Below are 72,089 nucleotides of genomic sequence, written 5' to 3' on the forward strand. Positions count from 1 at the left end.
TGGTTTCTTATGTAGTGTATAAAAATGGACTTTAAAAAAGGAGCAGGATTAACTTAATGGGTTCAGCTGGAAATAAAAGCAATAGATAATATGATTTCTAATCCAAAATAATTTTAGTTATTTTCTCCATTAGAAAGAAAGGATAAAAGGAAGGATAAAAAGTGATGCCTCAGTACAGCATGCTCTCTAGCTACATGGTCATAAGAAATTTGAAGATATCAAATTGTGCCCTCTTAGGCTGAATAAAGAACTTTCATCAGAATTGACTGAAACAGGGAAATTTTGGGTATCTTATCTCATGGTTATATATGAAAGGTCACATTTTTATGTAGTCAGTTTTAAAAAATTATGTAGTCATTGCAGACACAAGGAGCTAAAACCCACTGTTCTGTTGGAAAGCGATGATCTGATCACTGTCATTGAAACTTGATGAAGTGAATTGCATGATGGGGTATCCACAACTTATCTGTGCAGCATGTTCCAGTCTCTCACTGTCCTCATTAAAAAAAAAAAAAAAATTCTTCCTTATGTCCAAGCAACATATATCCTCTGTCAGTTTAATACTGTTGCCTCTTTTCCTGTCACTGTATGCTCTTGTAAAAAAGTCCCTCTCAAGCCTTCATGTACACGTCTTTTAAGTTTTGAAAGTCCACAATAGAGTTTCCCCAGAGCCATCTTCTTTTCTTTTCCTTTTCTTTTCTTTTCTTTTCTTTTCTTTTCTTTTCTTTTCTTTTCTTTTCTTTTCTTTTCTTTTCTTTTCTTTTCTTTTCTTTTCTTTTCTTTTCTTTTCTTTTCTTTTCTTTTCTTTTCTTTTCTTTTCTTTTCTTTTCTTTTCTTTTCTTTTCTTTTCTTCTCTTCTCTTCTCTTCTCTTCTCTTTTCTTTTCTTTTCTTTTCTTTTCTTTTCTTTTCTTTTCTTTTCTTTTCTTTTCTTTTCTTTTCTTTTCTTTTCTTTTCTTCTCTTCTCTTCTCTTCTCTTCTCTTCTCTTCTCTTCTCTTTTCTTCTCTTTTCTTTTCTTCTCTTTTCTTTTCTTCTCTTTTCTTTTCTTTTCTTTTCTTTTCTTTTCTTTTCTTTTCTTTTCTTTTCTTTTCTTTTCTTTTCTTTTCTTTTCTTTTCTTTTCTTTTCTTTTCTTTTCTTTTCTTTTCTTTTCTTTTCTTTTCTTTTCTTTTCTTTTCTTCTCTTTTCTTTTCTTTTCTTCTCTTTTCTTCTCTTTTCTTCTCTTTTCTTTTCTTTTCTTCTCTTTTCTTCTCTTTTCTTCTCTTTTCTTCTCTTTTCTTCTCTTTTCTTCTCTTTTCTTCTCTTTTCTTCTCTTTTCTTCTCTTTTCTTCTCTTTTCTTCTCTTTTCTTCTCTTCTCTTTTCTTCTCTTTTCTTCTCTTCTCTTTTCTTCTCTTCTCTTCTCTTTTCTTCTCTTTTCTTTTCTTCTCTTCCCTTCCCTTCCCTTCCCTTCCCTTCCCTTCCCTTCCCTTCCCTTCCCTTCCCTTCCCTTCCCTTCCCTTCCCTTCCCTTCCCTTCCCTTCCCTTCCCTTCCCTTCCCTTCCCTTTCCCTTTCCCTTCCCTTCCCTTCCCTTCCCTTCCACCCCAACTCTCTCAGCCTGTCTTCAAAGTACAGGTGTTCCAATCCTCTGACCAATTTCATGGCCAAGATAAGATCACTGCAACCCAGGCTGTAACTAAGTTTAACCTCTCTGCGTAGTTCTGAGCTGGTAAGTAACAGATATATCAACATCTCTTTTCTGATCAGGCTGTCACATAGATTGAGAAATTATCCTCAGTGCCCTCCAAGAGTCTCCTGGATCACTTTCAGCTTTCTATGCTTCTTTTCCAGCAGATCTCAGAGTGATTGAAGTCCCCCAGAAGAATCAGAGTCTGTAATCATGATACTTCCTTTGTCAGCAGGCTCCCCTGGATCGCTTGTCCTGTAGTAAACACCAACCATGAGATTTCATATGTTGTCTTGGCCTCTCTTTTTTTAGCCATAAGATCTTAACCTGTTCACCATTGCTTTTTCCAAGACAGCTCTGTGCAATTAATAAATTTATTTACATAGAGGGTAAACATCTCTCCCTGAACAGTCTATAGTTATTGGTTGCAGACTTCCAATCCCCTATGATTCATTTCACTAAGTTTCAGTGACAGATCACAGTCTTCCAACTGCATCATGACTTCCAGTTCATCCTATTTGATACTCATGCTGTGGACATTGATATAGATACAATTCACCTGCACTATCCTCTGTCTCAGCTTTTTGGTGGAACCTTGTTGGAGGCCTGGGAAAGACTCCTCCCTACTTTGGTAGGTACGCTCCTCTACTCTTTTGCTTCTAAGTACACAAGTGTTACAGCTTTGGACTCCAAACTTCAAGTTTATTAGTTTAAAGTGCAAGTCACTGTCAGCCAATCTGCCAGCCTTTTCTACACAAGTGTATTCCGGTAGGATTCAGGATTCAGGTAGATCTGTTTTCTGTTGGAGTTTTTTGTTTATTGTTTTGTTTAATCTTCCTAGTGAGACTTCAGGGGGGAAAAAAAAAGGATCAGTAGACAATTGTAACTTTCAATTTTCATTTCTTTTTGTGGTCTGGTGAGGATCAAATTCCTTTCTTGTGCCTTTGCCTCCCTTCTCCATGCCTTTGTTCTCTCTGATTTCAAGGCAAAACTGGCATTAAATTCTTATGCAGTCTTAAGAAACTCTTTTCTCAGTGGTAGCAATAGTACTTTCAAGAAAAATATTTCAAATGGGTAAAATACTAGGTAATATTGTTCTGTGGCATAAAAGCAAAGATTTTTTAACAAAGATCTCTCACTCCTATCTTGTATTTTTAAATGATCTGTGCAGAGCACTGAGTGAATTCATAAATAGCACGGGAAAAATATGAGTTATAAATGGATGTACCTGTTTATTGCACTGTATGATAACAGATTACTTTTGCTGTATCCATTTGCTATCTATATCAAATGAGCTGTGTTCAGAAAGAGGCTTATATTACTACTCAGCGATAGTCTTTATATAATAGCAACTCCATACAATTCAGTTACTTCCTTGCAAACTCTTTGTCTCAGGCTTTTATTGATCTTCTTTCCATCAATTGACCACAGTCTTACAGAAAAACACAAATAGTTGACATACTAATGAGAATTCCTGACCCTTTTGAATTGAATACTTGACTAGTCAATGGAACACTCAACAAACCTATAACTTCATCACTAGCAGTAATTAGAATCAATAAAGAGGTTAACTCCTAATGCTGTTTGAAAGATGGAGACATGATGGTTTGTACATGGAAGTACAAAGACATAGACACATCCATTCCACATGCAGATGGGAAGGCTGTTGGTTACATAAACCACTTGAATTGCATAACTTTTTCTGTAAAGTATTCTTTCTGATGTGTAAATAAGAATGGTTTCAGTGTACTGACACAAAAGTGAAATTTAAAAAACCTACACTTGCAAACAAGTATTTCTGTCACTGTAAACTGAATTGCTTACAATTCTGATGACACAAAGTATGAGTGTGAATATTGGGTTTGAACTAATGAGCATCAAGGCTTTTCGTCCTTCATAAGAGATTATGTATTCAAATATTTTAGCATAAAATTGTTTCCTTATCCTTCCTATTCTTTGAGTTTCATTATTTCCAAGGCTAAAAAAGGCTATAAAATAAAGGCTAAAAAATAAAACCACCATGGACTTTGTCACTATGTGTAGATGCTAGGAACTAAATCCATAAATGAGAGATAAAAACTCTCTTGAATGTAGAAGAGGAAAAAGTATCATCAACATGATCCTCTTAGACTTATTTTTCTCAACTTTTTTTTCCTTTTGAATATAGAGGAATGGTGAAATTGGTATATGATATAAAATGATTGATATTTGATGTTTTCTTTGACGTTGCAATGTTTCACTTTTGTGAAATGACATTTGTAAAAACATATAAAGTATTTCCTATATGAATTAATAGTAGGATATTAGTTTAATTTGAGCTAAAAACTATCTTTCAGACGTGTATTCAATGAAAAAAGTGTGAAATGTTAATGTCTCCAGCTACTTCAATATTGTTAAAAAACAAATGCATCATTTAAAATTACCCTCATGAATTGTTCAAATGTTAAAAACTACATTTGCTACAACTATGAGACCAAGAAGGAAAGAAGGAAGAAAATAGGGAAAGGAGAATGCAACACTCAGAGGTAACTAATTTAAGCTTTTTTAGCCTGCTGTTCTAACTACTTATAAATAATCCTAAAGAAAATAACCAGAGGCATTGAACATTATTGTAGCTGTCCTCTGGAGCTAAGAATTTCTCATCACTGAATTTAGCTTATCCTAAAGTGAATGTCTACCATTCTTTTCCTTCTCACTTGTTCCTTTTTCTGCTGTCTTATACTAAATACTAATATATACGACCTACTTATCTTTAGGTCATTCTTTTCACAACCCTTTTTGACCATCTGTTTCAGTCTTTTTCACTAGATATTTACTGAATTCATCTACATTGCCTTCAACTATGTGAATTATTTTGCTGGAATGCTCTCTGAGGAGAACTTTACTTTCCCTTTCCCTTTCAAACTTTTCCCAAAAGTCCATCAGTACTCTCTTTGACATCCTTCACTTCTCAATGCCTAAAAATCAGATATTCAGTTACCTAGGTCATTCATAAAGTTCTCCATTTTAAAGAGATATTTCCTTTTTTTCAGTGTAATATTTTGGTTTATTTCTCTGATATTTTCTTACTTTGCAGTTGTATAAGTGGTTATCCAGTTTGTAATAGAGTTGACCATTCTGTCTACTTTAAAGTATGATTTCTTTTTGCTGGCCCTGAACTACATCAGTCATGCTCTGGTTGCTTCCAAAAGGAATTAATTCAGTTCTATCTGGTTTTCTGTAAGGCTTTTGACATGGTCCCTCATAATATCCTCCATATAAATTGATGAAATTTTGATTGGATGGATGGATTGTTCAGTGCATGAGGAACTGATTCAATGGTGAAATCCAGAGAGTAGTAGTCAATGTCCAGATGGAGATAGTAAAGAGGAGTGTCCCTCAGAAGTCTGTATTGGGACCAATGTTGTTTAATATCTTCATCAAGGATAAAGACAGTGAGATTGAGTGGATTCTCAGCAAGCCTGCAGATGACACCAAGCTGAGTGGTGCAGTTCATGTCTAAGGGATGGGATGTCACCCAGAAGTATCAGGAAGAGCTCGAGAAATGGGTCCATGTGAACTTCATGATATTGAACAAGGCCAAGTATGAAGTCCTACTCCTGGGTTGGGAAAAACTTGGTATCAATACAGACTGGGACATAAAGGGTTTGAGACTAGTCCTGCAGGGAAGGACTTGGGAGTACTAATGGATGAAAAATTGGACGTGAGTCAATAATGTGTGCTCACGGTTCAGAAAGTCAACTGTATCCTGGGCTGAATCAAAAGAAGTATGGCCAGTAGGTCAAGGGAGGTGATTCTTCCTCTCTACCCTGGTCTGGTAATATCACATCTGGAATATTGCATCCAGCTCTGGAGCCCTCAGCAGCAGCAAAGACATACACCTATTGGAGGGAGCTCAGAGGAGGGCCACAGAAATGATCAGAGAGAAAAAACACTTATTTCAGTAAAGGCTGAGACAATTGGGGTTGTTGAGCCTGGAGAATAGAAGGCTCTGAGGATACCTTATAGCAGCCTTTCAATACTTAAATTTCTTCATCATTTCTTCAATGATTCATGCCTCCAAATATTGTCCATGTGTTGTTTCTTCAAATAATGCAGCATTTTGAAATTTTCTTCTAAAACAATCTAAATTTCCCATTTGTGGGCCCAGTTTTGGGCTCCATAGTTCGAGATAGGAACTTCTAGACAGAGTCCAGCAGAAGGCTACAAAGGTGATAAAGGGATTGGAAAATCTCTCTTACGGGGAAAACCAGATCTGTGGCTGTTTAGCCTGGAGAAGACTGAGAGAGAATGGTATCAATGCTTGTAAATAGTTAAAGGGAGGATGTCAAGAGGATAGGTATTTTTTTTCTGTAGACCTGGGGACAAGACAAGGAATAACAGACACAAGCTGGAATACAGGAAGTTTCACTTGACTATGAGGAAAAAACTTCTTTACTGCATGGTTACAGACTGCCCAGAGAGATTGTGGAATCTCCTTCCCTGGATGTGTTTCAAAACACATCTGAATATATTCCTGTGTGACTTGATCAAGGTGAATCTACTTGAGCAAGGAGATTGGACTAGAGCATCTCTAGAGGTCTCTTCCAAACCCTACCATTCTGTGAGTCTGGAAGACTGAGTAAAATATATTCATTTTACCTGAACTGCACTTTTGCATTTCATTTTCTCCTGAATATGAAATTAAAATCAGAGTTAATGTGAACATCCAGGAGCAAAAAGCTTGAGAGAAAGGACTCCATAACCTCTTGTAGACCGAAATCATCAAGTTGCACACTGATTTATGCACACTAAGGACTGGAAACTTGTGCCCTGGCCACAGTAAGAGGTAGCATCTTTTCTTTCTGTTCCTTCTATTCCAGTATTTCAAAACAGCCATTGTTTCTTCAGAGCAAGTATCTTTAATTGCCTACTCCATCATCAATTATGAAGCAGGATAGAGAGTTGTCTCTAGTCCTCTTCTGAATTAACAGAAATAAATAATTGAAACAAAATAAAACGAAACAGAGCATTGCCAAAGAACAAAGCTTTACTGTAGTGATGCAGACTGAACAGAACCACACCTTACAAAGCTGTCCCCAATGCAGAAAAGTCAGGACTGCAGCTATCTGTGAGAGTATTGTGTGATTTTAGAGAAGCCTGTGACCACTGCAGAGAGACTAGGGACCCAAAATGAACTTTATTGTTCAAAAGTAATCTATCAATCATTGAATTGCTGCACCTCAATATGAAATATTATTCAAAGTTCAAAATGTTATCTACAGGTAAAAATGTACTGAAAGTATGTATTAGAATCAAATATAACAACCAAAGTAATATCCTGAACACAGAATCACAGAACCTTAAGGGTTGAAAGGTACCTTGAAAGATCATCTAGTCCAATCCCCCTGACAGAGCAGGACCATCTAGACACTTAGTAGTACCACTATGAAAATTTTTCTATTCAGAATTAGAGAAATTTAACTTTAAAGAACGTCAGGGTAATAAAATGAAATTCATCACACTGAAGAAAGTATTTTCATTGTCAATCAATTTAGAACAAGAACAATGTGTGCAGTGTTTGTGTGAAAAATGAGCTACAAATAAGGGAACTCTTAGATAATGTACAAAAGAATACAGATAATCAAAGGGGAAAGGAATAAAACCTGAAAACTGAGAAAAACAGAAACATATTTTAAAACAATGAAATTTATCAAAAATGAAGTTACAACATATACAAAACTTCTCATCTTTATTGCAAGTTTTGATACCAATATGTGCTTTTGACTGGAGCTTGTGCCTCAAATAACATCACCAATATGGGTATATTAGTAAATACAAACAACTAAGAAACAGAACCCCACAAGAGTATACCAAGTACATTCTCAGCAGACCATTCCTTTAATGGACAAATATTAACTTACTCATTTTTACATAACATGGGAAAATACAAACTGTAGCATGTTGGTCATATGGTGCATGTGTGATTTTGTTTTGACATTAAAATTTTGTAACAGTAATAATTTTTAAAAATTGAAAGAAAGTCAGCACTTCTAACTAAATCAGTGTAAAATAGAAAAGTTATCGGGGACATATAATGTGCATCTCCAGGTGGTTTTGTGTGAATAGAATGGGAATGAGACCTTTTTAAAGGTTAGTTTCTTTCTCTCAGGCAGGTTACATTTTAAGTACCCACCTCTTTCTCATTTCAACTCTGTCTACACTAGCCCAAGGCTAAGATTCCAGTTGGCCAACAGTTTCAAAGTTGAGCACGATCTCTGTTTCATTTTAAACTATTTGTCGTTATAATTTATAGCTGAAAAATCTTTCACAAATTGAACAAGAAGATATTTATTTTTGAATGAGATTACAAAATTTTATGTGCCCAAAATTTCCAGACAGAGAGCTAGTTTTTGATTACAGCTGCCTTGATAGATTGAACTGATTCATAAATTGAGATTTTGTAAGTTTTGCTTTAATTATCTGGGTTTTATATTACCTCCAGAAGTGGAAATAAAGTTCAGAAATAGGAGCCTTTATTGACTTTTCTCCAGATTTTTTTTTCCCGCTTGAATATCTACCTGTTTGCCTGATATGTGTCTGAATATCTTGGACATCTTGACTGTTCATCCTCCATTAACATTTTTAGTGCTGCATCCTAAAGGTTTTGTTTTTCTTTTTTTTTCTGTGACTTTTGGTAGGTCCAGAATTAGGTAAATTGAAATTAAATGTATATTTAAGATCATTCTGGATGACCTGATTTATATATTCAAAATGGTGTGTACATATTAACCTATACAAATTCAGTGAAAACTCTCAGGCTAGTTGTCTTCACAAGGGTGCTCCAGAGAAGTATTTTCTTCTCTGGTGCTCAGCTGTTCAGAGACAGTTTTTGATTCGGTATGCTTATCATATTTTCTGTAAATGAGTCCCTTGATTCATAGGAATACAGTGATTTCTTACCAGCTACAGTCAGGAGTGATGTGTGAACTTGACTTCGTACATTTGAAGCCTACATCCTTTATCATTGAGCTATCGTAGCCTTGGACCAATATTGAATTTAAAAATACAAAAATTTAACCTCTTCTATTTGATGATGCTGTTTAACCTTCCCATTTCTAAAATGTCTTTTATAGCAACTTTCTGTCACAACAGCTATTTTACGTGCACATAAACCTTCCCGCACAATCAACTCGTGTCATGCCATTAACATAAAAGGCAATTCACATCCTAACTTGTACGACTAAATATTACACTGAATATGAACCATCTCCTCTTTGCTTCCTATTTCTATTTGTCTTACTCTTCTTTTAAAAATGTTTGGAATCTGCTTTGCTTCACCACCCTGCATGATACCTCATGACAGTCAAAGTGCTGACTTCTATATCTATAAACTGTTCTCCTGACACAAAATATGCTTATTGAATAGTAAAATTGAATAGTTTAACCTAAGAGTCCTTCTCTTATGTACCTAATATTTTTCATTATATATTTTCTAACTCTGATTCCAATAATCATCTTCATGATGTCATGATAAGGAAGTAAATTTCTAGTGGAGCTCTTTCACTTAAAACTTGTTTAGTGCTTAAAATAACCATAAATTAAATAATAATGTATTTAGTAAAGCATATAGCAATTTATCAAGTAAGTAAATATGGTATTTAAAAGAAGGAAAACAAAATTATGTTATATATATTATATTTACACACTAACATAGTCCATATACATATATATCTCCACACACACACAAAAGACCACACACACCCCCTGTTAAATCAAATGTCATTCTAAACTACTTAAAACTGTCATTCCTTCAGAACCTTAAGAAAATTGCTTCAATCCAGAACCACCTCTGAAGTTAATGGTACATAACAAAGTAATTGGTCTTTACATCTGTCCACCTTTGATAACTGTTTCTGACTATCCAGCAGCCTCTTACAACTAGACTGTCTAAAGTAGTCTTTTCCAGTGATCAGATCAAAGCATAAATTCCTCTTCTGGGATATATTAGAAATAATTTAACCATTCAGCCACCGTTCCCTCAAAATAACACTGGTTAAAACAACATCCAGATATAATTGTTCATAAACTTCAGATAAAATACATTGCAGGGTGCAGCACAGATGAAATTAATTAAAATTGCTATCAAAGAGAAGCTATGCTTGTATGATTTCATATATTTATTAATGTACTTAGCAATTTCTGTAAGTTGCAAATTCTTATGATGGAGTATTTCTCATATCAGTGTTTCTACAACATTAGATACAATTAATGTTTGGTCTTGATTGGTAATGCTTACGTAATATTTAGATCATTTATTTAAATGATAAATCATCTTATCTATTAACAGTGAATCTCTCAATCTTTTCCTTTTTCATATTCAGCTAAATATCTAATCCAGAAACGTTCCTACTACTTGTTACAGAGTTTCATGGCGATATTCGGGATGTAATTTATTCTGGGCTGGTAGTATGTCAGTTTTAATAGGTCTAATTTCCTAACTCCCTGCTTCATTCTGAACATAAAATCCTTTAGCATTTCACTTACTTCACCAGGAAAATTTATCCTAGGCTGTGGAATATGACCTTCAAATTCTTTCATGCATACTGTAGCAAAGTATTCATTCAGCCTCCTGGCAATATGAACCTCATTTGTCATTAACATCTCACTCTTGTCCTTCAACAGTTCATCTGACTCCTTGTCCACCTTGCAGCCAATACTGTAATTGTAACATTTTAATCCATTTATTAGTCTTCATGATTGTTAGTACTAAGAAACCTAGTTTGCTTTCTCAGTCTTCTTTTTTCTACAGACTCGTCTCAAAGGAATTTTTCCGCCAATATTTGAATAGTATCTCATTTCTTGTGCTGTTTTTTCATATCTAGAAAAAAAAATTCCTTACTTATGCAATATGTTTACTTCCTATAAGACTAGTCTTTATGATCTCTACCTCTTTTGTATTTCCCTTCCTTTTTTCTTCCAATTACTCCGTTTTCTTTGAGATGCTATAGATTTCCCATACAAACAGACAAAAAGTGTCTAACAATAATTTAGACTCTATTTTCTCATCATAAAATCACTATTTCTGTCTTCCATTCTATCCCTACATCTTCTGATTACTCCAGAGGAATTTAAATGGTCAACTTTACATTTCTATCTTTTTTTTCCCTGAGAATGGCATTCTGATGAATCTGAAGTGAAGATGGATATGGATATTAGCTTCAATGGATACAGGTGTTCACTGGAATTATTTCTTTATATAGGTTCATTTGCTAAGGACCACGTTGCTTGAAACACAATGATTCTGAACATTATGTGCCTTTTGACTATGTATACTGGTAGCAGTATCTAGACATTTTCTATGCAAGTGGGAGATGCCAGCTTCTTGCCTTAAGAACTTATCAGACAAGCATAATAGGAGCAAATAAAATGAGGAGACTTCTCAAGGAGGTTCCTGCAGTGCATTGATGACAGCTTCCTCCTTCAGGCAGTAAAGGACAGGTACTCGGTTGGCCCTCACCAACAAGAATGGGCTAGTATTATGGGAATGTAAATATCACAGTGAACCTCGGCTTCAGTGACCATGAGGTGGTGCCCAGTGACACAATCAGTGGCAATGAGCACAACCGGAAGCACAGGTTATTCTATCTGAACATGTGGAAAGAGTTTTTTTTCTGTGAGGGTGATTGATTGCTGGCACAGATTGCCCAGAGACATTGTGGAATCTCCATCCTTGGATACATTTAGAAGCCACCTATATACAGACCTTGACAACCAGATCTAGATGGATCTACTTGAAAGTGGACCAAATGAATTCCAAAAGTGCTTTCTAACCTCAAACACTTCTTTCAGAAGCTCCTCGAAGCCTATTTGTATTTTCTTGTCCTGCACTGTCTTCTAATATATATATGTATACATACACTATGAAAAAAGTTATATTTTTTTTTTGTTGTAATGTCAATTATTGCTCTTACATCTTGATAGTCAACACAGAAACATTTAAACCTTTGTTCCAAATATTTCCACGCAAATTTTCAGGAAAATTAAGATTTTTTTTTTTTTTAATGAAAAGAGATAGAAAGATTGATTGATTATGACCTCTAAAGCAAAAGTATACTAAAAGTCATTTTCTTTTGCTTAAGCATAAGAATGATTGTGTTAGAAATGAAATTCTCCGATCCACTCTATGCAACACGATTAAACTCCTATTTGTAAAAAGTTTTATACTTTTTGTGTTATATATTTCAACTTGACAGTTCCAAACTATATAAACCTCTAATACTAATCCAGGAATAGTTTCTATCTCCCTAATAAAGTTTGATAGCACTTTCCAAATCTGTTTTGGTTACTATTTCTACTTTTAGATACAGTCACTTATCATCTGTGCCATTCCATTTTATATTATTTTGGCCATGCAGTGAAGTGCTGCTAAATGGCTATAATGTGCTGATTTTGGACTGCCACAATCTGCCATCCTGATTACTCGCCCAACTAAGATAAATTGATAGAATTGTTGCAATTATACTCTTACAGAAATTTTCAGTGCAGGAAGAGAGTAATTTCTGCTAGCAGTAATTTTTAGTAACAAGACAGTCCTACTGAAGTATATTAAAGAACACTTTACTTGGGAGAAGTGGCATAATTTGTGCTTTCTTAGAAGTCTGAGGAATATAGGCACAGGCAGATCAAACCTTATATAGGCTCACAAAGTAATAAATATCTTAAAGAAAATAGAGAATATATTAACTTAGTGCTATGAGAAGGTCAAGTTACACACTGTAATTTACATATGAGATTAACAAGTGGCTAACAGTCATTAGAGATAGCAAGAATACACAAGTTTTACACTTTCTCTTCAAAGGTAGTGATTTTTTTGTTCATGATAGAGGACAGGGAAAGGAAGGGACACTAAGAAAAAAAATTTGAACTCCAGACTAGGCGAAAGCTAATGGTTGAAGGACATTCATCAATACACTGAGGTTTGACTGAAGTCACTAGTCTGAATTAAACAGTGGGGAAAAGACCAATGTATCGCTCAGGGCTTAGTCTGAAGTATAAATCTTGCCTTTCTTCTTTGGCTTTGCTTAGAAATTCAAAAATCTACAGATTAGTTTTATTTTTTATTAATATTTTAAAATAGTATTCAAGAAAGAGTACCTGCAAGTTCAGTTTCTGAACAACTGTCTTATATGTTGAACATTAGAATAAGAAGCCAAAAGGAACTATGCATTTGCTGCTTGATGGGAAATGATATCAAATGACAGATGTTGCCAAGACAATTGAAGTATTGTATCTCTTCTTTGTCTGAGTCTTCACAGAAAAGTTCATTTGATCAGAAATTTAGCCCATTTTAAATAGCAGAAGAGCATAGATCAAGATATGGGAACAAGAAAAAAAGGAATGTTTCATATTATATATGTATTAATCAAGTCAGCTCAGCCTAAGTAAATCCACCTCAGAGTCAAAGTGCTTCCTACAGTATAAACATATCTAATCAGGAATCAAGATGTAGAACTGCCATTCTGTATTTCTAGAAGCAAAGCAGGTGTTTGCCAAAGAAAAGATACCCATACTATTTCCTTATATCTTACTCCATATACTTTATTATTTCATTTCTTAACTGTATCAGTGAATGTTTTAGGTAAAAATTTGAATTAAAATTATTTATAGAGGAAAGTAATTATCACTTACTATTGTATTACAATGATTGTATTATTACTGATTTTTTTTTCTGAAGTTATTAGATGGAATCAATGTAGACAATAGAATATCTTTCTGTCCTGTGGAGTACTCTGCAAAGTCTTCCATTTCACTTCTCTGATTTTGACAAGGAATTCTAAGCTTACTAAATAAGTCACAAGAAAAGTAATTAAAAAAATATTTTTATTATTTATTTAATGAAGATATTAAATATATATTTACTAACTTTAAGCATGAATTACATCTAATAAATAGGTAGATTGCAAAATTTTTCTCCTTTAAGTATGTAGAAATGCAGTTAAGTTAATATATTTTTCATGCTGACAGATCTAGAGAGTGGACATCTGGAAGTCTAAATGATAAATCTTCACTTGTAAATGTTTGAGGGGACTGTGGGTAATCATATCACTATTTAAGAAAGTACAGTGAGAGCCACTTAGAACTATTACATTATATTATTTACAGGCTGCCCAGAGGGGTTGTGGAGTCTCCTTCTTTGGAGATCTTCAAGACCCACATGGACAATATTTCAAACATCAAAAATCATATATAACTGTATGGAGATAGAAACGGTGCAACTCAAAAGAATATCCAACAGGACTGTAGTGAATTATGGGATATTTTCAAGAGTTTGCAAGTGCCATGAAAGTGTGAGAGATAGGACAAAGAGGGTCTAAACAGCATCAGTAGTTCAGAGGAGTAGTTCATAACAATGTTTTTGTATAAGATGAATAAACTAACAGCCTGAAATAAAATGGAATTATTTGGTTGTTTGTTTCAAAGTTGGGCATAGATGCATAAATTGATATAGTGCTTGAAATAATAGTACTAGAACAACAGTAGCAATAAAGGGAACGGAAAGAAGATTAAGTTTCCACTGGAAGAGTATTAAGAAAAAGCATTTTAGAATATGAAAGAACCTGGCTGACTGAGAGAAATAGGAAGATTTTCAACATAGTACAAGTTTAAAAGAAAACGAACACTTCACTCTTTTATATTTATTACATTACTTTTAACCTTAAGAAAAAAGTTAAAATGGAGTAAGTCAGTTTCCTGTATTAGGTATTAAAGAGTAAGACAATTAGCTGAGGTTTGGAAATAATGAGACATTAAATTGCATGTGGTCTGAAGATATCTTAAGAAGCATGCCTAAGAACAGTATATTTAAGTAGAAATTGCCTTTTGAATTATATAAGTGGTGCTAATATTTGTGGTTTTTTTTTTTGTTACTAGTGACAAAAAACAAAAGAGAAAAGGGTGTTTTTTCAAATGGATTTGAGAAAAAAAAAGAAGCTACCTGTATTAAAGATAAAAAAAATCTGAAATGGAAAAGAAGGAATAAAACTGGACTTCAGGAGGAGTTAGCATACTGAAGTGAGGAAGATCATCAAAGTATTACTTGCCTGTTTTCTGAAAGAGATGAGGAGGTAATGAATTTTTTCTGTATGAAGAAATATATAGAGTTAGCTGTATTGCATCTGAGTGAATCTTCAAGGTAGGGAAACTACTCTACAGAGATGTTAAATAAAAAGGGTTTATATTTTTAATATGCATTTACAAAAACTAGAAGGGATTAACCAAATAAGTTACAACGGAAGTAAGCAGAAATTGGATGCAGTTATGCTGACTGAATAGAAATTTAGGAGTTAATTCTTACACATAAAAACTTCACTATCTTTTATCTTTTTTTGTGGGCACTGGAATCTTTGGGAACAGACTGGCCAACTCAACCAAAAGAGCTTTACACTGAAGGACTCTAGGGATATGGTGTGAAATGGCAAAGTATGTGCCATCCCATCCAACAGGGAAACAGATCAGAGCAGGAAATGCAATGATGGGACCTCCTCAGTCCCCCATCAAGATGAAAAGCAGAAAGCTGACCACCCTGAGGGAGTGCAAAAGAGGGAGGATCCTCTGGCATCTATCCAGAGAAACCTGTTTGCTCAAGTAAACCCCTGTGTTGCCTGTGCACTAATGCACGCAGCCTGGGGAATAAGCAGGAGGAACTGGACATGTGGGTGAGGATGCAGGGATATGATCTCATTGCAGTTACAGAGACATGGTGGGACACCTCCCATGTTTGGAGCACAGCCATGAAGGGCTATGCGTTGTTTAGGAAAGACAGGCAAAAGAGATGAGGCAGTTGAGTGGCTCTCTATGTGAGAGAGCAATTAGAGTGCATTGAGCTCTGCTTGGATGGAGATGAGGAGCGGGTTGAATGTTTATGGGTGAGAATTAAGAGACAGGGTAGTGTGACTGATAACGTTGTGGTAGTTTACTACAGGCCATCTGATCAGGAAGAGGCAGTGGATGAGGCTTTCTACAAATACCTGAGAGCTGCACAATCCCTGATCCTCATGGGGAACCTTAACCTCCCTGATATTTGCTGGCAAAGCCACTCAGAGAAGCACACACAATCCAGGAGGTTCCTATAGAATGTTGATGACAACTTCCTGTCACAGGTGGTCAAGGAGACACTGGGGAAAGGTATACTGCTGGGCCTTGTGCTAGCAAATAAAGAAGGTCGGGTTGGGGATGTGAAAGCTGGAGGTGACCTTGGCCCAAGTGATCATGAGATGGTGGAGTTCAAGATTCTCTGTGAAGAATGCAGGACATAAAGCTGGATTGCAATACTGGACTTCAGCTGAACTAACTTTGGCTTCTTCAAAGACCCGTTTGGAGAGATCTCATGGGAAAGAATCCTAGATGTTGGAAGTGTCCATTAGAGCTAGTTGATCTGCAAGCACCACTTCCCCTAAGCCCTTGTCCCCACAAGTAGAAAAGTGGGAAAAAGAGGTAGGAGACTTCAATGGATGAACTGCTAGGACAACTCAGAGGGAAAGCAGATATATGAAAGGTGGAAAAAAGACCTGGTTCCTTGAGAAGAGGATAGTCACATTGCCAGAGCATGCAACCAGGAAGGCTAAAGCCTTTTTAGAATTAAACCTGGCCAGGAAAGTAAAGGAAAATAAAAAAGGGATTTTCAGGTACATCAGCAGCAAAAGGAAGATTAAGAGGAATGTGGACCCATTACTAAACACAGAGGGTGCCCTGGTGACCGAGGATGCAGAGAAGGCCGAAGTACTGAATGCCTTCTTTCCTTCAGTTGTTACAACCAAGGCCAGCCCTCGAGAAGCCCAGTCCGGCAAGGATAACAGGATGGCCAGGACAGCAGAGGACTTGCCCTGAGTGGAAGAGGAAGAGGTTAAAGACTTGTTGGCCAAGCTTAAGGCTCATAAGTCAATGGGTCCTGATGGGATGCATCCTAGAGTGCTGAGGGAGCTGGCTGATGTGATTGCTAAGCCTCTCTCCATTATTTTTGAACAATAATCAAGGACAGATGAGGTGTCTGAGGACTGGAGAAAGGCCAATGTCACGCCAGTCTTCAAAAAGGGCAGGAAGGACGACCCAGGAAACTAAAGGCCTGTCAGCCTCACCTCCATCCCTGGAAAAGTGATGGAACAACTTATCATGAATGTTATCACTGAACATATGAAGGATAAGATGGTTATCAGGGGGAATCAACATGGCTTCACCAAGGGGAAATCCTGTTTGACTATCCTGACAGCCTCGTATGAATGGATAAACAGCTAGCTGGCTACATGAGGGGACAGCAGCAGATGACATCTGCCTTGACTTCAGCAAGGCTTTTGATACCATCTGCCATAACAACCTCATCAGAAAGCTCAGGCAGTGTAGCTTGGACCAGTGGATAGTGAGATAGATCTAGAGTTGGCTGAATGACAGAGCCCAGAGGGTGGTGATCAACGGCACAGAGTCGAGTTGGAGGCCTGTGGCCAGTGGAGTTCCACAGGGATCAGTTCTGGGGCCAGTCTTGTTCAACATCTTCATCAACAACCTGGATGAGGGGACAGAGTGTACCCTCAGAAAGTTCCCTGATGACACCAAACTGGGAGGACTGGCTAATTCCCCAGAAGGCTGTGCTGCCATTCAGCGGGATCTTGACCGGCTGGAGAGCTGGGTAGAGAGGATCCTCATGAGATTCAACAAGGGTGCGTGTCCAGTCCGGCATCTGCGACAACCCCCTGCACCAGTATAGACTGGGGATTGATCCACTGGAGAGCAGCTCTGCAGAGAGAGACCTGGATGTATTGGTTGATAATAAACTGAACATGAGCCAGCAATGTGCCCTCGTGGCCAAGAAGGCCAATGGCATCCTGGGATGCATCAAGAAGAGTGTGGCCAGCAGGTCAAGGGAGGTTCTGTTCCCCCTCTCCTCTGCCCTGGTGAGGTCTCATCTGGAGTACTGTGTCATGTTCTGAATTCCTCAGCTCAAGAGAGACAGGGAACTGCTGGACAGAGTCCAGCACAGGACCATCAAGATGATTAGGGGACTGGAGCATCTTCCTTATGAAGAAAGGCTGCAGGAACTGGGACTGTTCAGCTTGGAGGAGACTGAGGGGGGAACTCATTAATACTTACAGGTAACTAAAAGGTGTATGTCAAGAAGATGGTACAACGTTTTTTTCGATAGTGTCCAGTTATAGGACATGGGGTAACGGGATGAAGCTGGAACACAAAAATTTCCTTTTAAACATAAGGAAAAACTATTTTACTGTCAGTATGAGGGAGTCCTTGCACAGGTTGCCCAGAGAGATTATGGAGTCTTCTCTGGAGATTTTCAAAACCCACCTGGACTCATCCGTGCATGACCTACTTTGGCAGGGGGGGCTGTACTAGATGATATCTAAAGATCCCTTCCAACCCCTACCATTCTGTGATTCTGTGAAATTAATTTTACTTGAAAGAGACTCCAAAATATTGGCATTGTAAAAAGAGGATTAGAAATCTTATTTTCATCACTAGTCTTGATTTACTCGTAACAGAGTTCTGGAGTGAAGAACCATAGTGGAGTGAAGTACTGCTCTAAATGTGTTGCATATCAGTGTAATGAGAGAGATCTTGGATTTTGAGTTCAATGCAAATTGTGATTGCGAGATCTACTCCACAATGTGAAACTTAGGAGAAAGCAATTAAGGTTTTACCATGGAGTTTTGAATGGTGTGTCCTCATTAAAGAAGCAATTTTTAAAGAGGATAGGATTCCAGTTGAGTAAAATGTGTGAGATATAATATGCTATGATCATTAACAGATTAATCACATGAAAGGGATCTGTGTAAAGCAGTGGTCCCTGGAAAAAAAAAAGAAACATTTTTAACATACAGTAGTTTTTCAAAAATAAAAATAAATTTCAGTATTACTTCTTATCTCCAATTATCAGTTCCTTGTATAGCTGGAATAGAAACTGATTCTTAAATCCATCTTTCTGAAGCATAAAAAAAATATTTACATGTTTGACATAGCAATGTACAGTCATTGGACAAAGTTTCTTGGGGTGGAATTTCAATCATTAATAAAATGTCTTATTAAAAAAATCTAGTTAAATACAATATCAACATAGCAATACTGAAAGTACAGAAATGAATTGTAGCATTTGAATTCCTTTATGCAGTGCCATTAAACTGTGGAATGGATTTAACAAAAAAAAATGGCATTATCATCACTAGGACCTAGGTAAAAAACTAGCAACTCTTACTGTGATGTTGAAGTTTCAGGAAAAAACAAAAGTAGAGCAGGGTGTGCAAATTTTGTCTGCACTGGCAAATAAAGTAATGCCAGGCTTTGGATTGCTCCTGTGGGCTGAAGATCTGTGTCTGCTCTGGTTAGATGCTTAGGGTGATGCTGGCCTATGGCTAGGCCACCTGGCACATTTCAGAGAGCTTAGGCATGGTAGACTCTATATCATGCTGTATTATATTACTATATTATAGATTACTTTATTAAGATTATATTAATAATGTATTCAAATGTATTAAGTATATCACTGCATAATAGTGAACCCATTGTCCTTTGATAGTGTGAGGTCATTAAGGAAGAAATGGGAAGTGACCTTTATCACACTAAGGAAAAAGACAGTTCAGTAACAGTAACATATGTACCCATTTTGGTTTAAAGTAAAAAGATTCTGTATTAGTTTTATTGCAGATTATATGCAGTCATACCTGCAGTAATCATTTAGTATCCCAAACTGCCTTTGATACAATTAGATTAATAAGGCCAAATGAACTCTTGCAATCATCACATCTGGCATTCTCAATAATACAGGACAGAGTTTTATGTAGACTTGGACATAACTTTTCACACAAATCTCCGAAGGAGAACAGTTTTCTCTGATGACACACAGATACTGGATAATTCTACACAGCTGGTAGGACATTTTATTTTGCTTGCAGTGCTTACTTAGGCTCAAAATAATGTAACCTGTTTCTTCAAAATTCTTACTTCATCTGTCTTCGTTTGATGAGTCAATCCTTTGTTTAAACATTACCCTGAAATTATACACTACAAAGTGAGAGTCTGACAATCACAGTAAGGGTGCTGGCTGCTCTAAAATAAATGTAAATATATATCCCACAAAATTCAGCCAATGTAAATTAAAATACTTCTGCACAGTCCAGTATCTGTATTTACCTTCTTCAGTATAGTTTTTTCTTGTTTCTACAGCAATTACTCAAATCCTATGCTATTCCCTTCAACTGTTTCTTTTTTCCTTCACGTAGCTACATATGTTTATCTGCCTTGCTATTATACCAAGCCTATGTACTGTAGCTGCAGAACTATCTTTGTGTTTACTATGTAATTTCTTTTGCAGTCAAGTGGAATAATTAGTTCTTTTTCTTTAACAGATGAAGCTTGTCTCATCTTCAACGCTCTGAAATGGAGCGCTCTCTAGCTGAAAATGCCTTCTTGACTGATGTAAGGGTCCTCGGTTGTTCTGCAGCTCTGCAGGAACTCAAAATATCAAGATTTCTCACCTCACTGAATACAAGAGATTTTTTTTATTTTTCCTGTCAATGGTATTGTAGACACATTAAAAATTAATACATTCTTACTTCATGTCAGCAGAAATTTTAACTTGGAATATTCATAGAGTGGTTTCAGATGGGATTGTCAAGAATACAAGCTTTGGTTTAACTCAGTTGCTACTGATTCCTATAATTCCTTCCTTATTTTCAGAGGTTACATTAGAGTGCTCACACTGTGAACAGTATGTCATTCATACATAACATCTCATAGAAATGTTGCATCTATTACTGGGATAAAATATTGTAGAATCTCATTAGAAGTGAAGAATGTGGTTTTTCATTCTGCAAGGGTTGTTGTTGAAGAACTTTGTTGCACTGGAATTAATTTCATGCCAGAACTGTTACTGAAATAAAAAGTCAAGATTTGGTGAATTACTTCCTTTTTTTTTTTTTTTTCAGAAAAGGAAAATGTTTTAGTTTTACTTTAACTGAATTAAATTAAAGGTTCTAAAAATAGATAACGATGAAACAACTGTCTGAATTTCAAAGCTATTAAGCTGCTTGCATATTCTGTATGCAAATGAAAAACTTGAACAGGACAAATTCTAATAAATTAATAAAATGTTGGTACTACCTTAGCTATATGTTTTGCACAATATTATGAAACTAGAAATGGTATAAGAATAAATATGAAATTTATTAAACACTACATAACTTCACTGTATTGCAATCATGAAAGAAAATTTAAATCGAAACCAGAACAGAATTTTCGTTCTTTTTTCCTTTGTTTCTCCTCATGCCTCTAGTGTTAGAATTACGCAATTAACTGAGGAAGCTGAAAATATGGAAAAAAATATAAAAGGCAAATTTTATATAGTAGGAAAAAAAAAAAAAATCATGCAAATTAAAGGCAAAGATTGCTTTTTGCAAATTCAGAGACTTTCTTTTCCCTCCAGAGGAAAAAAAAAAAACAAGCCAACAGACAAAAACTGAGCACAAAACTTTCATTAAGCAAACCTCAGAACAGACTGAACTCAAGCAGGGAAAAGTTAAGGATATGACCTCCAATTTATCTATTATTAGTTGAGCTATTAAAGTAAATATTATGAGAAATCTCATAATAAAAAAACTTAAAAAAAAAAAGAAAGAAAAACTTCAGAGTTTACTTCTGAAGTAAAAGAACGTGATTTTTAAATCAATGTGAACTGTGAATGGCTTTGACTGTACATTTGAATATCCAAAAAAACACTATATTTGATATTTACTGATACTATTTAATAAATTCTGCAATTCAAGTATCAATTTATCACCAAAGAGATGGAATGCAATAGACCATGATAGATATTAATTAAAAGCCACCTCTTAATTGTATGCTAAAAAGTGTAAGACAGACGCTGCTTTCCCAAAGGCAGACGGAGGACTGTATTTACAATTCAGTTATGGACCGGTGCCCAGATTTTAGCTTATCTATCATTTGCTACATGCTGAGTTTGTTGCATACAAGCTGCCATTACTAATAGTTTGGGACAGAGCCATCAGATTTCAAGTACTATATATTTCAGGTCAGAGCACAATCTAGTTAGTGTAATCTGAAATACATTCACAATTCTACTGCTTAATAAAGCCTGCTGGTGACCAATTGAACTACGACATTGGTTTACCTCTATTTGTTCTTTTTTCATGTATGCCAAAAGTATTTTTTTGCCTATGCTGTAGAAAAACGGCTTGATTTCTTCTCCAACATCCTTTAATTTCTAGCACATTCACAATTTAATTTTCAAAGTCATTCTTTACACATACTATCCAGGTTACACATACTACGCAGCTTGCAGTTCCACAGATGGTAATAAAAAATAGCTTTAATTTCAAACAATACATCTGATCTATATTTAGCATTTTGGAATAAGTTGGAGCATATCTAGTTTTTGGCTTTTCATGTATGCTGCACATAACCGAAGGAATATTGCAATAGATCCCTGCAAGGAGGACTGCATACTGCAAATGTGTTTCACCAAACACTTCAGAATTTCCATTTGAACTTTAAGGTCAGTGAATTGCTAGCTTGTTTAGAATGTGAAGATCTGGTGTCATTGTAGTGGCAATTTCATCATGGGGAGATAGAATTTAGATACTTTCATCTGCAAAACCAGATTTCTTTCTTTGTTTACAGAAGTGCATTCCCAAAGCCTTAACACTATATTCGAGTACTGACAGTATTATTTTTTTTTTTTTCTAGATTTTAAACCATAGCTTTTAAATAGTATTTTGGTTCCATTTGAATTCATCAGATTTAAAAGCCTATGGCTCGGAGCCTAATTATTCAGAATAGTTTCAAGTTTTTCTCAGATTTTTTTTTAAAGCTTTTACTTGTCATTTTATTTAGCAGATTAGAAACAGTAATGCTCATTTAAACTAGCAAGTGGAATGATTTTTAAAAAAATAATTAACAAGTTAGTCTTAAAAAAATGACAATTTGCATGCTAAGGACTTTTAATTTACCAAGAACTGGAATTTTTTTGTCAAGCTCTGAATTTATTTTCTTACTGTCATCCTGTGTTATCTTAAATGTGCTTTTAGAGCCCAAATGGCTCAATTTTCTGAGAAACAATACTACCAGAAATCTGTGGCTTATCTTTGCGTGATTATGGTGCACAAGTATAACTTGTAAGTGCTAAACAGGATGCAGCTATTAGTTGCTTCAATGTGATTATGGAAGGATTTAGAAATCTCAGAAATTTTTAAAACTTTAAAGCTCTGTTTTTTAACATGTCAGAAAATAAACCATGGTTAAAAAACGGTTTGCTTTCTCTGTTAGGTTTTATTACAACACATTCAGAAATAAGGTCTCTGTCATACTCACCTCTGGATAGCTTAGATGCACGTACATGGACTAATGGATATGTCATAGGAAGCATGAAAGACTTGACCCTTCAGGAAATACTGACCAATTTTGCTACTGTAGTGTATCTAAACCTGTAGAAGCTTACTCTAAGACATCTGACCCTAACCTTTATCCGGATATTGAAAGGACTCTCACATACATGAATTTGATTTTGTTGAGAAATAGAGTCTGTAAGAGCCTAAGTCACATTGACTGAGATACTGGTTTTACATTGGTAATAACTGAATTCTGTTGACAGCCAAAAATCTGGTTAAAGCTGTTGTGCCACACAGTGGTATCATCATTAAGCTTATTTCAGTTTCATCACACACACTTCTGTAGTAGATCTAGAACTCCAAGGAATGATGACAACTGACTGTAAGGTTTATTTCTATTTTTAGTGTTCACCTTTTGCATAATAAAATAATTAATCAATAGATTTTAAAGTATACTCGTTAGCATTAAAATAATACTATTAAGAACATAAATAGTATGTAGGTAGTATGATGGAATTCTAACAAATATCTAGATACAATACTGACATTGATGGTAAAGTTATACACACATAGAGAAAACAGAATAGGAGCGAGAAAGCTCGTGCATTGAAATAAGGGAGACCATCTACTGGTTGTCATTGCGGGCAACACTTGACTTGGGGAAAATTTTACTTCTAATTAAAATAAACTGCAATTACTAGGTCGGGTAGTGGAAAACAAACAAAAAACCCCCACATTAAACCAATATCTTTTCACCCTCCTTCACTGGGCTGAGGGAGTTTGGGTTGTTTAGACTGGAGAAGACGCTGAGAGGAGAGATGCTCATTCTCTACAACTACCTGAAAGGAGGTGGTAGCAAGGTGGAGGTCAATCTCTTCTCCCAATAAATGAATAATAGGACAACAGGAAATGGCCTCAAATTTCACCAGGGAAGTTTGGATTGGACATAAGCTAGCAAGAGGACAAGGGGTAATGGGATAAAACTGGAACACAAAAAGTTCCACTGAAACATAAGAAAAAACTATTTCACTGTGAGGGTGATGGGGCAGTGGAACAGGCTGCCCAGAGGGATTGTGGAATGTCCTTCCTTGGAGGTCTTCAAGACCCACTTGAACATGTTCCTATGCGACCTGATCTAGGTGAACCTGCTTTTGCAGGGGGGTTGGACTAGATCTCTAAAGGTCCCTTCCAATCGCTACCATTCTATGATTCTATGATAAGATAGAACTCTTTTACTGAAAGGGTTGTCAAGCACTGTTATGGGCTGTCCAGGAAGACAGTGGACTCACCATCCCACGAGTTACTTAAAAGATGTTTAGATGAGGTGCTGAGAGACAGGGTTTAGTGGTTGGCTTGGAAGTAAGTCAGTGGTTAGCAGTTGGACTTGATGATCTTAAATGTCTTTTCCAACAAAAATTATTCTCATCAAACTGACACCCCATTAAAAAGGGTCTGCAGTCAGTTCATAGCAGTTTGTCTTTGCTGTTCATTTCTTTTCACACTTTTCCTTGCTTTAACATGATCTCATCCCATGGTTTAGGGGAATCACTGCTCTGGCCCTGGAACATCTCCTCCTCCTTGTTTGACTTTGCACAGCTGTTTCTCACTTTTTTCCTCACATTCTACCCTTTCTTAAAATGATTTCCCCAAAGTGCCACCATCATGGTTGCAGGTTTGATTTGTGTCCTGCAGCGGTTCACCTGTGTCCTGCACAGGGCAGGCCCAGCCTGTCCTCACAGAGGCTTTTGCAGCATCTGCTGCCAGTTTCAGAGTACCTGCAGACAGTTCACACTCAGAGCATGAAATTATTCATAGAAGTCAAGAAATTATGGTTTTAACACTGTTCTAGAATCCTTTTTGTTCTTAGCCGAATGACCTTTTCCTTTCTAGCTTGACCTCACATCTAGGTGTCATCTATTTTTACAAGCATTTCCAAAAAATAGTATCAATGTATAACCTCCATATAAATAGTAACAAGAACTAAAGCACCAGATAACAAAAACAAGTTCTATATCATAATATCATAATATCATAGCTTGTTATAAGAAATGCATGCTGATAAAAAATAGCAGGTAATATACAAAATCATTAGGAGAAGAAAATGCAGAATTGGTTTACTTTACAAAGCTTAAGTCTATGTTCTACGTAATAATCTGAAATTATTATTTAAGTTTATTTTCCATTGAAACATCCTGCTTAAACACCCTCACTCCAAGCCTGTTTGAGTTAGTCAAAGAAAGAACATTAAAACATTTTGGAATAATTTAAAAGAAGTTTGTTTTTCCCTTGTTATTCCAGAGCATTATACATTGAGTTTCGACAGACTAAAATGAACTATATCCCTTTCTTGTCTAAAGTTCAAGTGGTGCAGGGGCTGATCATTTCACTAAAAAGCTGTCTGGAATTTACATGTTACTCTAAAACATTGTATTAGACTTATTAGTATAATAAGCCCTGATAAATTCAGAGTAAGACTGTGGTGTGATTGTCAGTAACTTCCTTCTGGACTTCAAAACTTAAAAGTTATTAAGGTGTTGTAACTTACCAAACATGCTCAGGGAGCCTCAGATCCTTGCCTGGAATTTGCCAGAGAAAAATGAATCAACAGCTGCTACTTTTTCATCTTCTTGCTTGGCTTCTGTCAAAACAACCCCTACATAAAGTGGGATTTTCCAGCCAGGTGGCCACCAGAAACATTTAATCTCACAGGTCCTCTGAAGTCAGAACTTAAAGCATTCAATTAAAACAGTTTTCATTGTGTTTTATAGCACTTTTGTGACTTTATTATAACTATTATCAGTGAAGTTTCTTTACGTTAGTTATATTTTCATAGAAAGACAATATAGCAGGTATTATCTAAACCTATTCATTAACAAAAAGGTAAACATTTTGTATACTCTAATTGCTGTAAAATAACTACTTAGTAGCACTTGTATGTTTCTCACCAAACAAGGCAAGTGTGAGAAGGTAAACCTGTTAAGGTCGACCTGCTTAGAACAAATAATTTAACAACTTAATTTTTTTTTTTTAATATATGCACACAGTTGAGAAAGACAGGAGAAATCAGCATAAACTTGGAAAAGTACGCTGAAGTCTTTATGAAAATTAGTTTAAACAGTTTAAGTAGGAAAATAAGTAAATATATCCAACTTCTTTATATATAGTGAGACATATAGTTTATTTCTTTTTCCCCCCATTTACATATCAATGATGAAGTTTATCAATCTAACCCAATCAGGTAAATTTTCTGGTATGCTTCCTCCATTGCTTAGGTTTTCTATCAGATTTTAATATAAGACATACAGGAAAAAAATTTATCAGGCACTCCAAAACAGCTACATATGGTGTATTAATATCAGTGAATACATGTGTTGTTTTGGTATATTCTGTAACAACCTAGAAATATCTTTGCTTTAGGACAAGTGCTAGATTGACAGGGTTGACTTCCTCAAACAATCTTGTTTAAACTATAGATTAAGACTGCTGTAGAAATCCAGCCACTGCATACATAGCCATAACTCATTTTCTCCTCACCTTTCTCTTGGAAATTACTTACACATGTGCCTGAAACAATACTCATGCTGTTTCTTGCTGTTTTGCTCAAAACTTGTTTATAATAACTACCTATACCTTATCTATTTCAGAAAAATATTTGATCGACATATGGAACTTCTCCCCTAGAATCAGAACTAAATAAGAAATTTAACAAGCTTAGGTGGCCAATTCATGTGTCAATGTACCATTATAAACACTCAAACTAGAATGAAGAAAGATATTACACCAAAAGCAACATAATTTCCATTAGCTAAAATCATCTCTAAGAAAAGATTAGTGATTTTTTCCCCAGATAAATTATTTTATTCAGATTCATCAGATAAAGTTATTATTTACTACACATTATGTAGTAAAGTGCATCATATGTAACTTCTTAATATACAAACTTCTCAACAAATATTCTTCATTAAAGTTAGTATGAAAAAGACATAGGAACAAATTCTTATGGATTCCTCTCCATTTTTCTTTTAGTTTAGCTTGCTAAGAATTGATTCTGCAGTCTTGTGAAGGCCTCTTAGAAAAATAACCACTTCCTAGCTCCTCTTGAGACTTTTTGTGTGATTGTACTCTTTTTCTGCTCTTTTTCTTTATCTTTGAGAGAACAAAATAAACAAAGTATTACTCTACCACATGGGATTTTGCACATATAAATGCACTTAGAACTTCACAACATTTTCAAGTAACAAATAATAAGAATGCCTATGGTACTTAGGAAGAGATTTTTGAAAAGCCTTGGCTTTGTCATTGTTACAACTCATGTGTCTTGTGGTGCATATAGCTAAGGTTGATAGGAGTGGGTAAAGTATTCTTTTTGTCCAGACCAGATGGTGTACTAGAATGAACTACAGCTCTGCCTGTGCATAAAAATTTACTACTGAGGGGGAAATGGGAAATGCAGCTTATAGATTTACAGGAACAACAGTTGATTATAAAAAGAGCTACTGCACTGACTACACACTACTGAACAGTGTACATACAAGAGAACTAGATATAACTGAAAATATGCAATTTAAAATAGCATGGAGGTAAATATGATTAATTTTAGGAAAATTTAAAAGTGTTGAAACTAAACAGTATTTAAAAAAATCCACCCTTTGACTGGGAACTTATATGCAAGAAATATAAAACTTTCCTGTTTTAGACTCTCAAGGCACCATACAAACCAAATGAAGAAAGTGTTTGGAAGAAGTCAACACAAATTTGCCAAAAGCAAACTATGCCAGACTAACCACATCACTTTCTACAATAAAAGAACATCTTCTGCCCCAAAACAGGGTCATTATCAAAATGAGTCTCTACCGCTGATGCGGGGTCTTTAAAGAAATGAAAATAAATCTCAGCTTCACCAGTCCTCTCCGTAGAATGCAGGGGAGTCTCTGCTCCAGCACCTCCTTCTCTGTTTCATCACTGACCTTGGAGTCTGTATGGTTGTTTCTCCCACTATTCCTACTCCTTGCACCACTACCAGCCAGAAGAAGAAGAGACAGAAGAAGGAAGAAAACCAAAGAAGATGGAGGAAGAAGCCTCCTCTTACGACTTCTTCTTTAAAAGTGATCATGGAGGCATCTAATTGCCTCAGCCCCAGAGGTGGATCTAGTTCAGAGCTGGGGAGAGTTGCGAGCATCTTCTTACAGGAGCCATCTTTGGCTCCTGTAAGCCCCTACCCCCTAACCAGAAATGGCTATCATGTCAAACCATGACACATGATAAAACCACCTATGCAACTCAGTCTCTGAAAACTAACTATTGCTATTTGGAAAGATATCCAACACTGAAGGAACATAATTGTCCCAAATTTCATTCCTCTAACATCTGTAACAAAATCTATAAAACTGAGACAGGCACCTACAATCCCTGTAGTAACTGCAGGAATTGAAGAATCTCAATATGGGATTCATAGTACATAGCACTCCTAAACAAGGAAGAGCTGAGGGGATAAATGCATCTTAAATCACAAACTCAATATATTCATTTATTTCTAAGTGACATTTCTGAAACCTGTGCTAGTTGGCTAGCACAACTCAGTCTATAACCAGAGAAGCAACTTTAATTGCCAGACATTGGAAAGATATAATTTCCTAAAGTTTGAATTTTTCCCTGCCCACAAATACATGTTCCAGCATCTCATGATCATGAGAAGGCATTGCTACAGTGACATGTTAAAGTATTTCCATATATAACCTTGAGCAGTTTTAGTAAGGTTGGAATGTCTTTTTCTTTCTCTAAGAATTGCATCAGAAATGCAACTTACAGTTCTAAAGTGATCTTGAAGTATCTCAAGGGAAAGAGAAATAAAACTTAAAAAAAAAAAAAGATAAAAAGAGACCAGGAGAATAACAGAGCAAGGGGGGAAATGAAAGTGGAGTCTGACAAGCACTGAGTAGAAGGACAGACAAGAAGATAATAAAAGCTTAGAATAAATACAACAGCAAAAAGATGAAAAAAAAATATTACTAGTAGAGAATTTACAAAGATTCACAAATTCATGTTTTAAGGTGAATCATAGAATGATTTAAGGTGAATCATATCATTCATAGAATGGTAGGGGTTGGATGGGACCTATGAAGATCACCTAGTCCGATCACCCTGCTAAAGCAGGTCCACCTAGATCAGGTCGCACAGGAACACATCCAAGTGGGTTTTGAAAGCCTTCAGAGAAGTGGAATTCACAACCTCACTGTTCCAGGGCTCCATCACCCTTATAGTAAAGTTATTTTTCCTTAAGTAGAATTTTCTGTGTTCCAGCTTTTGTCCGTTACCCGTAGTCTTATCACTGAACGCTACAGTGTCAATTTGGCTTATTTACCAGCTGTTTACAACAGAAATCACAAAGCTTCTGTATAATTTCTATCATTACTATATTATAACAGGCTGTGCATTAGGACAGCTGTACAGTATTCTGCATGGTCTCAGTAAAATTGATCTGAATAGTTCCCTGGTATCCTGTTACCAAATGGATCCATAAAAGCCACAGTCATACATTCCTTTAAATCCTCACTCTTATTACATTGTTTCAAGAATATTCCCAAACAGTAGCAAGAGTATCCCTATCTAATTCTGTTAAATTTTAAAGCTTATTGAAAAAAAAATCTAGAATAGGCCATGTTGAAGCTTATTCTTACATTATTCTGATCATAACAGCTCATCAGACAGTCTGTATGCATTATGTCATAAAAGAAAATAAGCATGTTAAAAATACATATATTTTTTTAATTACTCATTGTAGTTACCTTCCAGTGATCTGACAAAAAGTGCTTATTTGTCAGACTACTTGAGTTTAAGGGTAAGAGAAGGAGCAATGACAAATAGCCTTTGTGAGTATAATTTTAGTATTTCAACACCACAGATTATTCTGTGTTTTTCTCTTCCTAACTAGGATAATTTTTTGGTACTTTATTTTTTTCTCCATGTACAACTTTATTGGTGTGTATACTGAATTTTATCCCTTCGGTCTATAAAGCAGTGAGAAAATTCACTTATAAAGTAAATATAAAAAAGAAAGAAATCTCTTGTGAACCAGCTGTTTAATTCATAAAATATTTAAAAATTTCATAGAATCATAGAATGGTAGGAATTGGAAGGGACTTTTAGAGATCATCTAGTCCAACCCCCCTGCACAAGCAGGTTCACCTAGATCAGGTCACATAGGAACATGTTCAAGTGGGTCTTGAAGATCTCCAAGGAAGGACACTCCACAACCCTCCTGGGCAGCCTGTGCCAGGGCTCCCTCACCCTCACAGTGAAATAATTTTTTCTTATGTTTAAGTGGAACTTTTTGTGTTCCAGCTTCATCCCATTACCCCTTGTCCTGTTGATAGCTACTGTAGAAAAAGAGATGTCCCAACCTCCTGACATCCATTCTTTATATATTTATAAATGGTAATAAGATCTCCCCTCAATCTTCTCTTCTCATGACTAAACAACCACAGTTCCCGCAGCCTTTCCTCATATGAAAGATGTTCCAGTCCCCTGATCATCTTGGTGACCCTGTGCTGGACTCTCTCCAGCATTTCCCTGTCCCTCTTGAGCTGAGGAGCCCAGAACTGGACACAGGTCTCCAGATGAGGCCTCACCAGGGCAGAGGAGAGGGGGAACAGAACCTCCCTTGACCTGCTGGCCACACTCTTCTTGATGCATCCCAGGATGTCATTGGCCTTCTTGGCCACGAGGGCACATTGCTGGCTCATATTTAGCTTATTATCAACCAGGACTCCCAGGTCTCTCTCTGCAGAGCTGCTCTTCAGCAGTTCAACCCCCAGCCTGTACTGGTGCAAGTGGTTGTTCCTTCCCAGATGCAGGACTCTGCACTTGTCCTTGTTGAACCTCATGAGGTTCCTCTCTGCCCAACTCTCAAGCCAGTCGAGATCCCGCTGAATGGCAGCACAGCCTTCTGGGGAATCAGCCAGTCCTCCCAGTTTGGTGTCATCAGCCAACTTGCTGAGGGTATACTCTGTCCTCTCATCCAGGTCGTTGATCAAGATGTTGAACTGGCCCCAGAATCGATCCCTGTGGAACTCCACTGGCCACAGGCCTCCAACTCGATTCTGTGCCACTGATCACTTCTTAAAATTAGTTTTTAAAAGATTATTTTAAATGTATGAAGAGGGGAAAAACATAAAGACTATAACAAGCTGGAGTCTGCTGGTAACAAGGACAAAAAGAAAGCCATGAATGAATGAGTTTTTTTTTCATTAGGATGCATAGGAAACACTCAAGGTCATTGATTCGTGGTACCTAGTGTAATGCAAGCTTGTAAAGGAAGAGAGAGACAAATGAAACAAAGAGCTTTTAAATAGAAACATCAGAAAAAATAGCAAAAACAGATACAGAGAAAGTGGTGGAAGAAAAAAGCAGAGGGAGCTTGTAACAGCATCACTAAGGGATTAAGCAGGAATAAATCCTTAGAAAGAAGATAAAAATATTGATACAGAGGACAAAAAAAGGCAGAGTGCAAAGCATATAGATGAAACGATACTGGAGGATTACGGTCTGGAGAAACTTAGAGGAAAACATCACCACTACAAAAAAGAAAACAGCCAAAAGCGATAAAGACATAAAGCTATTTGACAAGTCAATGAGAGACCTTTAAAGTCAGCTGGAATTCTCAGACATCCTACTATTTTCCTTGGCACAGAGTCACAAAACTTGCTTTTAGAGCTTAGCTTGGTGCTCTCTTGGTGTCATCTCTTCATATGCAATCAGAGAGAACTTCAAGCCTCCTCAAAGGGAGTCTGCAGTCACTTGTTTATTCTTAATTTTTCTTACAATATAATGAGGGAATAAACTGCAGATGTAGCATTATGTCTAATAGCAACAAGAGAGAGTAAAACGAAAGAAGTTACTGTAAAGGTAGAAGATTATTAATTAGAATAATATTTGTCTGACTAATGTAGCCATGTAGTAATATTGAAGGTGTATTTAATGGAGATGGATTTGCATAAGCAGCAATCTCAATTATTTATTTCTATGTCCTAATTTATGGTCCAATCGCTATTATTTACTCTTTATAAACATCTTTAACCATTTGAGCAGCAGTGAGACATCTGACAGTGCTAAAATATACCTTCAGGTCTCTTTAATAGGCATCTGTTCATATGGTTTCTACCTTTGGTAGGTGCTATACATGGTGCATCTGTTCTTTAGCTGGAAGTGCATAGGAATGCACTTTAGTCAAGTAAACACTGTTCACCTTGACTTTTCATGCTATTATGGTGCTTCAGTCCTAAAACTACATTTAATTCAAATTAAACTGCCCTCAATTACAGTAAATGGAGAGGTAAAGGATGCTCTTGTACAACAGAATATCTACTACACTAAAAAAATTCTAGATGATCTACTTTGTACCAGAGTGTGGAATAACTGCCAAAGCTGCATAAGGAAACAGATTTTTTTTTTTTTTATATACTCAATTTTGCAATTGAGACCATGCAAGATTTACCTTAATGAAGCTGGCTGAGATGCTTAATCTCGAAGGAAATCTAATTTAAGCCAGGTCCTTTTCCCAAAAATTATACCTAACTTCTTCTCAGAACAAACAAGGATAATAGGGGACAAAAATGGTAGTAAGATAACAGTAAATTTGAAAAGTTTATAGATTCACATTTAAAATTGTTAAACACAATACAGAACTGTAATTCTACATTAAGTTCAAGACATTAAGCTATCTGTGAGTTCTTTAAAACCTTGCTATTACAAATTATCCATTTCTGGTTTATTAATATGGTCCTACCATTCTTTCTAATTGGTATGGTCCAAACTTTCTTTCCCTAAATAGCAGTTAAAAAGTTTTAAAGTATTAAGTATTTCTTGTTAACACATCTGTCTGGTAAGTCTAGAAGGGAACTGATAGAGTCTCAATTTGACATCCCCTAAGCTGTGAGAGTACAGACACTTTTTATCATACTTTTCCCAACAGAATCAATTACTGATGACACTTCTTTTAGAAAAAAATATGGAAAGGCGCCTCAAATGGCAGCAACATTTTAACAGAAAAAAATCTAGATTATTACTTGTCCCTAACATCTTTCCATTTAATGAAAAAAGATATAATCTATCAGGATAGGAAAGAACATGGCGTTTATCACTAATAGGTGCTGATACTTTTATATGTCAAATACTCTAGCCATGTTAATCTTTTATAATACTGGTGACAACTGTTCAAAATTTAACATCAGAGGAAGTGTTTGAAAGCAGTAAAAAGAGTAAAAGATTTAAAATGTCATTTGCCTTGTCAGTGACATACAAAATTGTCTGTTAATCAATAGGCTTTTTATATGGAATGATTTCTCATCCAAGTCCTCATCAAAACTCTCTTAGCTATATTACTACAGTGCTTAGTTATTCAGCAATGGAGTGACTATTCTGGGTGAAATCCTTGATTCACAAAAAAGCATAACATAATGTAAGAATGACTAAACATTTCCTAAATGACCATACTCCTAACACTTTAGAAGATCATATTAGATTTTTTTCCAACATGGTTATTAAATATGCATTGATGATACTGTCGAAATAATACAAATATTAATGAAACATCATCTTAATCATTAATATATTCATGCTTATGTTTATACCTATTTCATGGTTTTATTTAATTTATAGAGCTGGTGTAGATGTTTGTTAGGTGAAATTGCACAATAGTGCAACTTTTAAAGCATACCAAGTAGACAAAAAAAATGGAATAAATCATAAATTATTACTTTAAGTTTTAGTAACTTTTTAGAGTAATACATGAAATTAATTTACAGATTTTCCAAAGATATCAGAAAATGGTCAAGACATTAAATGAAGAAATAAGGAAGTAGCTGCTTTGAGTTTTTGAAGGTAGACTTTGATATAAATAGATGCACGTACATTTGTGAACATGCAAATAAGGAATGAGAACAAAGTCAGACAATAGCCATGAATCTAACAAAAAAACCCACATACTCATTTTTTAAAGATGATTAGTAGGTTTTCTTTATATGCAGACTTATAGAAATACTTTTCATAGCAGTTAAAAGATAACTACACATTTAAGGATAAATAATTTTTCCCATATTTTTATTATGCAGTAAAACACAATGCACTTAGTATAGTCACATAAGAACAATGTTACTAGGAAAGAGTCCAGATCCCTTTAGCCTGGTATTACATTTCTGACCATGGCCAGAAATAAATGTCTGTGAAGTATATAAGAATGGGATGGACATACAAAAATATTTCCCACAGTATATTTTCCCAGTTTCCAGTTATATGTGTTATTAAAGACAGTAAAATTTCATGTCCACTCTAAGAATGTAGAGATCAAGATAACTTTATTATTTTACACAACAATAACAAAAAAAAGCATTTTAAAAAAGTATTAAGAGATTTTGTGAAAAATCTGTGTCGATTATTCTTGATATCGAATATTATTCTGTTGGTAATTGTTAATAATTCTGATCAAGGGAAATAAATTTTATCCTACACAATTCATTTAGTATGTATTTTAAATATTAATATAAAGTCTATGAAGGGACGTTACAAGGTTAATTTTCCTTTCAAATGTCTGTTTTCTTATTTATCAAGAATACATATTTGTCTTAGCTTAATTTACTAAAGACAGACATAATCATCCTTGGATTTTTTTTTTTCATTTAAATATGATTTCAATGAAATGTATAAAATAATAATTTTTTTAATGAAAAAAGAAAAATATGAAAAGAAAAACTATCTGAATGATTGGTCATGTATGGTCAATATCATGGTAGTGAATTTAGAACACCATTTTAGCTTTCATATCTCACATTGTGCATTCACTGCTTCTGTACTTTCACTAGTTTTTAAAGTAATTATATTTTATCCAGGCTGTGTGAAGATTCTGGTTATATGGATACTAGTAGGGAAGTTATTCAGAGTAGGCTGCTCTTTTCATCAGTTAGAGAAATCTTCATCAATGTCTTTGCTTTGGGAGGAGAGTTTTGGCCCATTATATATATGTTTTCTTTATCTTTTGACTTTTATGATCTTCATACCATATCTGGTGTTCTTTCCCCTTTGGAGATTTTTTTAAAAATAATACTCTCCTTTAGACTTATTCTTTATAAGGCTATTCAAAACCAACAACACTATGAATGCCATTAAATTGTTAATTTCTCAGAAGTTTCGACTTGGTTTTCTTCCACTCTAATGTTTTCTTGTGCATATCAATGTTATAAATGGAGCTGTTTCTTTCAAATACATTGCACATGCCAGCATGTTTGCAGCTTCTGTAGGTGGGCAATATCATTTAAACTAATTTCTATCAGAGCAAATGATCCTTTCTTAAGTGCCACTCCAATGACTTAGAAGGTTCATGTTATATATAATGTATGTTAACAAACTATGCTCATATTTTTTTGTATTTTTCTTGAAAAGAAAGTGATTCAATAAGTTGGCCTAGTATTAAAATAAGGACATTCATCTTACAATTTGACCCTGCTTCTGCTTATAACAATGAACTTGCATAGTCCATATTGCACATAACTAGTTTTTGAAAATGCTTTCATGATATTGATCAAATTTAGACTTTCTTCACAGTTGTGCTTATTGTCTGGATTACTTTTATTTAAGAGATTGCAGACAGCAATGTTTTAAATGGCTTGTCTCAATTTTTTCTCAGAGAAATGGATAATACTAAGAGACAATAATGGAATGCAATATGCACAATGAGTATTCCTTAAGTGATATAAAGACTTGGTTAGCTGATACTGGTTAAATTGCACTTCTACATCATGACTATATCCATCAAGTGATGGATGGGTTTTGGTAACACACATTCCAATTGCTTTTTATTTCCTTGAACATTGATCTAAATACTATCTGTAACAGGAAAGTCTAAGGGATCTGTGCTGCAACTCCTCTGTTTTCTTTCTTTGTAGCAAATTGTAACACTATTTTGCAAAATGAGAAGTTTCAATCATCTTTAACAGACAAATATTTCACTACATGTATTCATTAAACATCTAAGAACAAAACAGGAGAAAGGCTAATATGGAAATAATTGAGTATTAGTAGTCATCATACTATAAAGGAAGATAAACAAATATAACTTACGAAAAGTAGGGTTTTGCTTTTTACCTTAAACCTCAAATAGGAAGGAAAATTACCATTTAAACTTTCACTGAAAGCATTCAGATATCCAGTGCAGCTTATCAGTTAGGTAACTCTGCTTGCCAATATAATCACATTCAGAACATATCGATCAAAATACTAAAATGACCTTCATTTTCAAAAGAACTGAAAGACTACGTTTAAATCTGAGGTACATATAGACCTTCTCATTACAAGGCATTCATATTGCTAGAATTAAGCTCAATCATATTACTGTTTTCATTTTTCATTTTTGCTAATTCTACCACATCAGGGAAGCTCAAGTCATCATAGCACAGAATGATAAGCAAAGTCTCTTTCAAACTTTGAGCCTTAGTATATATGATTTCAGTCTCCAATAAAGGAATAAATCAGTGTCTAGGGGCAAAGACTGGAGTTTGCCATCATAACGTGATGAGATGAAGAGCGAAGAGTTGCTCTCTAGTTCCAGTGATACATTAATTTTTATTTTAATATGAAGTTCAATTGTATTCTGAAACAGAGACTTACCAGATTCTGAGACCAAAATCTATTACCATTCCCTAAAACATCTTTTTATTTCATGTTTGTTTAGGCATCACGTATTTTGCTTTTGTGTTTTGTTTAAGTTTTACAAATGAAATGAAGCAATAATTTAGCTAAAAGCAAAATATTTACAATGTAAACAACTGCCTTGCCAACAATCCTCTAGGGAATTAAAGGGCATTTGTGTAAGAAAACTATCTCCCTAAGCAATAAGATCTCACAGGCAACAGAAGAGTCATCATGACAAAAATAATCCCTATAAAATAGTAAATGATTTATTATGAGAAGCATATTAATGACAAATCAACACGAAAAAGAGTACAATAAGTAGAAAGGGTTAACCCATTTAAAGGTAATGTCTTAACATAGAATCAAGACTGTCTATTGTCCTTGAGACTGTTTTTGAAATAACTTTAGGTATTTTCCAACTTTGCAATAACTATTTTTTGAGGATATGTTTGCCAACAACCATCAACAATTATAAGCTTTAAAAATAACTAGAGCTTGTTAATTAGCTCTATGACGTTTATTCTGATTTAGGTAGTCAGAAATAGATCCAGTACATCATTATAAATTTATAGGGGTAAAGTACAACTTTGCTACATTAGCCTTAATTATCAACCTGGAGAGAGCCAAGAATTTTAGAACAGTCTTCAGAAGGGTTGGTAGAAAGTGGTTTAAACTAATCCTTTGTATATCCTGAGGCATGGATTCTTTTAATGCCTACCATTCTCAAAGACTGAGATTATTTTCTCCTTCACTCAAGGAAAGATCTTCCTTAACTCAAGGGTTCATAATTTTTCTGGAATTATAACTGTCTTTTAAAATTGTTTACTCATTGAAATACTATGGAATCAGATATTTTGAAAAAGGTCCAGAGTTTTTTTTTTTTTGCTAAAGACTTTTCCAGTTAATCAGTGTTTAAAAAAACCTCACCTGACACAAAAGTCCTGTGCTCAAATCTGTTTTTCTTTAGGGAGATTAGAACTCATATCTCCCATGAGAGCATCCTGAATGAGAGGCTGCTTTGAGGCTTTGTTTTCATACAGCTTTTCCCCCCATCTTACACAAAAATTTCTGGCTGTTGTTAAAAGTTGGATCCTATATGCACGCAGGCATATGACTATATAAGGGACACAACTGTGTATATATATATATATATATATAAAATATATTTTGGAGTTTTCATTTAGCAATATTAGAACCATTAGTATTGTACACAATTAGTGTACAATATAATCTAACCTATGGCATACTGTTAGACACAGCAGTGAGACTCTAGTTTCTTTAAAGCACCAAAGTCTTCAGTAGAATCTGAGAGAGCATTGTCACTTGCAGATTCTGGGAGGCTCTGTCCATGCAAAATGCATTCAAATTACTATCAAGGGAGATCACTAAATAGGATTAGATATCTTGACTGAATCATCAAATAAGCATTTCAAGGAGAAATTAATTGCAAGATCAAGCAAGTACAGTAATAGGAATCACAGAATCAGAGAATCTTAAGGGTTGGAAGGAACCTTGAAATATCATCTAGTTCAATTCCCCTGTCAAAGCAGGACCTTCTAGAGTAGTTCACACAGGAACTCATCCAAGTGGGTTTTGAATGTCCTCAGAGAAGAATAACAACTTAGTTAAGTCTCCAGAACTCTCACAGAAATCAGATTTTAGCCAGTGTTTGATTTCTTTTTTTTTTAAGAGGTAAGAAAAAATGAAGACAGTTAAGAGAAATTGCTAATTTTTAAATCTGTGAGAAGTCATTATATGTTAAAAGCACGAGGAAAAAAAAACCCTGAACACAAACACATACAAAAATAACAAAAAACCCCACCAAAAAACCCCTCACAATAGCACTTTGAAAAAAACAGAGGAAACTTAACAGACAAAAACCCTTGGAGAGTAACTCTAACAGATGTTAGGAATTTATCAGCCAAAACTGGTTGTTCATGTGTAAATTAATAGTTATTTTATTGTTACCAATGCATTCAAACTTGAATAATAAATCCTTATCTAAAACAAAAACTTTTTTCTTTTTCATGCATGATAAGGATAAAGATGATCTGCTGTGATACAGTGGACCATAGAATGAAAGCAAACATAGAAAACTTACCTAAGACATCCCTCTGGGATAGGGATTCTATTTCCTTCTCCATTGAATGCAGAACATTAAATAATTAAATACTTCAACAGAGCCTGCCATATTCTTTGTGAAGCTTCCCTCTTTGTGTGGTTGTTTTCCTGGCCTAGTTAACTTTGATTTTTTTTTTTTTTTTTTTTTTTTTTTTTTTTTAAATCCAAAAGAGAACAGACTCTCTAGAATTCACTAAGGCTGTCAACTTTTCTGTTTCAGGGGAAATATGATTTCAATCATCCTCAAGCTGAAACCTTTAAACATTAAGCTACTGGTTCAAAGGATATCGATGACTCTTTTACTTAGTGAGAACCTAATCCTATATATAGGATTATATACTAGATTGTCACCAATCTAGTGAGTGATAATATAGGGAAAAGTAGGTATTTCTGTGTCCTGGTGGAGCTAAGCATCATTTGAAAGCCACCAATGTCTTGGGTTCATGTATGAGTGGAGCTATTTCTTTAAAACATTGATTTCTGATTTAGCACAATTTCAGATATTTTCTAGGTAGTCTTCATAAATTAGTTTGTGAAACAGCTTCTAAAAAAACCTGCAAAAAGCTAACAAGAGCCATGAGAATAATAAATTATACTACTTTCTTAAACAGATCTTAACTAGACAATGAAAAATGATTAGAAAGTTGAGAGACATATCAAATGATCTGTGAAACTGCTAGCTATAAACATTTTGAATTCTGAAAAATTCAGATCCTCTTCAGTTCAGTGTCATCTCCATCATGAATCTGAAAAAAGAAATTTAAATTACTTCCTATAATTACAACTATATATTGAATCCCTCTATATTTCCCTTATCATTGTATTTTCAATATCATTTTGATTACTACCAATCTTTCTGTAATTCAAAAACTGGTTGTAGTTCTAGAGGATAGTGTGTTTGTATTTTTTTTCTGTTATACTCACAGCAAAATAGTTTCTCCAAGTATTTAGGATAGTGTAGCTATAAAGTAACACAAAGCATATCCCTGCCAAATAGAATGAGTACTTAATTTTCACTGTTAAATGACTGTTCTTAAAAAATGTTCTTGGTTTTTTACATTTCTTATTTTCATAGCTTCTAAAAAGTCTCAAATTATTTTTTGTCTTTTTCAACCAACTTGTATTAACTTCATAGTCTTGAATTTTAAATTCAGAGCTAAGTGTAGGAAAGAAGCCTTAGGATTCTCTGTATTCAGTAGAGGTAAAGAAACATTTCTAGATGAAAATTTGAGAGCCTCTAGGATCTGATTGCCACCTGGATATTCCTTTCCAACTCAGAAAAAGGCTTCATAGTTAAGTTTAGAAGTAGATGGAATTAATTTTTACTATCTTCTGTCAGTGTCCACCTCTTTGTATTAAATTTGAGATGCAGGATACTTTTGTTTCATCGGTTTTTAAATCCTTGAAAAATACATCTGAGACCAGTCTGTATCCATCTTCATGGACAGTATTTTTTGGATTATGTGCAAATTGATCTTCATTGATCCTATCAGGAAGAGGAAGTTTTGGAAGGAAATTGAACTATTTACAGTGATGTTTGCATAGCTTTAATAAGAACTAATAATTACATTTCACTAATACCATTAATAGGTAAGTTGGAACAGGAAGATGGGACAAGGTTTTGATCAAAATTTCTGGTAAAATTAGAGGGAAACATCTCACGATTTTGAATAAAACTTGTTTCATTTCAGCTATATAAAAAAAAAAATATTATAATTAATGACATTACGTGAATTTAAGCTCATGTCTCCTAAGAATTTTTAAAATAAAAGAGTCAGAAATTAAGAAGGAACCATCAAGTCTGATTTTAAGGCTCAGATCTTGTGTTGACCTAATACCTACTTATATTCTTTGGTTTTGGGTTCGGGGTTTTTAAGACCCTTGTTGGTATGCACACCTTCCATTGACATAAAGTGTTGCAAATGCATCATGAATGTCAAAGAGACATCATCCAATGTAAAACTAATATATCATTATCACCGGGTCTATATCCCTTTGCTAGTGAGATGTAAGTCATAGAATCATAGAATGGTAGGGGTTGCAAGGGATCTCCAGAGATCATCCAGTCCAACTCCCCTGCAGAAGCAGATTCACCTAGATCAGGTCGCACAGAAACATGTCCAGGCGCGTGTTGAAGACCTTCAAGGAAGGAGACTCCACATCCCTCTGGGCAGACTGTGCCACTGCTCTGTCATCCTGACAGTAAAATAGTAAAAAATAGTTTGTCTCAAGAAGCTGCTTTGGCAGCTGAAATACCTTGCCTAGAACACTGGAGAAATTCTTTTGGTCATTATGTTCAGTAAGAAGAAAGTATGGACAGAGTTCAGTCCAGAATAGTTATGAATTCAGACATATATATATATTTTTTAATGCTGATCATTGTGTTTTCAGATACTGAGTTCAGAAATATGCACCCATATGCAGACACACACATACATGCCTTGATCAACAAGTATTTTAGCTAGTAAGTAGTTTTATGCAATTTAAGTAAATTATGAATTAAACCCCAAAATACTAATGCTATACAAACCCCTTTGCATAACTAATGTCAAGCTTGACATTTAAAAGTACATCAATACATTTTCATGCCTGAATTTCAAAAGAAAGTGCCAATTCTGACAGGCATTTCAGATAAATTCCTTTACATTTTGTTAATAAAGACAAATCTTATTAGTGGGAGAGTCAAGATGATATAAACAAATCTTCAGGATCACTATACCATATGTTATAGCTGCCGATTATGTTCTTGTTGACATTTTCTGCATGTGGGAATATTATACTCTCAAATTCATTATGGTTCTGTTCACATGTACTGTGTTAATTGGCATGTGACACTTTAAAAATCTGTTCTCAGGCAATATTCATAAAGAATTCTGTTTCATATGAGAATATGTTGCAATGGGTCTGACATTTGAAAGGCTATAACAGCATAACTCTTTTCTTCCTTGTTATATTTTCAAACTGAAGTTTGAATTTATTTAATCTTTCCTTAAACTACTATTGTTTCTCATTTATTGTGATATGACATATTCCATGATTCATTGTCTAAAAGTGGGCTTTGTTTATGTAACAATTTTAGTGGATTCTTTGAAATTAATATGTGAAAAATAACTAAATAAACCAAACTACCTTATTCCATTTAGTGCTACTACCTAAAATCAGAAAGTAGTAAGGAACAAGACAAGCTGTGTTCCACTGAACCAGTGGAAATATTTCACATATTTCAAAGATGACCTCTCAATTACAACAGTGCAAGTGCAGAAGATCCTAGGATGAAAACAATAAGAACTCTGTCATTAGAGTAAGAGCTTTGTCATCAGCTCCCTCTAGAGAAGGAATGAGAGAATGGTTCAGTTTACATCTCATCTAAATATGACATCAAGATGATATTTCCAGGTTGGAGCATAATAATGATGCTAGAATGCCTGCACAGTTAATGCACATTGATAGATGTCTGTTGTGGTTTAGATCCATTCAAGAACAAAGGACCATGACCAGTCATAAGCACCAAGAGCATTTGAATTCCTCTAAGGACAGGGAATGGCTAACTCACCACTTATGGTCCCAGGCAAAACAGACAAGACTATTCAACCTGAGGGAGAAAACACAAATTACTGTAATCCATTACCAATCAAAACATGAACAGAAAACATCCCAGAATGCCACAATGATGATGAGTACAACCAGTCCTTTAAGACCATCTCCTGCTCACCTCTCCTCTCTTCTCAGACTCTAAGCCCTGATCCTGATGTCTTTAACTTCTTCCCCGTGAGTGGAGCAGGGGTGAGGCGGGGAATGGGGGTTTCATTCAATCATTTCCTGGTGACTCTTGACACTTATTTTGTTTTAGAGCAGGTGGACTCCTCGCCATTCCCCTCCCTGCTCCAGCACAGGGTCCCTCACAGGCTAGGCAGCTCTACATGCAACACTGCAATGTGTGTTCATCCCAAAGGCTGCAGCTCCTCTCTGCCTCTCATGTGAGTCTGCTCTGCAGCCCACAGGCTCTCCAACATGGCCTGCACCATGGTCACCACAGTCTCTCGCACATCCGGGGACACTCACATGGAGCTGCTGGTGGCTTTCAGTCCTGTGTTTGCCCTCCATGGGTTGCAGGAGTACAGCCTGCATTCTCACCACAGTTTACAGAGGGGTCTCTGGTCTGATGCTGCTTCTTTCTTATTCTCTGACTATGTGGTCCATAGGATCACCTGCATCTTATATCACCCCTCCATCTCCTCATCCACTGCAGATTTCCCTTTTAAAATAATGATGGTAGAGGTACCAGATTGGCTCAACTGGGTAGCAGGTGAGTCCACCTCAGAGTCAATAGATGTTTTGAGAACTGTTTACTGGGACCAGCACTGCAGCCCCCTCCCCTTGTTACCAAGTGAAAAGCGGCTCCACACAAACCGATGACAACATCTCTGAAGAATGGCTCGGGTTTCAGGTGGGTTAAATCACCTTGTTAGACAGCACCATGTTTTCTCCATAACTGTTTTGGAAATCAAAGCCCACTCCTAATAAGAGTGTTTAATATGAGGGGGTTTTGGTTTTCATCGTTGTTAAATGTTTCATGTAGCTTTTGTGTATGTGTGGGGGCGTGGTTTTTTGTGATCTAATATTAGAGTAGCAACACAGCTGCAATCTCCTAGCCATATTTGTTACCAGATTTATCCACATAGCTTTTGGCAAGTACTCTTGTTGCTACATTGGCAGCTACTCTGTTGCTAACATGACATTTTCCATTTCATACTCTGGGGCAAGATGGTATTTAGTTTATGTTCATGGTTCTCTGCAAGCTCTTACTGTATCTTATGCTCAAAAGCATTATTTTTACCTTCAGCAACATATGAATAGAAATAGCTGAAACAAAAAAGTCATTACTATGTGCCAAATACAGAATCTTGCTTTTACCAGGCAAGTATCTTGATTCCATCTAATGCAAGAGTACATCTTCCATCTGTGTTAGAAATATGAATTAATCAGACATTTCCTTCAGGAAGCTATAAATTTTTTCAGCTCTAACTGCTATTTACTTCTGTGATAGACAGGATGGACTTACACTCCTACAGGGAAGAACAAATATTTCCAGAGAACCTTGTCACACTCTCTTCATCTCTGTCTTCTTTACAGTTGATTAATAACATTTGATTTGTAATATCCGCAGACTGTATACAAATCATTTTGATACTTGGACATCTGGAAAACCTTGTACAGTGTTAATGGTGTGCTTCAAGTTGCATAATTTCTTTCTACAGTAGCACAAATTATCCTGCAGAAGGCCACTGCCAGATATGAGGAAGGACAATATGTAGCACTAAGTGATGCACAGCCATAGCAACAGATTGTAAAAAAAGTCTTGGAAAAGACATGGTGGTTAGAATCTATAGCTATTTTATATGCATTTATTTTACATTTAAGTGGTGTGCATAGTTAATATAATTTATCAACTTTTTTTTCTATCATGCCTACTGTTAGGAGTTACTGAATGCATTAGCTGCCTTGGATCTGCCTAGTCTCTCCAGTAGCCAACAATTTATGATTACTTTGATACCTGACTCCAAAGTCTTTTATTTTATTTGACAATTTGACCATTGTCATGGTTTAAGCTCAGCTGGTAACAAAGCACCACACAGCTGCTCACTCACTCATCTCACAGTAATGGAATGGAAAAAAAAAAAAGATAACAAGAAGCCTCATGAGTCCAGATAAGGAAAGGAAGGGATCACTCATCAATTATGGTTATGAACAAAACAGACTCTACTTGGGAAAGAGAAGGAATGAAATTTAATCTGCCAACAACAAAAGCCAAAAATGAACCAGTGTAGGATGATGAGAACCAGCTCTTAAAAAAACACCTTCCACACATCCCTCAGCTCTTCCTGGGCTCATCTACCTGCTTCTGTTTTCTCTGTCTACTCCCTGACAGCGGCACAGAGATAGGGAATGGGGGTTGCAGTCAGCTCATCAAAGATGGTCTCTGGCACTCCTTCCTTCCCAGTGGGGCAGGACATTAACATTCTTATTCTGCTCCAGTGTAGAGTCCTTCCCACAGGACATGGTCCTCCACAAACCTTTCTGATATTGGGTCCCTCCCAAAGGCTGCAGCTTGAGTTGTTCTGTTGCGGGTCCCTTCCACAGCCTACAGTCTTTCAGAAATGTTCTACTACAACACCAGTTTTCCACAGAGTTACCTCCTTCCTCAGGCACAGCTTCCTGCTCTGTTCTGGGGTCCTCCATTGAGCTGCTGGCAGATCTTAGCTCCACCACTACCCTCCACAGGTTGTAAGTGAACAGTTGCCATGCCACTGTGTTATGTAAGGGGAGTATGTGCTACACTGCAACTCCTCTCCTCCTTTCTCCCTGTCCCAGGTGTCTGCATGGCTCTCTCTCTCTTCTCACTTCCTCTTCCTCACTGCAGACTTTTCCTTCTGAAACAGTTATCACAGAAGCATTTGACTGACATGGTCTCAATTAGAGCTGGATCCAGCTTAGACCTGGGGAGGTTTCAATCAATTTCTTACAGGGACCACTACTGAAGCCCCTCCCAGCTACTGAAAAAGGTTTCCACATAAACCCAACACAGCAACTTCTATGCCCCCCAGTGAATACATGGATTGACGCACTCACAGAGTATGCATGTGTAGTGGGTTTGTATGGGTAGGTTGTGGTAGTAGGTGTCTAATAAGGTGGCTTCTTTAAAAAAGAGCTGCTAGAAGCTTCCCCTATAGCTGACAGGGCCAGTGCCAGTTGGCTCTAAGATGGACCTATCAATGACTCAGGCTGAGCCAAGAGAGAAAGAGGGGGAGGAGGTACAGTATTGTAAAGACCATGATATGTCAGACTGTCCCCCTACAGTCTATGGAGGTCCATGGTGAATGTGCAAAAATCCACCTGCAGCCTGTGAAGAACGCCACACTGGAGCAGATGGGTGCCTGAAGGAGGCTGTAACTCCATGGGAAGCCCATGCAGGAGCAAGTTTCTGGACAGATCTTGGAACCTATGGAGAGAGGAGCCAATGCTGGACCAGGTTTTCTGGCAGGACTTGTTACCCCATGAGGCAGTCTGTTCCTGAAGAACTGTTTCCCCCATGTATAAGACTTACAATGGAGTAGTTTGTGAAGAACTGTAGCCCATGGGAAGGATTCACATTGGAGAAGTTCATGAGGGACTGTCTACCATGGGAGGGACCCCACACTGTATCAATGGGAAGTGTGAGAAGGTCTCCCTCTGAGAGGAAGCAGCAGCAAAGCCTATCTGTAATGAACTGACCATAACTCCTATCCTCTGAGCTGCTGGGGAGGAAGGAAGGAGAATCCTAGACAGAATGAGTGGGGTGGGAGGGTGGAAGTGTTTTAAGATTCAGTTTTATTTTTCATTTCCCTACTCTGTTCTGATTGTTCATTAATAAATCAAACCATTTCTCCCCAAGTTGAGTCTATTTTGCCAGTGACACTAATTGCTGAGTGATCTCCCTGTCCTTACCTTGCTCTGTGAGCCCTTTTTGTATATTTCTCTATCCTGTCCAGTTGAGGAGAGGGAGTGATAGAACAACTTGTTGGGCACTTGGAAGCCAGTCAAAGTTAAACCACCACATTCCAGCTTCTCTTCAGGTGCTGCTACATAGATACAAAGGATTCCATGACCCATGGTCTCAACTAGTAGTGGTTGCTAGACTTCCATGCATACATGTGTATGCAGAACAGAAAGTACCTCACTAAGAAAAAAAAAAACAAAACCCTAAAAAAAAGTAGAAATTAAGTTTAATTAGAAAAAAAGGAGAGAATGTGCTAATCAAGTGTGAATGTATTGATCAAACCTATTTACATGCAACCTGTCCCTTCTGTCTCTCTCCTAAATTTGTGAGATGTCCAAGGGAGACTCCACTGACGCCTGGTGCATAGAATCATAGAACCATAGAATTGTAGGGGTTGGAAAGGACCTTTAGAGATCACCTAGTCCAACACCCCTGCAGAAGCAAGTCCACCTAGGTCACACAGGAAAGTGCTCAGGTGGGTCTTGAAGACCTCCAAGGAGGTCTCTAGTCTCTACAGCCTTCCTGGACAGCCTGTTCCAGGGCATGGGGTTGTTCCTTCTCAGATGCAGGACTCTTCAATTGTCCTTGTTTAACCTCATAAGTTTCCTCTCTGCCCAACTTTCAAGCCAATTGAGATCCAGCTGAATGGCAGCACAGCCTTTTGGTGAATCAGCTAGTCCTGCCAGTTTGGTGTCATCAGTGACATTACTGTTGGTACACTCTGTCACCTCATCCAGGTAGCTGATGAAGATGTTGAAGGGTATCATCTGGCCCCTGGGGCAGAGGGGTCCCTGAGACAGCATTGGCAGTTCAGGGAGGGGATTCATGTTTCTGAATAGGGTGTTGGGGTGTCCTTGCCTACCATCACACCGGTGGTCTCTTTCTAGTCCGTGGAGACAAGCCTTTAATCACATAACCTAATAATATACCTATCACTGTATGTGTAGTCAAAATCATCACCATGTCCATACAAGTGACAAATAGATAAAAATATATATCCATAAATCTTAAATTTCAGATCAATATTTCCAACAAGCATCCTCCAAATTATATAGCAAGAGTGTGGCTAAATTCATTGTTCCATCCCGGATTCTTTCACAAAATGGAGACACTTTTCTTGTTTGCATAAAAAGACATAAGAAATGCCAAATTCTTGGAATTTCCACACATCATAATCAGGAATAAGTAAATAATTAGTAAATTAACCACACCAAAGAATATTTTTATATCATTTATCTTCCAAAAATTTGTCCACAGTCACAATTGTTAAAGAGACATGTGGTCAGAATAGTAAACATTTTACTTTGCACCTGAATATCAAATCTCAGAGTTGAAGTGCTTATAGTTTTAAGACATCTGTCACATGTATTAACATAAATATGAAAGGCAGGAGAGACTTATAAATAGTGACACTTTCTTACTTCCCATTCCATGCAAATACAATATTATTATTCTTAAGGCATATTAAATCCTAGACAGTGCAAATGTTGCCTAGGTCCAGCCACCTTTTCAACAGTGAATTCAACATTCATATTCTTTATATCTTGAAAGTAATTTTCCTTTTCCATATTTCCCTTACATTTTACATCCACAGGAGTTGAAACTGATCCTCTGAATTGTGTTTTAGTCAAAGAAATTGATACAAAGTCACCATGAGAAATTTAAACACTACAACATTAAAACACAATTATATGACTGTTTTCTCAGTCTGTTTTGATTGTTTTATTTCCAGTCTCACAATTCTCTTCATCTTAACTAGTTCCATCTGTTTGAATATGTACAAAAACTTACATTGCTTCTACCATGCCCACACATCTTTCATTCCTCGTAGACCAGAAGAGTTCTTTTTAACATTAGCACACAATTAATATAATAAGAAAAAAAATGGTATAATTCATATATACTTCAGCCATCTGAAAGCTATGCACTTTTCCAAGCCGAAGAAGATGTATTCTCAATATAACTAATGAGAAATAGCCAATCAACCAGGAAACTCACTTTATTTTAAGACTGATATCTAGGATTGGATAGATGGAGAATAAAAATAGCAACTTATTGTTTTCTATCAGCTATGAAAACAATCTTGAGTTAAACATTAAGTCATATTTTTCAAAATATATTGACACATACACATCTTAGTATAATTTTTAAGATATGTTATTTGGTAACTTTATGGGATTATTTTGAGAATTTGCAAAATAATTATTTTAGACACTGAACTACAGTTATGTGAATAAGGTAGGTGCTGATAACATTTTAACTAAAAACATGATGTACATATTTCCTGGAACAGAGAATTATTTTTTATTGTTGTTGTTGCAAGTAATATTGAATTCTAATTGAAATGCCTAACAAACATAATTCTCAACAAGCACAAGCAAAAGAAGAATAGTTACAACCTTCTTCAACTTTTCTTTCCAAACTGAATTCTTCATATGAAAAGTTTATTTAATTGATTGCTGATAAATTCATAATACAGTCTGTTACAGGAATAAAATTTAAACAAATAATACACAGTCCTAAGATAACAATTTATATGAAATAAAGCCTGCAAGTGCATAAGTAACTTCAAGAAATTTCGAGAACTGACAAAAATACACCATCTGATAACAGAACTAGCACTCAACATATTCATAAATCATTTAGGAAAAGCCATAACTAATGAGGTGACTGATATAAATACGAGATACTATAGGATAGTAAAAAAAAAACAAAACTAGATTGTGGAAAGGTGCAGGAAGATCTTCTTGTAATAGGTAGTAAATTGGCAGACAAAATTCAGTATTAATAACTGAAAAGTGATTCCCATATGAAAGAGCAACCCCAAAAAATCTGTAAAAAATGATTCCCTGAAGACTGTCTACTACTTTTCCAGAAGGAGATCTCAGAGTTACTAGAGATTTAGCTGAAAATACTAACTTGGTGTTAAACACTGGTTAAAAAGTCAAACAAATTAAAATTAATAATAAGACTACGTTAGAGAAATGGTAATCAATTTCATAAAATTAAATGGAATACTGCATATAATTAAATAGTAGGAAACACTGCTACAGGATGCCACGATTGCCAGAAGTAGGCATGAGTTCAAGAAATGATTAGGCAATTTTCATAGAATCATAGAATGGTAGGAGTTGGAGGGGACTTTTAGAGATAATCTAGTCCAACCCCCCTGCAGAAGCAGGGTCACCTAGATCAGGTCACGCAGGAACATGTCCAGGTGGGTCTTGAAGACCTCCAAGGAAGGAGACTCCACACCCTCCCTGGGCAGCCTGTGCCAGGGCTCCCTCACCTGAACAATAAAATAGTCTTTTCTTATGTTTAAATGGATTTTTTTTTTTTTTTTTTTTTTTTGTTCCAGCTTCATCCATTTATCCCTTATCCTGTTGCTAGATACAATAGAAAAAGTGGATGCCCCAAACTTCTTATTTAGGAGATCCCTCCTCAGTCTCCTCTTTTCTAGACTAAAAAGCCTTAGTTCCCATAGCTTTCCTCATAGCCAAGATGCTCCATTCCCCTGATCATCTTGGTGGCCCTGTACTGGACTCTTTCCAGAAATTCTCTGTCCTTCTTGAGCTGGGGAGCCCAAACCTGGACACGGGACTCCAAATGAGTCCTTCCTCACCACGGCAGAGTAGAGGGGGAGAGGAACCTCCCTTGACCTGCTGGCTACACTCTTCTTGATGCATCCTAGGATGCCATTGGCCTTCTTGTCCATGAGGCCATATTGTTGGCTCATGTTTTGTTTATTGTCAACTAGGACTCTCAGGTCTCCTTCTGCAGAGTTGCTCTCCAGCAAATCAGTCCCCAGCCTGTACTGGTTACTGACTAATTTTTAGGAAATATAAGTCTACTGTCTATTTAAAACATTAGGATTACAATTTGTGTTTTTTAATGGCAAGGTTCACTTGGTATTTACTGCACAGAGGACAGAGTTAGACAGGGAAAACCTCCCATTGTGTCATGAGATTCAGAAAGGCCACCCTTGCATTTCAAAGTTCTTCTCCAGAGGATTTTGAGTGTGGCTGATCCAGATTTAGTCTCAAACTTTGTCAACAGTTTATGTCTAAATAATTCTAAGATTTCAAAGTTTACAATGCTATTAATCACTTACCAAGAATCTGTTCTGAAAAGGAATCTCTCAACCTTGAGAGGTAACCTTGAGTGTCATCCTTACTGAAGGGGAAATCTTGGTATATAAGGTGCTATCATGCAGGAGATCCTAACCAACTGTAGGCTGCTTACAGCTTATGGGGTAAGGTAATTTACTCTTCATATTTACATATTGACTATAGCAGTTAGTTTCTTCCAAATTAGTTTCTTGGGTTGACCTGGACAAAGACCAACACCGGAGCTAGGTGGATGTGTCATTTAAATTGGCTATTGTATCATTCTCTATTTCTCAAAAATCCACTTTGACCAAATTTTGACAAAATGTATCACCACTGGTGGTTGCAACTGGTGGTTTGACAAAATGTATCACCACTGGTGGTGATAATCACCACTGGTGGTTGCAATTTATCAGGATCATGGGGCAATACAAGTCAAGTCAGAGGGTGGTGGAGGGGTGGGACGATTTCTATCAAAGTGGAAAAGTCATCATGTCTAAATCCAATTGACATAGATATTAAGATGTCTTATTAACTAAGATTAATAATGTAGATTTATTGGGTTTTAGCCATTATTTAAGTGCATCTCAATTACATATCATAGAATCATAGAATGGTAGAGGTTGGAAGGGACCTTTAGAGATCATCTAGTGCAACCCCCCTGCTAAAGCAGGTCCACCTTGACAAGGTCACATATAGTATGAACAGAGATAACCCTATCTCTATTAAAGTAAGATTTTAAAGCAGCTTGTTTTTATGAGACAGGTACTATGACAGTCTCAGGAGAAAGGCTACTAAAGAGTATTCTTGTCATTCCTGGTGGCAGGTGATGAGTAGGGCAGTCATGTCAGTAGGGCCTTAAAATTATAAAGTGTTTTATATCAACTGCAGTTGGTTGACACAGAGTCCTTTGAAGGTACTGACAATAGCAACGATGTAATCATTGAAGAAACAACTGTGAAGAGTTAGTGCCTTAAGAATATTAATAATTTAACTTGGGAAGAAAATGTGCATTCTTCATAGAAATTGGTGAAAACTTTAAATATTTATAAATAAACACTGGCAACACCAGGCTTAGCATGTGAATGGAAATGCTACCAAATTTTGTGGGGAAAAATATAAATATAGACACAAACTGTGAAAACAGTTCTGCTCTTTCCAGAGTTTTAGTCAAGAACTGTAAGGTAGTGTAAAGATCTCCCGAGGAGGTGTCACATTTCAGCTTCCCTGGATAATCACTGCAATTCCTTTTCCTCATCAGATGAAAACATAGGTGAAGAAGGGATTTAAGCAATTATTTGTTAATTATCATTAGACAACAATTTTTAAATGGGTTAGATGCTTGGTAATTGATAAGAATTAATTCTTCATTTGGTGTGTTCAGCTGGAAATATGTATAAAATAGGATAAACTTACATTATATTCTAAATTGCTAATACTTGTGGCTATTGAGAGTTAACAAGAAATAATATGAACTGAAATGATCACAATACAATTTTTCCATCTTCCACATAGTCTTCTATAAGCAATCGTGTATCCTCTTGTCTTCATCTCTGCATGAAATATAATGGTGATTTATAACAACTGGTCAGTGATGAATTTTTTTTTTTTTCTTTGTTTAAAATAAATACATAATAAAAGTAAAAATTCCTCACAAAATGAAAATTAAAATAACTTCTGATATGAATAATAAATTACCAAGCAATTGAACAAATAATTTGGCTTTCAATTTCTACTTAACATCAAAGTAAATATTCTTAAAATAGCAAACAGACAAGCTCTGTCACACTATGTAGTCTTGCTTTTAAAAATATTCAACAGTATGTTTCTGGTAAAGATTTTACTTTCAATTAATTAATTTTTTCAAATAAATCTACTGATGTTGTAGTTTTTCTGATGAATTTCATTGTTAGGGTATTCCTAGGTTTCAATTGTTCAGTCTTGGAGGACAGTTTCAAGGAATTATTCTCTCTAAAGTAGTTAGAAGAGTAACTTTGAATCAGTGTCATTTAAATGAGTGTTAATCTCAAAGGAAGTAATGGTTGAAGTGTATTTCTATTTTCTCCTTTTCTCTCAGAATACAAGTCTTTTAAGACAAAAGACTAAGTTCCACATATTGTTGGGTATGTCTTGTGAGTTAAGCTTCAGATACAGGAATTTCAAGATTCATGGATTTCATGGCAGTACATATGTTTTAGGGTAGATTTTCTCAACTATCTACCTTTCAAGTGATCTATGGAACTTTCCTGATATAACCTGGAACCTTCTTCCAGATGCAATGGGCACACAGGTGGATATGCTCCATTCAGGTATCGGCATGGACCTGGATTTATTATACACCAGGACAGAATGTGTAACTGGTATGCAGACAACCGAATGTACTGCAGAGTGCCCATAGGCATCAATTTTGCTAGTATGTACTAATATTATCACCAACTTCAATAAAAACTGAGCACTCTTTTAGAGGAGTGTGAATTGAGATGACTTCTCTTTTGTAAAAATAATGGGTTTTTTAAGGATGTAGATTAGTTTTATAAATATCAGAGGGATGCTATTTATAAGAAACCATGTGTGCATTAATTTTCTTTTGTGATGTACTACCTATATGGAATGTTCTACAGAAGACTTGTACCAAATTTTTATTTCAGAAGCTTTACAAGCTTTATAGACAATTGATTCCTACAACCAAAAAAACAGTCATCAAAACTGGCTTTGCTTCATGTTAAAAACAAAGCTCAATGATTAGACAGTTGGAGAATGTGGGTTTTTTTGAACCTAAATACATCTGATTACTATGATCCTGATGGACAGTTTTACTTCCAACAGATGAAATCTTAGTTTTATCAAATTCAATGAAATAATTTTAGTGGGATAATAGGGGGAAAGAGACTCAGTGTTCATATCAGATATTAACTTAAGAACAAATAATTGCACCGAAATTAAAAATTTGTTTTAAAATGGATTTGAGAGATCATCACTTCTGTGAACACTATTTCATGTTTCTTAATATCTCAGAAATACACAGTTAATCTGGATATCATGTATTACTTTACTTATTATTTACATTATAAATTTATAGTCATTAAAAAACCCCTATTTTTAGTCAATCATTTCAATTTTGTAGAGATTCTACAGTGTAGCTAAATTTCAACCAAAGTCCGATAAATAAATATTAATTTCTAAATGTTCACATAACATTTCTGGAGACTAAAAATCTTATCCACTAAGATATGTTCTTCTTCTCAAAAAATGCAGACTTTTAATAACATATTTAATGTAATCAATGTGCAAATAATTACTAAGTAAGAGTGGTATAATTTGAAGACAGCATGTATTTGTAGGTTGTTCCATACTTCCTACCTCCATGTGCCGTCCAAACATTGCTCGTCTCAGTAAGGTTACAATATGAAATATGTAATTTTGTAGGAGTTGAGATTTTCAGGTGCTTTCTTCTAATATTGCCTAATTGCAAACATTTTCTCTGCCAGTTCAGGTATTCCTTCATCAATATTTTCTAACTCAACTCAGTCTTTAAAATTTGTTCAAAAATCTTCATTTTTAGACTTTTTTTTGGTGTATAAATGTACTGAATAGATATTAACATGCTTACAGTAACTCATTGCAAATGTTTGGATGCTGACCTGTCACAATAATATTTCACTTCCTGTATTTTACAGTATATTTTCATTCACAGCTACTTGCCAAAACCCAGAAAATATTTGTAACATACCTTTAAGTTAGCGGTTGTAGCAATTTTCTTAGTTTACAGGATAGAAATGTATAGTGCAATAATTCTTGAATCATTATTTCCTACTCAGTTTTGGTTTTATGTCCAAAACACGTAACTGCCATTGCATTTATAAAATTAGTATAAAAATCAGAAGGTGTTTTCAGTCATAGATCATCCAACTGGTTGCCAGCATAGATTACTACCATTGCTATTGATATCAATTACAATTTGCATTGTGAAATCACTCAGGCATTATTCAAGATGCTTCTCCAACAGGTGTCTAATTTTAACTACACCAGTAGACTTCAGTAGGATAGCTCAAGTATTTATACGTAGGCACCTGCTGAAGTGTCTTTCTGAACTAGAAACCTTAGTATGTCATCTCTAGAAGGAGAATATATGAAGCTAAAGAAAAGAGTGAACAATAATAAAAGAAAATATTTCAGTTGTATGTATATTACTACTCTGTTGCTAAATCTTTATTTCAAAGGGTCAAAAAGGGATACGTACCACTGCTCAGTCTGCAATACATTACCCTGATACTTTTTGCCTGCTGATGCCAGCTATTCCTGTGCAGGTTGAAAGGCTTTTCTGCTAGCAGCGTTCAATACTTGTATGTGCTTTATACTCTTCTGGAATTTACTGTATGCCTCCTATCATTTAACAGTAGAACACATTTCTAAATAGTGAAATTGCTCTTCAGCTCCCATATAAGGAAAGAGACTACGTGAAAAGGATGGAGAGAATGAGTTCCACAGTTTAGATGATTATGCTGTCTGGCTGTTTACACATGAATAAAAGGATGTGGTTGGAGAAAACAAAAAGCAAACAAAGAGAGGAAAGTAATAACATTACTTAAAAACAGAGAGTCTTATAAGAGAAGAGAATATTTTTCTTTGAAAGTCCCACTGCTGGTGAAGCCTACAAGACAGTAATATTAAAACCACTAGAGATTTCTTCAGAGAGAAAAGATATTGCTCAGGCTGATAACAAGAGATGGATATGAATCTCAAGCAGAAAAACAGAGAAAGCATATTACAAAAGTATAATCTGTTTCTTTTTCTCCCCAGGAAATATCAATAACTAGGATAACTGGAATTTACTAGAATTTGAACACTTAAAGCCTAGATATAAAACCAATACATCCAAATTGTCTTTGTTCTTCTCTGCCCTACATGATGTACTTTTTGGGACTTTTGTTTGGATTTTTTTTTATAGTTCAAACTAACATTAAAGCTCAGTTTATTACTTTGAAGTTCAAACAGAATGTAATCCATGAAAGGATCTAAATGCCGCGAAGTTTTCGGCTCTTGGCCTGAAAAACCAGACTCGAAGTCTGCAACCCAGACTCTAAGTCTGAAAAACCCAGGCTCAAAGCCTGAAATCAGGCTCGAAGCCTGAAACCAGGCTCGAAGCCTGAAAAACCCAGGCTCAAAGCCTGAAATCAGGCTCGAAGCCTGAAACCAGGCTCGAAGCCTGAAAAACCCAGGCTCAAAGCCTGAAACCAGGCTCAAAGCCTGAAACCAGACTCTAAGTCTGAAACCAGACTCTAAGTCTGAAACACCCAGGCTCAAAGCCTGAAACACCTAGACTCGAAGCCTGAAAAACCCAGGCTCAAAGCCTGAACAACCAGCTCCAAGCCTACTTCATGTGGCGATCAACCCAGGGTCCGATTCTCAGCTGGGTGGGAAAAAATCAGTCCTACTCAATGTGAGTGATAGCAGAAATCTTCCTCTTTATTGAGAGCAGGCTCTAACTTATATACACAGCAGCTTCAAAGCTAGCTCAGCAACAGCAGCTAATAGATTACATTCTTATGTTCATCCTACTTGTGGTTTCTGCGATAAGCAAGCTCCCTCACATTTTCCCACCTTGTTTTTCTCCGAAGTTGTTTTCCACCTTGAGCTGTTAGCTCGTTAGCTGAAAACAGCCCGACCTTGAAGGAGCAGAAAGCGGCCTGCTGTCTGCGCTGACTACATGACAGCAACTGCTTTAACCATGGCTCTGACTCGGGTCTTGATTGTGCATTAAATTCATATAACTAGAACTCAGATTGCCTTGCCCCAACAGGCCTAACATTATACCCTGGGATCCATGTCCATTCTCCCTTAACCACTCCTCCACATCTAAACACCTAAGAAATGATTTTCCAGTGTTGAACCACATGATTGCACCATGTAAGAAGCAAAGGAAATCATACACTTAACCTGCAAGGCTTTTTAATGTGGAAAACTAGAACTTTATTTTCTCAATAAATAGGAAGGTCAAAAAACTGTCTCTGCTACAAGACAGAATAATCAAATATATCCTTGAAAAATGTAGTTACAAATAGACCCAAAGTCAAGTGATGGATTATAGTTGTTTGTAATCCTTTTAAAAACTTTCAAAAAATGATTTATTTATGTTTGCTTGTTAAGACTTAATACAAGTATTACAGATGCATACTTGTGTCAGGATTATGGAAAGAATTTTAAAGTTTTTTCCAATTAAGCAAATCTTACATTCATTGGACATTCTGTTCTTTCCCTTCCAGCTTTTTGCTTAGAATATTTAATGTGAATGTCTACACAAGTAAATAATGCAGCTCCATGGATGCCAGCATTCAAAATGAAACAGTAAATACTGAAGATTCAATGTCTGTACTATATTAGATTTTGCTTTTGTTAGTTCTGGACTGATATCCTGGGTTGAAGTCATTTTATCTGTTAGAGAGTACTAGAAAAGTTTTTATTCTGTGTTTGACTTTGCTTTCATCTTAAATGAGTCCAGTCAATACTCTCTGAAACCACTCCATGATGTGAATCTAAGTGTAAGTGATGGGAATAATTAAGACATTCAGTCCAAAATTACAGTCCTAATCTGAACTAAGTTCTTTATTTACTATATTTTCAGGAATATAGGTTTTCTGGTGAAAGATAAAATACATTCAGGAAAGGGAAAAAACTAAAATAAATACCTACTACTGCCAATAAACCTAAAGGAAAATGCTATCCCTGAAATCATTAAATAAATTCATTGAAGAGCATACTGACATTGAAATTACTTATGGAAGTAACTTGTATAGTAATTTCTATATTACTATTCTGAGCTTGACAATGGTGCTGATGACTTATCCTAGATTTAGGTCTAGTTTCTTCAGAAGTCCGAAAAGTGAGAAGCTCATAAGAGCTCTTACTCTGTGGTAAAATATTTGAAGAAATTATACTCCTTTTTTAAACTGAAAGAAATGCAAAAGAAATCCATGTTTTTGCTAAACTTAAGGTTTTATATGCTTTATCTTGGAATCTGTTTCTTCCCAAAGATATCAAGGATTATATACATGGAAAGGACATCTTGTCTTGGAACAGGGCTTTTTGTGAACACTCGAGTAATCCCTGATCTTACTTAAATAGTTTTCAGAGTTAGTATATAGAAGTACACGAATGCAGCACAGTGCACTGGAGAATTTTGTTGAAGATTAAACTATATCACCACTACATACCCTGACAAACTTAATTTTAAAAAGCATTACAGTGTAGAGATGCCTAGGTACCAATGAGAGAATGTCTTTCACAAAATATCCATTATTTGGTAATAATTATAATAATATTATAATAAAAGAATAATGTTTGATCTATTTTTTACTTGAGTACTTCCAAGTACTGATCTTGAACGGAGTTCAGCAGAACATCTTCAAAGATTCTGATAATTAAAATTTACAGCTCAGTCAAATGTTAAAAAAAAATAACTAGAAAAAAACCAACTCTTTATAAATGTTTCATAAGTTTAGACATTACACTTGTTCTTTCCTCAGCATAGATATCTGTATCTTGTCATACAGAAGCAAATAGCATTATCATTTTTCCTATTATAAAGGTCCTTGGTCTGCGGCTGGTATTGTACTTTTTACTCAAATTGTCTAGCTGATGAGCATGATCAAGCAAAACACAGAAAAATTGTTCTCAATATGTTGCTAGCTTTTGAGATTGCTGACCGTGTTTAAGACTTAAGCAAAGGCAGTCTTCCTGAAAGCTAATTTCTGATTCTATCAATTTGTCAGCTTCTGACTACCTCTTCCTACAAACTTTGTCTTAGAGCACAGTGATGAGATATTTTAACTTAAAAGATGACTCCCATAGCAAACAAAGACAGAAAAATTTCAGTGTCTTGATGTCTGAACCCAAAGCAACTACCTTCTGTGCAGAATGAGCCAAGGAATCCTATTTCTTTCAATTTGATTACAAAAGAAAGATAAAAAGGGAATAACTAAATAGACTGTGCAGTCAGCATCAATAGAAAGAATTGGGAGCAGTTTTACTGAGCCAAGTTCAAGATATTTGGCAAGGGAGTCTCAGAACACTTCATCTCTGCATTAAGATACAGTAATCATGTCACTAATGGCATGCAATTGACTTCACTGCTAAAGTCTTCCACACTCACCAAAGTATTTTTCTATCAGATAGAATGCCTCTTGGTAAAGTAATTTTCCTTTCATATTTTTTTTCATCAATGTAAGGATATATTAGGAGTCTTACCTCATCTTAGGTTACTGATGAATCCTGACTGACACACAGGGGTAGGTACAGGTATCACTATCTTCCTTTTAACACTACAGGGCCACATTTCTGCACAGAATTTGATCCAAGCAGTCTCTCTTCTGTTCCTTCTACTAGAAAACAACATGCTTTGGTGTTTAGTTTTCTATTATTTGGGGGGAAGGGGGGGTGGAGAGGGGAGGAGAAGCTTCCACAACTTGATAGTATCCCAAGATTTTGAACTTTGGAAAGGCAAAATATATTTAGTGGAACAGACTGCCCAGGGGACCTGTGGAGTCTCCTTGTCTGGAGGTCTTCAAAACACACCTGAATGTATTCCTGTGTGACTTGTTCTAGGTGGACCTGTTTTGGCAGGAGGGGTTGAACTAGAAGATCTTTCGAGGTCCCTTCCAATCCCTACCATTCTATGATTCTATGATTAGTGACTGAGTTACTTAGTTGCAGAAGTATCTCACTGGGGCAATTAATCTTATAGTTATGAATGTTAACATAACTATGAAAGGTCATACAGTTTTTGTAAAAAAAAAAATAATCTTTTTATCTTTCTGAGAGCTTATATAGGTGAAAGAAAAGTGTAGATAAGTGAAAGAAAAGTACTTACATGAAACATGATTTTTAAAAATTCTAGTAAATTATTAAGGAAAGAGATTTGTATTTATTCTGATCCTTAACTTTCCATTGAGAATGCTATCCATTTCTATTTTAAATTCTTGAGATAAATAATTAGAATAAATAGACAGTTTTTTTGTGTTATTGTATATGCCTATAGCAATATGAGCAATATATGCTTAGGATATATGACCTTTCAAGTTCAGCAGTTTGTATGTAGCTTGTGAAAAAGTAAATAGATTCATTTGTGCTCAACCTCCAACTCAGTTATCTAGTATAGCTGAGAGACCACAATGGAACATTTATTGTTAAACTCAGAAGAAGTTGTGTTTTTTAGAAAAGTCTAGTTCTTCAGTCTCCTTCTTTATTACCTTTCAGTGTGGACTGAAATATTGATAACCTATCTAATGTAGTGTCAGTTATGGAAGAGATAATGGAAAATCCAATAGCAGTGAATGAAAGAACAGATACTTCAATCAAGCTGAGGAGCACTGCAAGTTTTCAGGTCTTCTCTGCTCTGTAGTTAAACTCAGGGTGTGCAGGTGTTTTTTAATTGCAGGAGAAGACTAGTGTAAATTCACTGTGTTCTTCAGTTAACATCAGCCAAAGAAACCCGAAGCTTTCGTCAAACCGGGACATGCTATTGTAGGTTTCCATACAGCAGTTAAACCATTTATAACCTGAATTTTTAAAAAACAAAATTTTCATTTTTTAGTGGATAAGAGTTAACGTTTCTATAATAAATCACAATTATTTGTAGTAAAGAATACTACATTTTGTTGTCTTATGAGTTGTATTTAATATATGCTTGCGAGGTAGGCAGAGATTTTATATTTAAAGGTAGATAGGACTGGAAAGAGATCTGAAGATATGTGGCATCTCTAAGCTGAGAAAGGACAGTCTTTATTGTATCTGACAGATTTTGAGTATATTTTTACAAGCTCCCTGTGATGGAGATCTCCATTATGGATATGATTTGGCTCATTCTCTGCAGTTGATTTCTCTAGGCATATATTTTAAGACACAGTCCAGCCTATTTGGAGAACATGCAACAGCAATCTGTCCCAATACTTAACTAAAGATTTCTTTTTGTAGAGTTAAGTATTCAATATTTATATAAAAAAAAAAACAGGTATGATGAAACCTATCTTGCGAGAACTATTTAACTGATCATATTCAGTATTCATAAAATTATGTATCTACTCAGTATTCTAACATTAAATATACATGGATTTTCCATTTGCTGCTTTTCCTGTAATATTTATTTCTGTGCCCAATTCCTGACAACAATTATTCAAAAGTTTTCTTTATTTTTCTTATTTCTTCATTACAAACCACATAACCACTGCTGCCCAGGGCTGAGACAATTAGTGATGGAGGTAATGTCTCTGTGATTAATGTATTTGAGAAGGCGAAGAAGTTGCAGCACAGGTGCTAAAACTGCAGCAGAGGAAGGGAGTGAAGACGTGAGAAAAACATCTCTGCAGACACCAAGGTCAGTAGAGAAGGAGGGGAAGGAAGTGTCTGGGCTCCAGAGAAGACATTCCTCTGTATACCCTAAAATCGAAGTTTAAGAGAAAAAAAATGATCTTGATTTGATGGTGTTATTATCTATTATCACCATTATTCTACCACACTCTTTCCAAATCTCATTCTGGTATCCATTTTTGCCAACTAATTTCATATTGTTGACAAACTCCAGAATGAATACATAGTCTAAATTGATAAACATTAAGTAAAAATTCCAAAGTAGTAGTGCAGACATTGCTTCAATAAACAACTTTGCCTACACTGTGCATTTAATACCACAGCATGCGTTCACAGAGCAGTACATGTCTTTCCACACAGTGAATCATTCACTAGTTTCTGAGTGCTAGAGAAGTTCTGTCCAGAGTGAAAATTCTGTGATATCTCTGCACAACAAATCTATAGAATACATTTTTAAAATTTGCTTTAGCTTAGTGAAAATTTGTAAATTTTCATTACTACATTTATTTTAAATGTACTAGTTGCAGCGAATATATATTTAATATATTATATCATATATATTTAAATCACACAAGATGTAAATGGCCGTACTTGCAATGATCCATGAAAAAACACCAATCAACCCAATGAGCTGTGAGTCAATATTGTCTTTAAATGCATTCCAGCATAACACATTATAAAGGTTTACTATAAAGCTGTAAAGCGTACTATTTCCTAAATGACGCTAATGACCTATAGTAAGACAAAAATCTTCCCAGGTAAAATTCAGACCTCTCCTGCACAGAATAAAAACATTTGTATGCATTACATTGCTGAAATTGTGTTACTTCTAATAATAGACGTAGTTTCAGAAGTGCATTATGTCCTAAATTTATTTCTGATGTCACCAATAAGCTAATTCCCTGTTGAAAATACTCAAATCAAATGCTACCATAATCTTAGGTACTGACTCAAAGGTAATGTAAGCATCTACTATAATGAGGAAAAAAAAGTAAAAAAGACAATCAATAGGAAAAAACCTAAAAAAATTTCTAAGATTAATTTAGGAAAAAAAAAATCTATTTAATTAAGCTAAATAATAAATAAAACCTGGGAAATGCCAATGTAGAAATATACTGAAAGTCAGAGCTGACAGTATGTCCCTGACATCATGTGTTATGTAAAAAACTTCATTAAGAGCTTGGTCTACCCAGTTAATGAAGTATCACAGCACAGAGCAGAATGGTGTCAAGAATTTTTATGTCAGTGTGAGTCATATTCAGCATTTGCCGGAACCTTGGCCTTGGATTCATCTTCTCTGACAGTAACTGTTGAAAAACTTTGTACTCAAACCCTTTACAAAGTCTCCAGAAAGACCTTTAAAGAGGAATTCATTCCACTTACCTTACACACCTCAAGTGGAAAGAATTGCCCTCTATATCATCACTTTTCTTTCCATTATTTATAAAGAAAACTGCTATGACTTCTAAACCAGATATACAACTTGTAATCAAAAAATGTAGATGATGGCAAAACTCACTGTTGATTACAAAAAAAAAAAAAAAAAGCCAAAATAGTTTGCTAGAGATAATTTTAAAAGTAGTAAATTCTTAATATGTCAATTTTTCAGATTTTAGATCTTGCAATCTATTGTAAAAAGAAGATAGAATAAATAATTTCACATGATTTTTTTTTTAATTATAAAGCATTGAACAACCTGTCTGAAGGGTCTGGGCACCAGAGAAGAGATTTCCTTGTGACCTGTGGTGAAAAGCATGGTAAGGCAGGCTGTTCCACTACAGCCCATTGAGTTCCACAGTGGAGCAGAGACCCAGACTGTGGATGACCCCACACTGAAGGAGTTGGATGCCCAAAGAAAGCTGTGATATTATGGGAAGCCCACGCCAGACCATGTTCCTGGCAGGATCTGCAAACTTATGGAGAGACAGGAGCACATGATGGGCCAGGTTGGTTGTCAGGACTTGAGACTCTGTAAGAGATTCACATTGGAACTATTCATTCCTGAAGGAATGTTTCCCCTGTGGATGAGACCCATATCGAGGCAGTTGATGAAGAACTGCACCCCATAGGAAGGAATCATGCTGGAGCAGTTCATGAAAAACTGTGGCCCATAGGAAGGATCCGTGTTGGAGAAGTTCATGGAGGACTATCTCCGGCAGGAGGGACCACACACTGTAGCAGTGAGAAGTTCCCTCTGAGAAGAAACAGCAATAAAGTCCATCTATAATGAAATGATCATAACCCCTAATCCCCATCCACATTCACTATAGGAGGCAGGAGGCAGAATCCTGGGAAGAAGAGAGGGGTGCAGAGGAGGTGTTTTAATATTTGTTTTTTATTTCTCATTTCCATCCTCTGTTTTGAATGTTTGTTTATAGATCAAAACCAACTGTCCCCAAGCTGAATCTGTTTTGACTGTCATGGAAATGGCTGAGTGATCTTCCTGTCGTTATCTCAACTTGCAAGACTTTGGTTATATTTCTTTTTGTCCTGTCCAGTTGAGGGGAGGGGATGATAAAATTACTTACTAGGCACTTGACAACCAGCAAGGGTTAAATGACCACACTGTCTTCTGAAAGTAAGCTGCAGTTAAGGACTGTACAGCCCGAACAGTGGATTTCTTCCTGGCACTGGAGATCCTAGCTAACACAGTAATGGTACCAAAACAGAGTTGTCTTGCCTGTGTTGTCACTAATATTTCTACTGGCCTTTACAGCAAGGAGATGGAAGACATGGCCATAGCAGCCTTGGTATCCTCTTATCTGAGGAAAATCGGCAAAGTAGAATCCCTAAGAGTAAAGGAGATAGAAAAGGAGGCAGTAAAATTGATTTGGGCCTAGTTAAATATTCAGTAACTCACTAAGAAAAAGACAAAGCTTTAAAAGTGAAATTTTAGTTCACATTTATTCCCTTCTGAGACTATAAATATTTCATTGTATGATCAGATAGCATATAATCCATAGATCTTGCATTAGTTAGTGCTCTCAGTATTCTCAAAATGGGCTGAGATCCATCCCTTCATTGCTGAAGAGGAACTTGTTTCTCAAGTAGGAAACTAAATAGTTCAGGAGTATGATAATTAAGAAAAAAGTTTAATTTAAAAACATCAGAAGACACAAAGCAACTGAAACCTCAACTGCTGCTGTTTCAGTGGGAAAACTACAACTAAGATTCATTACATGGAAAAAGAATGTATTTACCACACATGTTCACAGGTTCTTTCACTTTAGCTTCTTTTGTTAACCAATGCATAAATATAAAAAGATAGAAAAATAAGTAGCTGGAATTAAATTTGATCACCCCTTTAACTACAAAACTTTCCAACCATTTCAAGTATGGCATGGTTTAGATATAATATTTTAATGGAAATTATGCATACTCAATATTATGCATAAGTCAATATTTCCAAATGAAACACATACATATTTAGGAAAAAAATATTTTCAAACCTTAGGAAAAACTCTGTGCTCAAATGTTTTCCTCAAAAATATCAGTTGCTCCAGCAAAAGATTTTTTTCCCCTTCAAAAAATACATTATATATGTCTATGAAGCACTCTGGATGTGACATTACTATTGATATGAGAAAGATTTATCCAACTGGCTGACATATCTGGCATTAACCAAGCACTTTCGTCAACAAATGTGTGAGAGATCATAACATAAATCTAATGTTGAACTGAATATTATCTCAAAAAAATCAGTCTTCTTTTGAATCTATGAAAACTGCACTTTTTTTTTTTTAAAAAAAAGGCACACTGAATAATTACTGTACAGTTAAGAACTGTCATGGTTTGGACAGTTAAAACATGTAAGAAAGAAAGGAATTCTTTCAATTACTGCTGGTGCAGTTATTACATTGCCTTGCAATCTACATAGTAGGTTAAATGAACAGGGTAACATTGAACATACAAACAGCCTATATGTAAAGAAATTGCTTTATTCGTAGTTATAAATAAGTATATATATATATCATTTATATATACTTGCAAAAATATGGCATAACTCTAAAAAGTAAGCCTACAGAATGGGAAGTAGGAATACTATTTTAGTTTTCATCTTTCTTTTTAATATTGATCTAATTGTATTATGCCTCTTAAAGTCTGTTTTTTAATTATTAAGTGAAGTTTTTGATGCATACAGCAGGCTAGAATACTTAGAATCATCGAATCATAGAATAGTAAGAATTGGAAGGGACCTTTAGAGATCATCTAGTCCAGCTCCCCTGCAGAAGCAGGTTCACCTAGATCAGTTTGCATAGGAACATGTCCAGATGGGTCTTGAAGACCTCCAAGGAAGGAGACTCTACAACCCCTCTGGATAGCCTGTGCCACTGCTCAAGACGTTGAACAAGATTGGCCCCAGAACCCATCCCTGTGGAACTCCACTGGTCACAGGCCTCCAACTCGACTCTTTACCATTGATCACCACCCTCTGGGCTCTGCGATTCAGCCAGCTCTCAGTCCACCTCACTGTCCACTCCTCCAAGCCACACTGCTTGAGCTTTCTGATGAGGATGTTATGGGAGACAGTGTCAAAAGCTTTGCTGAAGTCAAGGTAGATGACATCCACTACTCTCCCCTCATTTAGCCAGCCAGTTTTCACTCATTGAAGGCTATCAGGTTGGTCAAACAGGATTTCCCCTTGGTGAAGCCATGTTGACTCCCCTGATAACCATCTTTTCCTTCGTATGTTAAGTGATAACATTCAGGATGAGTTGCTCCATTGCTTTTCCAGGGATGGAGGTGAGGTTGACTGGCCTGTAGTTTCCTGGGTCATCCTTCTTGCCCTTCAAATGTGCAAAACACTGATGAAATAATTTAGATTTTTTGTTGTAGTTTGTTGAATTTAGTAGGGGTTTTTTTGTTTGTTTGTTAGCAATACCTAATTGAGCATTAATACTAGTAGATTTGAAGTATTAGAAGGAAGGATATTTTGGCCACATTAAACATATCTACAAACATAAACAACATATTGATGTTTTGATTTTGCTACATTAAAAATGCAATGATATCATTCCTGTTTGTTACTTTATTTAAATATGTTTGAGGAATTTCACAAATAATTTTTATTCTTCCTCTGGTATTCCTATTTTCCTAGTGCAGTCTCCAGGAGTTTTTCATGCAGTTTACAATGTCATATTAACTGTAATTTGAAACCAGAACAATAATGGATACCACAAAATATTTCAGTGGATGATTGTACTTCAGTCTGCTCTGTGTAATAGGATCAATTTACTAACAATCTGAGATGACAATTGTTTTATGATGTTATATAAAGTTGACAGATATTCCTTAAATTCCTACTCAGTGAGTGAATGCCTTGTATACAATTTTTTTATATGTCAAATCATTAATATAGATTTATCTATAAAGAATGTAAAATATCCAGTAAAGATAATTTGCTGAAGTAAGCTCCTTGACCTGAAATAAATGTAAATCATAGAACTATATCATGACAGGGATTGGAAGGGACCTCTAGAGATCATATACTCCAATCTTCCTGTTAAACCAGGAACACCTCAATCACATCACACAGGAATGTGACCAGGCAGGTTTTGAAAACCTCCACAGAAGGAGACCCTACAACCTCCCTGGACAACCTATTATGCTTCTAAAACAGAGGATAATTAATTTAGAATTGTGTCGGCAGATTATAATTTTGGTTTGACCTCATCAATTGATTTTCACTGAAGAACAGGTTGATATAAAAACTGACCAACTTAGATTCTACTGAGATTTACATTTTGCAAAGCATATTCATATATCTAGGGGAATAAAAGTGAAGATGTATAATAATCTTTAAAAAAAAATCTCTAAAATAACATGTAAAATCAATTATAGTTATTTTAATTAATGTATTTAAAGAAAACCTCAAAACAGATTCTACATTTTTCTTGCTCCCTTTGTGTAGAACATTCATTTCATGAGCATGAATATTTTTTTACAGATAACTTTCTGCAAATGAAAAGCTACCAAGAAACATAAGAAAATAATATCAGAGACTGCCATTTTTGTAGTAAAACTGTGATTAAAATAACTGTTTAACTATTTTATATAGGAAAAAAGTTCTGAAAACTATCCTGTGTAACAACTTTGTCAGTGACCTAGGGAAGATGACGGAGTGTTTGCTTGTAAAGTTTGTAAATGATATCAAATCGAGGTATCAGTTAATATATGCAAGGACAGGGCTCCAATTCAGTAGGACACAGACAAAATGGAGAGATGGCCAGCAGGAACATCATGATACTCAGAAAAGTCCATGTAGAGAGACAGTCATGAAAAGAGAGTGTATGGGCTCCTGATTTAAACTATGGTTAGAATTTTTTAACACCTTCTGTGGTCTCTCTATAAACAAATGTCTGCTTGATTGAGTTCTGTGAAATTTCAGAATAAAACTCAAATTAAGAATATTTAAAATCATGAACATAGTATATTTTACTTTTGAAACTGTGAATTTCATTCTGCAAATGCTTGTATAGGACAGATAATTGCATCCACTTGAATAATCACAATATCAATTGGTATGACTAAACAGTCGTTGCTACTTCCCCACCTGCTAGGAAAGTTACTGGGGATTTAGGAGTAAGAGGCAGGGATTTTCAAACAGTCCAAGGTCAATAGTCATGGAGGATGCACTTGCATCTTCATGAAATTAAATCGTACACAAAATTTAGATAGCTGTTATTAAACTAGGCTCTTTCTGTCTTCCCTATAACTGTATTTTTTAATCTTTTTTCCTCAAAAGAAATGTTTCTTTAACTGTATACTTCTGGATACACTAAGATGAAATAATGATATCTTGATAGCAGGCAGCTACATAGTTAAGGTTGAACAGAGATGTCTTGAGAACATTAAACCTCTTTTTGGTTAAAAACATGAATTAGGTGAATTCTAGGAAAAAAACCCTTTTTACTGTTTCATCCGATTTTTAGAATGGAAAACCAGTATTTTTATGTATCCTTAAGGTTTGACATTTTAAAAGTTATGCTACATCATATGCAATTACTAAATCTTTAAACAGAGAGACGAGTTAGCACAGAATTCTAATATATAACTCCTGAAAAGACAGTTTCTTTAACTGAGTTAAAATTGTAATGTTTGGGAAAACTAAAATGCTTGTTAGTATTGCATAGGTAAGATTCTTAGTAAAGAGTATTATAAATATTTATTTTATCAATGCATTTCATAGAATCATAGAATGGTAGGGGTTGGAAGGGACCTTTAGAGATCATCTAGTCCAATCCCCCTGCAGAGGCAGGTTCACCTAGATCAGGATGCATAGGAACATGTCCAGATGGGTCTTGAAGACCTCCAAGGAAGGAGACTCCACAACCCCTCTGAGGAGCCTGTCCCACTGCTCTGTTACTCTCAAGGTGAAATAGTTTTTTCTTTAAGCGGAACTTTTGTGTTCCAGCTTCATCCCATTACCCCTTTTCCTGTTGCTAGCTACTATAGAAACAAGGGATGTCCCAACCTCCTGACATCCACCCTTTAAATATTTATAAATGTTAATAAGATCACCCCTCAATCTCTTACAGACTAAACAGCCCCAGTTCCCGCAGCCTTTCCTCATATGAAAGATATTCCATTCCCCTGACCATCTTATTGGCCCTGTGCTGGACTCTCCAGCACTTCCCTGTCCCTCTTGAGCTAGGTGCCCAGAACTGAACATAATACTCCAGATGAGGCCTCACCAGGGCAGAGAAGAGAGGGAGAAGAACCTCCCTTGACCTGCTGGCCACACTCTTCTTGATGAATCCAAGAATGCCATTGGCCTTCTTGGCCAAAGAGGGCACAATGTTGGCTCATATTTAGCTTATTATCAATCAGGACTCCAGGTCTCTCTCTGTAGAGCTGCTCAACTCCCAGCAGCTCGACCCCCAGCCTGTACTAGTGCATGGGGTTGTTCCTCCCCAGATGCAGGACTCTGCACTTGTCCTTGTTGAACCTCATGAGGTTCCTCTCTGCCCAACTCTCAAGCCGGTTGAGATCCTACTGAATGGCAGCACAGCCTTCTGGGGAATCGGCCAGTCCTCCCAGTTTGGTGTCATCATTGAATTTGCTGAGGGTACATTCTGTTCCACCATCCAGGTAGTTGATTTTTAATATTACTGCAAGTAAATCTTTAAAAAAGTTTTCTGAAAAAAAACCAGCCAAAACCCTCCACAACCTTTCATGAAAAAAATTGTACTTTGGTTTTGCTGGTAATCTTATTTCCTTTAAACTTTATTAATATTTCCAAGCATCTACAGGATCAAGTCTTAATAACGAGAAGTTTACAACTTTCTTTCAAGAAAGTTGACTTACTTTCTCGAAGGGTAAAAGAGACAAAAGTGGAAAAGCTTCTGTGTAAAAATCTGAACTCGGGTTCTGGAGCATGATTTGTTGGTGGGATTTCTGCACTTCCTAGTGCATTTATTTTCCATTTTGTTTTATTATTCAATCTTTATTTCATTGCCTTTTCGTTCTTGTATTGTATGGTTTCCTATTTAGAAGCAAAATGTGTAAACCTTATTCATATGAATGACTTTATTGAGAGCAAGATGAGGATTAGTGATGCACATAATTATTCATATACAATTGTAGTATTATAGTATTCAATTAGAAAAATCACAGGACTGAGCTATACTCTTATTTTATAGAACAACTGGTAGCTTTTTGCATAAGCAACAGAGTAAATTAATTAAAAAAAATTACATAATTATTAAAATATTATGTAGCATGGTAAAGAGCACCAACTCTGAATTTTAAATAGTTATTTACAGTAAATTTTAATGAAATTAATTTATTTACATTTCAGAATTCATTTTCAAATTCTTTTTTTTAGGCTGTTTTCATCTATAATTTGAGGTGTTTTGGAATATGGAAGAATCTTTGACTCAGAGAAAGTTCAGAAAATTATTTTTCTTCACAAATGAAATAAGAAATAGATGTATTATTTTATTATCCTTCTTTATAAATTAGGATTAATTAGTTTTTTTAAAGTTCCTAAATTATATAATGTCCTTCTTTTGGACATGCTCCAGCACATCAATGGAACATAAGAAGCCCATTTATGAATAATTGGAATGGTAAAATCAGTACTTGCATAGATCTTCTTTGCATGTCACTACAGCAAATCTTTGTTTAAAGTTTTTTATCTACTACCCTCGTTGTTCCCTTTCTAACAAATAATGGTTTATATTCTTGCTTCTCAGCAGTATATCACAAGCCATGCACCTCATTTCTTTCATACACTCTCAGCAAGGAACATTGCATGTCTAAACAGTAAAGTCAATTACTTGAATTGTTCTTTCTCTTTTGGAATGGGAAAAAATCAGTTTTTATTCAAATCTCCATAGCTCAGTGCCTGGACATCTTCCTGTGCAACCTGATCTAGATTGACCTACTTCTGCAGGGCAGTTAAACTAGATGATCTCTAAAGATTACTTCCAAACCCTACCATTTTATGATGCTATGACAAAATGGAATTTTTCCACAGATAGGAGAAGAAATTGCATGTTGGTGTTTAGAACTGAAAACTTGGAGACACTAATAAAGTTAAAGGGGAGGCTGTGTAGAAATTAAAATTGATGATGTGTTTTTGTAGTAAAGGTAGTCTGTAAAGATGATGACTAGCCAAGACATAGGCCCAGAGCCATGGGTAGCAATTGGGACTCTGAGCTGAGGGGTACACTGTGAGGTCACAGATGTCTGTTGCACTGTTGTGCAACTGTTGTGGGGTAGGGGAGTGCAGGAGCTCAGTAGGGTGAAATACACAAGATGTGAGTAGTCACAACACGCTTTATGGGAATGTTGACATTTCTTAGGGTGATATGGTTACTAGATAATTATTTATTTTAAAGAGCATTAAGGTGCTTTTAGACAGTTATTCCTAAAAATCCTATTACTATACCTCAGAAGCAAAGTATCAGTACAAATATACGTAGACTCAAATACACAGTGACTTCCACAAATAAAATTGAAAGTATTGTGCTTGATTATATTTGTTGTTTCTATTATGAAGTAAATGCTATAACTTTTGGCTGCTTGGGAAGACAAAGTTACTTCAGAAGTCAGTGCTATTAGTTTTCATGTAAATAATATTCATCACTCTCTACTGGCCTCTGATACTGTGATGAATATTGATACTGTCAGTCTGATGGTTCAGTTCAATTATGTTCAGTTTCTTGCATTTCAAGGCATTTTTAAAAAGCCATCCAGACAATAAATCTTGAAAACCAGATCAACCATATTTATCTCAAATACTATTCTTTTACAGTACTAAGACATCCCTCTTGGATTATTTTAAAAATAATTACACAAAGAATAATTCCATCTTTTTATAGTATATTTGCAAAATATCTTTATAGATTCATGAAGAAGTTTCATGTTTCTGTGTTATTACAGAAACAGTATTGTGATTACTAATCTAATATACATAAAGACAATCTAACTTGCTAAAGAAAATACAGTGTGTTTGTATTTTATTTTAATATATAGCTGCAAAAATGAATGTTTGTTTAATGTCTCTAATACGTACTTTCAAAGTCAGTCTGTTTTAGGGAAAGCTTGTGGACCTGCTGGCCACACTCTTCTTGATGCATCCCAGGATGCCATTGACGTTCTTAGCCATGAGGACACATTGCTGGCTCATGCTTAGTTTATTATTAACTCCCAGGTTTCTCTCCACAGAGCTGCCCTTCAGCAGTTCAATCCCCAGCCTCTGCTGGTGCATGAGGTTGTTCCCCCTGCGATGCAGGACTCCGCACTTGTCCTTGTTGAACCTCATGAGGTTCCTCTCTGTCCAAATCTAAGCTGGTCGAGATCCTGCTGAATGGCAACACAGCCTTCTGGGGAATCAGCCAGTCCTCCTAGTATGGTGTCATCAGTGAAATTACTAGGCATACACTCTATCCCCTCATCCAGAACATTGACGAATATGTTGAACAAGATTGGCCCCAGAACTGAACCCTGTGGAACTCCACTGACCACAAGTCTCCAACTCAATTCCATGCCATTGATCACCAACCACCCTCTGGGTTCTGTCATTTAGTCAGCTCTTAATTCACCTTGCCATCCACTCATCCAAGCCACACTGCCTGAGCTTTCTGATGAGGATGTTGTGAGAGATGGTGTCTCCCATCTCTAAAATTCCCTTTTGACCCATACCATTCTATGATTCTATGATCTTCCAAGGACTGGGCTTCCTGAGGGCCGGCCTTGGCTGTAAAGACTAAAATAGAGAAGGCATTCAGT

This window comes from Colius striatus, chromosome 2 (assembly GCF_028858725.1).
Source record: "Colius striatus isolate bColStr4 chromosome 2, bColStr4.1.hap1, whole genome shotgun sequence".
NCBI lineage: Eukaryota > Metazoa > Chordata > Aves > Coliiformes > Coliidae > Colius > Colius striatus.